Source organism: Beta vulgaris, chromosome 6 (genome assembly GCF_026745355.1).
Source record: "Beta vulgaris subsp. vulgaris cultivar EL10 chromosome 6, EL10.2, whole genome shotgun sequence".
NCBI classification, from domain to species: Eukaryota; Viridiplantae; Streptophyta; class Magnoliopsida; order Caryophyllales; family Amaranthaceae; genus Beta; species Beta vulgaris.
In genome coordinates, this window is record NC_079207.1 from 6,539,442 (window position 1) to 6,611,530 (window position 72,089).

The window sequence follows — 72,089 nt, forward strand, 5'->3', positions numbered from 1 at the left end:
TTAAAAAAAGAGAAAATTTACTAATTAAAGGCTAAACGACATATACAATAGATATTAAAGAAAAATAAGATACAATTAAACAAGGTTAAATCAAATTCATATTCGAAGAAACTACAATGAACCAGATCGAACAATACAGTGCAACCCCCTTGTATTTGCTGAATCAAGCAACTATCTATCATTCTTAACGTAGTTTGGAAAGAGCATTCTTGATCGAGTCATGTTAACCACATTCGAGATTCCAATACCTTCATGTTGAGTCTCAAATTTCAACCAATGAGAAAAAGTTCTCATACCTAAAAAAAACTCACAACTCCCATAGGGGAGAAGGAGATTTCCACAACTGAGACTAAAAACCTCAAAACAGGATTTGAAGAAATCTCATGAAGAGATACTAAGTTATTCAACAAAACAAGATCAAAAGGAACAAAAACTAAAATTAAAAGGGGAAAAGGAGCTTATCATGTATGAAATCATTTATGGCAGCCCCTAACTGATGAAAAAGGGATAGGGGAAGCTAGGGTTTTAGAGAGAAAAAAGAGACCAAAAGGGGGCCGCAAAATATATTAGGAAGATGTTTATAAGATCTCTACTTTAATTAGCGGGTTGTCTACTATCTTCTTTTGAGAAAATATTGTCGAGCTTTGTTGCTAATGTGGACTGTAGCTAGGGTGTGTACACGCACCTACCTATAAACACACCTACATAACCCATCTAATTACCATGTCCAATCATGTGCATATACAACTAGTAATAATGATACCAATTAATTTTTAGGTCTAGGCTATGTTATAGGTAATTATAGTTTTCATTTATTAATATTTTTACTTTAAAATTAGAACTCAAAATGTTACTTGGTTTAGTGGTTAATACTTTAGTATATAAGTTTGAAGTCATGTGATCAAATCTTATATCATGCATTTTCTAATTTTTTATGGAGTGAACACGCTAAAGGATAGCGTCACGTGGCACAATTTTCTTGCTTAAGAACAACTTTTAATATATTAGTACTAGCATTCATAATAACGTTAATTTGATTCGAATAAACATTTAAAAATATATTTAACTTTTTTAAATATATTTTTTCTTAAATTAATGTTTCGTTGGTTTTTTTAGTTATTTTATCATTATTCAAATATAGTATTAAGAGAAGGAAATATAAAGCATAAGAAAGCTTGTGTTCAAATAAAGTGTGTGTACCAGGTTCAATCATTAAATATTAATAAATTGAAAGAGCTTTATCTATATAATAGTAAGCACTGAATAATAATCGATATTTAGATTTTATAATATTATTAGTATGACTATTAATATGAATGTTAAGTTTTTATTTTTCTTCTGATTGTGTAAAATCAAGTTACTTTTCAATTTATAGTCCGAGATTTTCACACATGTGTAAGAATATGAAATCAGTTTCATTAATTTAATATTGAATTCAATTGATATTTCAATTCAATTTCATTCCTAAGTTTTTCAATACATATGTCAAGTATAAGACTTTTTTTTTTTTGTAAGGGGACACTATATTCTATATAGCCGACAGAATAGACCTGTATCTGTTGACCTGGTCCGAATTCCTGGCCAAATGAAACTGAACTGAAACTCGAAATAACACGATTCAATCATGACGCGAACTTGAATCTAACCGACCTGAACTGGCCAAACTAACCCGAACCTGATCCGAAAAAGTTGTCATATTAGTTACTTTTTAAACAAATTTAAGGAACAAATTATCATAAAATACTATATATGATTTAGCCATTGTCCATTAATTATTTAAGTTATTCTAAGTAGTCATATATGTGCTTTATTTATTTGCGAGATTGGAAACTCGCTTTAACCCGGGCAGGCCCAAAATACGCAAGGACCCGAAATGGACATGTACACAAGCGCACACGAGCACACAGCTAACCTAATTATAACAGACCCGTACCGTTCCGCATGATCGATCGTACTCGATCCGTATGACCCGTTACCACCTTTAATGGTCTCACCTTCAGAGCAGTACACAGGTGAGAGAGAGAAAGGGGTAATCAGCTGGGTTAAGGGTTTTCAAAACCCTGGAAGGTTTGGGGTAATCAACTTAGAAGACTTTGGGGGTAACCTAACAAGAAAAATAGGTAAAGGGTTTCATTAAAGTGGTGAAACAAATAACATAAAAGAGTTTCATTAATGATCTTTTCCTTACCCTTTCTTAACACCCCAAACCAAACGCCCCATATAATAGAGATAGATCCATAGATACCTTGACGGCCTGACCCAACATTTTCGGCCCATTGGCAACCATAAGTCCTGAACTATTTTGCGTATAGTTATACAACACCCTTGCACAAACCCTGAACTTTATAAACCTCTCTGCTTCCCTCACTTAGACCAATTACCCATACGGAATCTGAGGCTCGAATTGATCTTCAAAGCTCTCGAAAGTAGAAACTTCCAATAAATTAAAGGTCTGTTTTTGGAGTAATTTCAATACTAGTTACAAATTTTAAATTTTTGTAGCTTCCACATACATAAATTGTTGGGTATTGTTCATATTCAGAGATAATTATGAGTGAGATGAAAGAATTTGAGGCATCCAATTCAGGAAGTGATGTAATTGAAGTTGCAAAATCAGTTAAGAATGAGGAGAGAGAGAGGAAGAGGAGAGAGAAAAGAAAGAAGAGATTGTTGAAGGAAGCTGAAAAGGCTGAAAAAAGAGGTGTGTGTTATCTCAGTAGAATTCCTCCTAAAATGGACCCTTTGAAGCTCCGCCAAATTCTTTCGGCATACGGCGAAATTCAACGTGTTTATCTTGTCCCTGAAGGTCTATACTAATCTATGTGCATCTTTGGTATTGCTACATTGATATTGATATTGAATGTGATAATTTCTTGGTTTTTTTATTTTGATTGTAAGGGATGTTGAATGAAGCATTTTTTTTTTTTGATGCGTTTAGGTACTGCAATTAGAATTAAGGTTATAGTTTATAAAGATTGTTCAGAACTTCATAAGACTTTTGATGTGAAATATAAGTACTAGAGGACAGTTATAACATATTTCTAAGTGTTTAAGCTAGGTTACCTGACTTGTATACCCATGTCTGACACGGGTATGTGGCCAATTATCTGAATCGGCTATTCTATGAAAATTTTCAATGATTTTAATTTTTAGCTCAAAATGAAGTTTCCAAGTGCCTGTGTCCACGTTCGAGTGTCAAGGATCTCACACGGGTATTTGAGGTGAATTGAAGAGTCCATGTAACTAAGGTTATAAGTTATAACAAGGGATTTTGGGAACATACTGGGGAAATAGGAGTGGTTTTTGAAAATAGTGTAAGAAATGTGAGTGTTCGTTTTATCACTTATAACAATTATAAATTAGGAGTTTGTCCCTAGAGGCCGGAGTTCAGGACTTCAGGAGATACCTTATATTTGAAATCAGATGGAGATATAAATTAGCAAAATTAGCCCTTTTTTTTTATGTAGGTCTATGTGCATTTAGCATTTAAGCTCACGCATTCGTCTCCTTCTCTTTTGTCTTTCGCCCAAGACTTGATCCGTCCTCGACTTGGTGCCTTTGCATACACAATGTCATTATAGTAGATTCGTGGTGATACAAACAGGGTTTGATGACGTGGACACATTATGGAATCACTTACGGGGGGTAATGCAAATGGTTTGCCTCTATTGCAGCCTAAAATTATGGTCAGGCTAAACTTAGAAACTTTATACAATGCGGTGATGCAGCCAGAATTCAATATTATGTATTCAGAATTTCAGATACCTTTGATGAGCCATGCCGGAATGCCAAGCTCACCAAAAGCGGCAGTGCTGATTCAAGCTCAACCAGCACATACTCATCGCATATCATGAAGCATCCAAAGAAACTCCGAAGGAAAAATAAACATAAATTGCATGCAATGTATAATTAAGGACAAATAGAGCTCCATCATCCAAGTTAAACCATTGGTTTTCAAGAAACCTCAAACGATTCACTCATTGAACCATATTTAGATCAATTTGCTGCTAACAGATCAGTTTGGTCCATACACATAAGAACTCTTCAACAGAAGCTTGTATTATGGAACCTTCCAAATTGATGAATGTTATCAATCAACTAGGCAAGTAAAGGTTCACGTTGATACACAAACACGCACACTCTCATTTTGGTGTGTTTTAGGTTTAAATTTGACTGGCACTGAATGTAACTGGCACGTGATGTTTAGGGTTATGAATACCAGGTGTGCGTGTATGTCTGCACTCACTTTCATGTATATGTCCCCTTCGCGATACCTCTATTGTCCATTTATTTTCTTTTGAATCCATGATGGTTTTATACTTTGAGCCTTATGTTACCTCTTCTGTTATATTTTGGAATTAATCTCTATATTCTCCTCCTGTTATATTTTGAAATGGGCTGCAAGTTTAGCGATGTCTATTGGTGTAGTGTAGTCCAGAATTAGTCAAGGTTTCATGACTTGAATGTTCTTTTTTATCTGTTGTTTTGTCCTTCAGGTTTCTACGATAATTATTATATCCAAATTAGTATAAGTGTTCTTCGTAGATCATTTTAATTAAGAAATTGCATTTTTTTTTCTTGTTTTCGGTATGCATATGTGTGCTTAAATTAAAAGGCCTCATTGAGAGTGGATGATGAAAATGGAATAGGGAAGTTTTCTCTTCTAGAGAGAGCCTATTTCATTCATTTCATATCATTGGCCTTGAAAATGGAGGGATTATTTGAGTGCTGGTTGTTTCCTTTCTCTTTTCCCCAGAATTAAAATGCATTGCATGGAACATTAATTTACTAAGTTTGTAAGAGGTAAAGTTACAAACTACACACTACTGTTTATTGACACTGAGTAAAGAATGTTAACTGCAGATCCGGAAGCTCAAATGAGACGTAAGAAGTCTGGAGGCTTTCGAGGACAAGAATTCTCTGAAGGGTGTGTATGATCATAAACGCTCCAGTTTTAAGTGAAAATCATAATGCAGATATGGAAGGAAATATTTGGCAATATCTTATTTAATCTCATTTTAGAAACATCCTCAATTGCTTTGTTTTGCATGTCACTGTGGTTGGTGTAGGTGGGTTGAATTCGCAGATAAACGCATTGCAAAAAGAGTGGCCAATATGTTAAATGGTGAACAGATGGGTATGTTCTGTGGCTCTTACTCTTTCATGCAGATGCTTATCTTTTTAACAGCTTAGTGTCTTTATGCTAGGAATGGACAAGAGAGAGAAAGATGGAGAAAAGAGAGAAGGGTGGGTGAGATGGTGTTAATACTATGCGCATTACAATGAGTCAGTAGAAGACTAGAAGTACTTGAATACTCAGAAAAAAAATTAGTATCTGTACTTTATTTCTTCGTCTCTTGAATCTGATTGACATGATCATGTTACCATTCAGAGCGTGTGTAGAATGAGTCTCAAGGTTTAAGGTTAATGGAGTAAATTATTCAGAGATATTATTGTTGCAATAGTTATTAACTAGTCGTTAGCGTGATCTAAGCTTGAAATATTGTTTATAGGAAAATGTCTTTTTGATTGGTTTTTGTTTGTTTGATTTGCATGTTTAAACTTTCGAATTTTCATAACTAACTAAATATTTCACCAAAAATTAGTTTAACAAAAAATAAGTTGGAAGATTGTTGAAGTTTTGAAGCTAAAAGAAGGTTTATTTATGCTAGAAGATCCTATTTCCCTTGTACATGTGAAAGTGTGAATATATAACAATCATTTTCGCAGAAAACTTTTTATGAGGAGAGAATGCCATGTGTCCAGGTTGGTTATTATATTAGTTGTAAGAAAATGATGGTTAATGTTTCCCTTGCCCAGAAGGTTTTGCCAGAAAATTATTTGGTATATCCACCTGCCACAACCTTCACCCGAGTCTGGGGAAGAAGATGAGAAAGGTGTCAAATCTGCTAAGGGCTTGTGGAGGAGGACTGGAGGAGAAAGAGGGAGCCTAGGAGAGATGTAACAGACAATGGGTGGGAGGAGGCATATTTGGGGAGATTGTGGTTGTGGTTGGGGTTGGGGGGGAGGGGTTGGTGTAGGAGAACCAGAAGAGAAAGATGGGGAGAGAGAATGGTTAAAAGTTACACTAGGCAGCGTGGGGGTAATTGTTTTCCCACATTTGGATAGCAGGAGGAAAGGCGTGTAGGGGAGAGAGAGATACTGAGGGATGGAGCAGCATTCTAGTGGGTTTCTGTGCAATCCAGATCACTAGGTAGCAAATGGGATTGGTTATATGCTCCATGCTCTAGTCCTGATTGACGCGATCATTTTATAAATAGCATTATTAATGTTTTATGTAATACTTAGTTTGCTAGGGACTTGAGAGGCGTGATGTATAATGCTTTCTGCTTTTCCCGTGCCAATACAAATCTGGACATTGATTTCGAACAGTTGTTCGGATACTTGCATCAATAGTTCTCTTCACTACTTGTTGAAAGGTGGATCCTTTATCTGCTATGAATTGACTGAAAGCTGTGACATGATATGGAACATACTTTGGTTTTAAAATCCATGTAAATTAATTTTTGGTAATAGTTATTGTACTTGAAGTTTTACTCTTCCCCTTCCCAGTCCATTATATATACTCACTGCTTGTGCCTCAAATATATCACCAGGAGGGAAAAAGAGATCTCAATTCTACTTTGATATTTGGAACATCAAATATTTAAGCAAGTTCAAGTGGGATGATCTTACTGAAGAGACTGGTTAGAATTCATATATATAATTTTTTTTGTGTCATTGCATGGTATTCCTGGTGCTAATACTCAATATTTGTGTCAACATAGCATGCAAGAACGCCATTCGAGAACAGAAGCTGCGGTTGGAATTGTCTGCTGCAAAGAAAGAACGAGATTTCTATCTTAATAAAGTGGAAAAGTCTCGTGCTTTATTTGAAATAGAAGAACGTATGAAGAAGGTATGTGGAGTGTGGACTTAGTTCTTCTCTTTTACTTGCTGGTCGGAAACTGCGTAGCTTTTAACAAGTGTGTATTGAGTATGGTGGGAATCTGTGGGTGTGGCAACACTTGATTGATATTCGAGTGATGTAGTGGTTTACTGAACAAAACTGTGTAGGTACTTGTTAGTCCCCTGCTTTTAATTTGGTTTTCATTGCTACACTTCTGTCCAACATATACTTCCTCCGTTCTTATTTACTTGCAACACTTACCATTTTTGGTTGTTTCAATTTACTTGCAACACAAACTTTTCTGGATACTCTCTCTCTCTCTCTCTCTCCTCACCTGAATTATTGTGGCTCCTGCCTGGTTGCAAGTAAAGTATGGAGGAAGTATATGTTAAATGGATATAGGTATTTGGTTTTAATTCTCTAAAAAGTGATGATAAAAATACAACGAAGCTTTGCATGTCTAGTCAGCTACCTCTTATGAATCTGACTCATAGAAGAGTTCGAGTACCATAGCTTATCACTATATGGCTTTGGTAGTTCTTGCTGGTTTCCGGCCATTCTCATGATACCATACCATCCATAATGCAGTGTGACACTCAAAAGTAATTCATCATGTCCGTTTTGTTTCGATGTATTTGTTATTTTTTCTGAAACTTTTTAGTTTCATGTTATGAGTATTTTCATAATAAAGTTTTGAATGGAGATCTAATGCTGGTAGGTCTGGGTCCATTTTAGTAATATCTTTATATTATTATAGTATTACTTTGAAACAAGTTGAATTATTTGGGAATTGGCCCAAACTTTATATTCTATATATCATTGTCTCTTGATATCGTAGTAATATCTTGTCACAATTTCTTGTATGCCAAGTTCAAGCCTTCTTCTTGGTGTGCTCAGCCTCAGTGGTAGAACTTGGTGGAGTGCGCTGAGATTCACACATTCACATCTCTTAAGCAACATTTTTGCTTAGAATTCTCAACCATCAATTTAGTTTCATCTCCAAGACCTCTACAGTTTGTCAATCTCATGTTGTTGGCACCTTGTACATCAACCTGAATCTTATGACACCATGCTCATATTTAACCTGTCTTCCTAGAACCATATCCTAGAGGAATAATGCCTCAAATGCTTTGAGACAATCTTTTGTCCTCTGCTACGTGTCACAAGTTTCCACTTTAGTTCCATGATGGATATAATTTCGCTCGCCATCTATTTTCTCTTACTCCCGTGCTAATACCATTGCCATTAATCATGAAAAAGAATAGCATAAAATTTGGTACACAGAAGTGGGTGAAAATATATGCTCTTGTTTTAAGTCTCAAAATGAGTTTCAGCCTTCAGCTAATCCACATGAATGCTTGAGGCAGGTCAGGCTACTAAATTGGGCACACTCTCAACTTGTGGGTCCAGCTGCTGTGCTCAACATTATGCTGTTTGAAATTTTGTGACAGACCTGTCTTCCTGCATTCTGGTCATAAGTTATGTGGCAAAATCTTGTAGAGATGGTGTCATAGTAATGCATAGTGAGACTCAACAGTTATTGAGGTGATGTTTTCTCTTTATTTAAGGATAACTTTAAATGTCCCATAATCAATTAGTGTAAGATTGTTTCACCCAAGACTTACTCATGCCTTATACATGAGATATCAAAGGAATTCGTTTGATTTTTCAGGATCTATTTTAAGTAGGTTGTTAGAACATCAATTATATTTTGGTACCTCCATTTTTCTTATGGTGTTTCATTTTGAACTGTGCTTTAAATTCTTACGGATAAATATGATTTATATGACACAAGAATGCTTGTATATAACTTTTTATCTTTTCAGCCTCATTTCTATTTTGAACCATTCTAAATGTTGATCTTACTGTTTTAACTCTTAAGAAGCGGAAAGTCCAAAATGGTCTGGATTCAGAGGGGCCGACGGATCAGCAGAAACCCAAAGTAATACGCCATTTCCCCCAGAAGAGACCTCTTTCAGAGACTGCTTTTAAAAGCAAGACTAAGCTCTCTAAAGATGTACTGTCTGACGTAAGTGTTGTTCGATTTTAATACATTGCTTGATTCCCTTGTCTTGTTTTTCTCTTCTTGCATCGGAAAGTCAGTAATAATCGTCTTTTCTTAGATCTTCAACTCCGGAAATGATGAAGCTTGAGGACACTGTGGGGCATTGGCGTTGATGTTGCAAGTCCGTTCATGTCTGTCCGCCTTGATAAAGAATGAAGGTTTACATGTAAAAAGATGTGGTTGGTCGTACGACCTGGATCTTGATCATCAGTTATTTCAGGTCCAAAATTTTGAATAGTGTAGGATCTTTTCTAATGTCGTTTGTCCACTCACTAATCAGTGTAATTTTGATGCATGAAACATGGAAGGTAGGCAATGCCATCTCATGTTTGATAAGTCGTGATTTATTACTTGCTGCCAATGCATGTTCATATTGGAACACAAACTCTTGATACAAACAATTCGAGATATTAATTCAAAGATTATAGAGTACAATGGAACACAAACTTTGACTGTAACAAAATTGTATCCATTATACCTTTGGTTCAACTTTTAATGTAGCAAAAATGGGACGTTAAGGCCAATTTAGGTACTAAACTTTGTTCAAAGTTGCAGTTTGAGTATTTAAGTTGCAAAAGTTGCAGTTTCGTATTCAAATCAAATTTTCGTTACTTTTTCAGTTAATTTTAATTAAATTTTAAAAAGTACTTTATGTGCAAAATTTTTCTTTTTCAAATACAAAATATTAGTATCTCTTTCTCCCTCGAAATCAGATTCACCACCTCCTCACATCGCTCCACCTTCCTCCCACCCTTCCCCCTTCTGTATCCCCCTAAGTTTTCTCTCTATTTTGCTCTTGCTTCTGTGGCTCCACCGCCTCTATGCCCTCTCGAACAACAATTTATAAAATCAGAAGAAATTAAATAACTCAACCGTTATCAAACCAAAAACTATTTCCATACATAATTTACCACAAAATTAGTATATTCAAAAGAAATTTAGGAAATTAAACAAACATCAAATCAAATTCTACACAATAAATCAAGTCATGCCAATCAAAGATTTACCACAAAATTAACAATAATTGATGAAATATCAAAAAATGAATATATTCAAAAGAATTTAAAAACTAAACAAACATCAAACCAAAATCTACACCAAAAATCAAGTCACGCAAATGAAAAATGTACCACAAAATTAACAAATTTCGCCAAAAATTTCAAAGAATCAACGTCGGAACATAATCAAGAGGAGGATTCCGAAGCTCATCACACCAGTCACGATTAATCATCAAATACGATCTATCCACTTCCATCGGAACATCGCACCACCACAGTCCCCTTCATCCAACATTAAAAGAAAAAAAATAAACTTTGAAAGAAATTTTAGGAATATGCATGTCCGAATTTGAATTTAAAGATACACTAAGTTGAGTCAACTCGTTTTTTTCACTCCGGGTTTATGCTCAACAAAAAGGTGACATGATCTCGGTTTACAAGACGAATATCTATATATATGTAACATTTCTAATACAAAGTCTTTTGGTCGGTTACAATTACGAAACTGTAAATGAGTTTTACTCCAAAGTATATTTGGTAATTCATGTAACACTTAGGGTGCGTTCTGTTCAACTTAAAAAATTAAGTTTCAGGTCCAATAAGTTCAGATAAGTTCAGATAAGTTGCAATAAGGTCTAATAAGTGCAATAAGTTCCAATAAGGTCTAATAAGGTCCAATAAGTTCCAATCAGGTGCAATAAGTTCCAATTAGGTGCAATAAGTTCCAATCAGGTCTAATAAGGTCCAATAAGTTCCAATCAGGTCTAATAAGGTCCACTATTTTGTTATTCATAATTTCATATCACTATTAGCAGATTATGTTATTATTAGAATTTTAATTAAAGTACCACAATGATTATATAGTATTATACTTGTATTAGTGTCTATTATTTATTTTTATTTGTATTATGTCTATTATTTTATTATTTATTTGAATTATGTCTATTATTTTATTATTCATATTACTATTAGTTGATTATGTTATTATTAGAATTTTTTATTAAAGTACCACAATGTATAGCATTATACTTGTATTATTGTCTATTATTTGATTATTCATATTGCTATTGAATAATATTATAATCATGGTCAAATAATTAAGGTTAACAATAATATAATAATAATTATAATTACAATATTTTGCAATTCGTCTTTAAATAACTAGAGATAACATGTTTTCGTTACAATGAAAGTTCACTGCCTTTTGCTCAGCTTAGATTAGTAACTACTAGTATTTTATAAAATTAATTTTTTGATTTTCTACTAGTGTTTTATAAAATTAAAACAACACTATTAGATATATTAGTGATGAAAGTTATGTATAGGCAAATATATAAATAGTAATTTTTTTATTAAATTAATTATCATAAGTGATAATTAATAATCATTATTTTTTAAAGGACGAATTATAATAATTATTATTTCATAAAAAATTTTGAGGGGTAGTATTTACGTTAGTGGTAATATTTATGTTATTCATGGTCAATGTTTTTATCTAATAAAGTCAAATAAGTTTCAATCAGGTTCAATAAGGTCTAATAAGTTTCAATCAGGTCCAATAAGGTCTAATAAGTTTCAATCAGGGTCAATAAGTTCCAATAAGGTCAATCAGGTTCAATCAGGTCCAATAAGTTCCAATCAGGTTCAATCAGGTCCAATAAGTTGAATCAGGTCCAATCAGGTTTAATAAGTTCCAATAAGTTCAGTTCAGGTTCAATAAGTTCAGTTCAGATAAGTTCCAATAAGTTCAGGTCCAATAAGTTGAATAGAACGCACCCTTAGTAAACTTCGAAAAAAGTTGCACAATTTGACCCCAATTTAAGTAACACGGGCTAACCAACCAACTCGACCCGACTCGCACCCGGCAATCACGCCGAACCGAACGGGACCCAACAAGCGCAATATGTAGTCGGGCCGGGTCGAGCCCGTCCCTTGCCATTTCCACCTGAACTGAACAAGGTTAACAGTAACTGCGTCATTCAACTGGTGAGGAAACACAAAGCTTGTGCGGTTGTGCCTTGTTGCACTTAAAAACACAAAAAGTAACAAACACAAAGCTTGTTGCAGGAACAACAACTGAAGAACAAATCAACAATGGCGGAAGAAGAAGACTTGAAGCAAGTAGCAGAGCAAAACCAGCAACAACAACAACCGCAGCAAAAGCAACCAGGAGAAGAAATGAAACCTTGGGAACAACACTCTGCTATCATAAGCATTCCTCGCTTTGATTACAACGCTCCTTCTTCTCTTCTCCAATTTTCTCATTCTGGCTTCCTTATTACTTGCCCTATCAGTGAGTATACTTTACCCCACTTCAACTGCTGTTACTGTTTTCATGCTTTCTACCAATCTTTATTTTTTTCCTTAAAATGTGTTCTTGGATTCTCATTTATTCTTTCAAATTCCTCAATTGATTATTTACAGCTCTTGTTATTCAACTTTGGCTTTTAAATTTAATCTTTTGACTGAGAGATAGGGTTTGATTAGAAGAGGTAAAAGTTTATTGCTAGGGTTGATTTTTTTTTTTTGTTGGGTTATGAAATGTTTAAGTTACTATGATGGAAATTGGAAAGTTTGTTTCTTTTCTGTAAGAGTGTGTACATTTATGCAGGCTCTCTTAGGTTAACCATAATGTTGCTAGTAGAATGTATAACATGATTGAAATATTATCTATGCATCAAAAGCTCAAATTTTCTTGATTGTCAGAATGTACAAATTGATGAATAGGGAAGGATTTTGAGAAATTTCGGACCCTATCTCGTCGTTGTAGAACCTTGGTATGTTGAGGAAATCCATTCTAAGAGCCACTATGGGAGATTAATTTGGTCTTCTTAGCATCCAGCAGGATAGTTGGAAATTAGGTGAAATTTGTTTTATGAGAATAGAAGCATAATTGCAGTCTCTTTGTTTGTATCTCTAATGGAAGAAGCGCGGATCCTCTATCATGGTCCATGGATGTGTCCTTTTATCATGTGATTGTAGGTGTATTTTTCACGAATACATCTGTTATAATGAACTAGTATCTACTTCATTCTTTATATGTGTAAACCATGAAGTGTGCAAGCTTTAAAAGAGGGCATGAGCTAACTCATCACTGATTGGTGCTATAATGACAACGGAATTCCTTCTTCCCCTCACCAACTTGTAATGAAAATTAGCACGTATAGTGGACTATTCTATTGCTTTATAATACTTACGTTAAAAATCTTATATACGTTGTTACTATTATATGTTGTTTCCTCATTTGAGATGAACTTTGCTTTAGGAAATCTTCTTTCTTTACAGAGAGGGAGAAGAGTGCAACAAAAGAAGCAATATCCATTCTCGCAAAGGTATTTTCCTGAGAACCCTTTTACTTAGGCCAATATCATCTTCTTTGTTAATTGGATTTAGTAAATGTTGCAATGTCGTATATGATTCTGCCTTTCAACCAAGGGTGTCTGTGTCTAAAAAGAACTTCTTCGAGTATGTGGGGCTTGTACCAAAAGAGCCTCCTTTGAATACATAATCTGGTGTAGATGTGGCCTCCACCCTGTATTAGGTGCGAAGTTGGTTGGAGGTGTTGGCTGGGTATTTCTAGACTCTAGAGTTTTTCTTTCTCATACTAGGTTACCAAATTCTATGACATTAGAAACGCAGCATTGTTTTGGACTGACAAACTTTGATATATGGGACATATCACCTAAATAAATCTTATATCGTGCTATTGAGTAGCTCGAATTAACTTGGTGAGGTTGATGGTAAAAGTTTTGAGATGTGCTAATGCGACTCTTGTACGTGGTCTCAAGAATAATTCACGTTTTCTATTCTTAACTAATTATTCACTTCCCTTTGACAAACCCTAACAACGTTAATTGTCTCCTTTGATCTTTACTCAAGCCTGGTTGTTAAATCCATTCCATTTTGAAGTGAGACAATATATTGATAATTTGATATAGTGGTAGTATTGGTGAGATAATAATTTAAGTTACTGGTTGCAATATTCTTCAGTAGTTTAGAACTTATGGGAGGCAGTTAGATGGCCTTCAAGAAGTTGTAAGGAATCAGGGGTCTGCATTTCTCAAAATTCCTGGAAAGCACTTCCTAAGGACCTAAAGTATTCACAATTCACTATATTTTCACAATGCTTAAGGGAGCAAAGGGATCAAGTGTTGCTTTATCTCCCTCAAAGACCAATAGTCTGCTCCATGGGTGGCTTTCACAGTTGTACTGGTTTATATAGACATATACATGATCAACACCCTTTCCTGAGTGCTATAGAAAATGAAAAACATGTCTGTTGGATCATGAGTACGCCTGCCTCCTAAAGGGTGTTCATAACTCTTTACTAATATAGAATTATAGATGCAAATTAAATTTCTATGTCATTAGTTATGTCTATGATGATTATATATTGTTTCCCCTAGCCCGTTTCAATTGTAATTTTATAATCCGTTGGAATACTAACGGTTAAAGTCATCTGAAATGATTTTGCAGTATATTGATTTCAGTGTTAGTGACTCCTTGGGAGGGTCTGATTCTAGTGAAAATGGTAAAAGAAGAAAATTAGGCCAGACGGAGGGAGACTCTGCTGTCACTATTAAAAGTAAGATTTCCCTTCTCAATCCTTAGGACCAAATACGAAATCAAATTGAGCCTTGGTTGAAATTTTTGGGAAATTAAGTTCAATATCTCTGTGCAGGTGAGCTTGTAAAAGATGACTCTCAATCTTTTGGAGCAACAGACGATTTTGGCAAACAAACTCCTAATCTTTTATTGGTAAAGGTGACAAGAAGTGGCTTGGTTCTCTTTACCTTTCCCAAAGGCAGTTCTTCTGATCCAGTCAGCATAGTCTCCCATATAAATCAATCCCTAGAATCGGGAGAGTTGAAACGACCACTGTAAGTATTTGGGCTGAATTCGTCTGAACCATCATTTGAAATTCTGATGTTTGGTGTTCTGTTCTCATAAGGGTCATTCTAAACATGTTCTCACTGTTCATTTATTTACTTCCTCCGTAACAAAATAAGCACCACAAATGAATATTTTATACCTCACAAATAATACCCATTTGTTGTAGTTATTGTGTTATGGAGGAAGTATGTATATTTGCTTTGTTTAGCGCCCATCTAATCATTGCAATATCTGCATCTTATATACTTCCTCTGTTTCTAAATAAGTGCAACACTTCTTGTTTTCACGTTTGCCAATGCATTATTTTAACCGTTAATATCTTCAATTATCAATAAGTAAAATTATAAAAAGTTGATATTACAAAAATTCACATAACAAGATCCCACATGACTATGTTTTTCCTAAAATGTAAATCACCAAAGCTAATTAAAGTTTAAACTGTGAATAGTAAACACTATGCAAATGTTGCACTTATTTTGAAACGGAGGAAGTATATATATTTATATAAAAAGCAATCTTTAGGGCAAGTTGCATACCTGTGTATTTATCATTGTCAAGGCAATGGTCAACAAGAATAAGAAGAAAATCAGATCTTAAATGTACTACATGGGTGCTTTCGAGGTGATAAGGAGCTCACTCTGATCAGTTAATTATAAGGCTGAAAATATTTGCTTTCAATAACCATTGAAGCACTTGAGATAAATAAATTGATACTGATGAAGAAGTTGGTGGTTGATTGTGCTGTGCTTTAAGAGGTAAGGGGAAACAATTTTGTGGAGAGGAGCTGTATGTTGTCTTGCAAAATATTCCAGGCACTGAAGAAGAAATAGTTTTACAAGTAATTCAAAATCTACTTGTGAACTGTGAGCCTCTTACACTCTCCTCTCTCCGAAATTGCAAAATGACAATCTCAAGATCGTGCCAATAGTGAAGAATTGAAGTGTTTAATCCCAGACATCAAATGCAAACTCATGGACTCATGGTAGCCCAAGGTCATCCCATATACAGCTTCAAAGGCCTCTGGATGCCATTTGAAAGTATTAGTATGAACCGTATGCCATAGTCTTGTATAATCATAAAGTTTTCTAGTACCAACTTGTTCGTGATTTGATAGATGACAGTAGACCCAAAATGGGCCCGTAAGACCTAAGCCATGTTCTTGGGTTCTTCCTGGAGTTTGGTAGAAAACACTCAATAAATTTTGAGAAGTCTCATTGAATCTCCTAATAGCCAAGTGTTTACCCTTTGTATATGAGGCCAGATCTTTGGTTGATCACACAAATCAGATAAGTTTTTTCGTCCATGAATGATGTCTAAGTGTCAATTGTGCAGTATTAGTTTTCAAAACTCTGAGATCAGGTGATTGAACTGCTCCGTATCTTACTCTGTGCATGAGGAACAGTTCATTCTTTCTGGTAATGATTTGAACTCAATGAAATCTTCTACTTGCACATGTACTGTCGACGAGAGAAGTATTTGTAGTCATTGAAAACATTCCATTTTTCTACTATTTATGTCATCAATTTAAACCACCGCATCAAACACTACACTCGGTTTAAGTACATGCCATTCATTTCCTTTAAGAAAACCTATCTCCTTTCTGCAGCTGGTGCCATCGAATTTTCCCTATTCAAGCTACTTGTAGGTTGAATGAAAAAGAAGTCAGCACCACTGTATCAAGTCTTGTTCTCAAGTATGTTGATGACAAAAGCAACAAATTTTCTGGACCTCTAAAGGTGAGCATACTTTGAATTTTTTCTTTTTTGGTTAGTATATTCTGTTGCAGCACTCCTATAAGAGTCAATCCATGTGTTTTTACTCAATTGCAAAGCTCCAATGATATAAGGCCAAAAGTGGAATGATTTTGTTATGAACTGACATAGTTAAGACTGAATATAAGAAACTAGTTATGGAAATAAGATGAACTTCGATTGATAATTCAGTTTGTAATATAAAGTGATATCTACAAGATCTCGAGAGGCCTGTTCTCTCCCAAATACCAGACTAAACATTTTCAACCTGTTTTCTCTCTCCTTAATCTCCTATATTTATAGAGTTTCTTTCCTCACTAACTCCCCAACTTATTCCTCAAGCTACTATTAAAACCAACTACTTATGCAATACCAAGAGTGCCCGCTCTACTTAGGTTGATTCATTAACGGTTTCTCATTAATCTTGTTGCATGTTGATTTAGTTTGCAGTTGGCTATAATAGAAGAGGAATCGAGGAGACAGAGATGAAAACTGTAAAAGATAATGTCAGTGATCCTAATATGTGCACGTTGCTAGATCGGAACAAATGCTTCTCCGTTGTGGCTGCTGCTGTAAAAGAGGTTGTATCAGATTCAACGGTGGACCTGAAATCCCCAGAGGTAGTGATTAGTGAACTCTCGCTTAATATGTTCAATGTATCTATGTTAATGCCCCAGTGTCACGTCGTTTAAATTTCATGTGCAGCTATGTATACTCATTGAGCTTCTTCCACTGTCCCGGGTGCCAAATGGCTCACTAGTAACTGCAATTTCCGTCCTTTCCCGAGAACTTGTCAGCACCAAACCACGGCTCTGTGTTAAGGCTTTAGTCTCTGACCTTAAAGCTAAAAAAGAAGTGTCCTAAGCTAGTAGCTTGAGCAACCTCTTCTTTAGTGAACATGTATGGTCGCAACACATGGTTTGTCTTTGTTTTTGTGTGTTTCTCATCAAAAGAGAATTTCTTTTATTAACCAAATAGCAGTTAGAAACCAAATAGTGCGGCACTTTGACTTTTGAACAATTCATATATTACTAACTTTGACCATATATATGATAAAGAGCTTTGTAAGGTGAAGTGATGTTCGATTAATTTCAATAAATTTTTTTTTTTTATCAAGATATGTTACTTATGATAATAGTTATTAATAGCTAGCTAGAGATATTAATGGTCAAATTCGTGCTTTGACTAGTGATATTGTTAAAGTGTTGTAACTATTTACGACTATTGAGAAATGGAGGAAGTATAAGAGTGGGAGGCTGAGTGCGACTACCCTACTCTTGCAACCTTGTGGTTGGATCGTTGCACGGAGCACACCAACAACAACCTCATAGTCTGACTGATGCATGGAGCACACACCAGGTCCGACCTCATGTTCTGACTGATGCATAGAGCAGACACTAGTCACAGGCCCGCAAGTACCTCGTGCAACGGCTGAAACACCTACATCCAGGAACATAATGTACATGTAATTCAATCTCAATTTCTTAGGTTTTACATACGTCATGTGTCCCTTGTTACTTGTTAATTATTACTCGTGAAAACTTACTAGCCATCTAATTAATTAAAATCGTGAGAGTCTGAGAGAAATTTGTCTATACTAAATTGAATTGTTTGAATTAAACTGAATTTCGATTAATTTAGTCCAAAAAAAACAGCGCCTTAGTTTCAATTATAAAATTTTAAACATGGGTAGTTATCGGATTCCACAAAGTTTTGTTTGGAAGATATGAAACAAGGTTATCCTTTTGGTGTTATTCGCTGCTCAAACAAACACAAGGACAAACAAATATTTAAAAGATAAAACCAAAAAAAGACAACACAATAATCAATACTTGCGAAGTTGCGTCTTCAAGGAATTTGCGTGCCTAACCTCCTAAACTCCCCCAATTGTACAGTTTTTACTAGATTACTCCCTCCGTTCTAAAATATAGTTCCCATTTCTATTTTGGGTGTCCCAAAATATAGTTCCCATTTCCATATTTAGTTCCACATTTTTCCGTAATTTGTCTCGAAATCGTGTCCCATCATTTATTTGCTTCTTGAATTTTGTTTTTTCATTTGTTTATTCAACCAAAATGTTACAATCAATGCTTTTTCACCAATTATCTCCATTCTCTCTCCTAAAATCATCTTTTCCCATACAACATTTATTTAAATAAACAAAAAAATCTTTACTATTCCAACTTGCATAAATTACCGTGAAAAAAGGGAAATGGGAACTATATTTTGGGACGGAGGGAGTATTATTCTACTGTCTAATGATGTCTAGACATTTGACTTTATTACAATCACTAATTACAGTTGTACAACGACCATTAAAGTTCATCCTACAATTCCTATTACGTACTCAATTAGTTTAATGCATTTGATATGTCAGTCTAACTGGTACGCACTGAGGGTCTATTCTCCCCAACTTATTTTCAGTTCAGCTCTTGACAATACTTTTATTCTCACACATCATTATTCATTTCAGTTCAGTTCAGTTCAGTTGTTTTATGCCAAAGAGAACATATCCTAAGTAGTATCTATACAAATATGCGTGCGAGAACAAAGTGGCGCTCTTCCTAAGGAGTTTTAGTTCATGTAATCTATGTACAATAAAAAAAATTAAGAAATTGCATAGTATAGGTTTTGACTTTTGATCCCGAGACCTGAAGTACACATACTAAAGTTTTAACCAATAGGCTAAGTTGCATTTAGTGTTATTATCATAGAGTATTATATTAATAAATGAAATTTTTTCTTACCCGTGACATAGTCCGGGCCTAATAACTAGTTTGTCCTGATAAGGTTAAGGCGGTGTTTGGTAATGCTTTTAATGTAATTTTTAGGGTTGAGATTAAGTCAGAACTTTTATAATGGTGAAAAGTTGTGTTTGACAAATTAGTGTTTGGAGTATCTTTTGATATTTCATCTAGTGTTTTGGAAAAGCGATAAGTAATAGCTCCTGGTGTAGAGATAGCTTTTGAAATAGCTTTAGAAGATTTAATATAGTTTAATTTTATTATTTTTTAAAATTAACAGCTAATTTTGTTATTTTATAAAATTAACATTTTTTTTCATTTAAGATATGTTTCACTTATTTTAAATATTTTAAAATAGTAAGTGTTTTACTTATTATGGAACTGATGAAGTATATAATTAGATCATATTAAAATGAAAAGTTATTTATATAGTCAAATAGTACAGAATGTTGGTAGTAATTTGGAATTCTAGGTTGGTGCGTTTGACCTGCAGAAAGTGAAGAAAATAAGAGGTAGTAATAAAGATGAGATGCTATTGAATGCTAATGAGAAATGATAAACCTCTAACTGCTAGATGTTTATAAACATCTAGCAGGGGTAAAATTGTCAATATACATGAAAAAAAGTTATCAGTCAAACAAAAAAGTAATCTCGAAAATTGGCACTGTCAGAAAATTTCGATGCTAAATAATGTTCATGCTACTACAACTTGTGTTAGTGTAACTATAACTAGTGTTTATGCAACTAAAAATAGTGTTTATGTATAAACAGATAGTGTTCGTATTTTTTTAATTGGACATTGTCAGAAGATTCTGATGCTAATATACAGTGTTCATGTTACTAGAACTAGTATTCGTGTAACTATAACTAGTGTTTATGCAACTCACAATAGTGTTTGTGTATAAACAGATAGTGTTCGTATTTTTTTTTACATATCTAAATAAGAGATAGAGAAGAGTAAAATAAAAAATGATGAAATTATATCAAAATGGATGTCTATTTGTAGAGAATAAAATATTGAATATTGGTATATTTTTTATTTTTTTCTAAAATATATTTTTTGAGATATACAAGTTTAAAAAATTGGAAAAAGTAATTTGTTTGGATAAAGAATATAATGACATGTGTACCACTTATATGTTGCCACATGAATGTTAGATGTTTGGCAAACATCTAGCAGTTAGAGGTTTATCATTTCTGTTAAGGAAGACAACATTGTTCTATTTAGATTTTACTATCTACTATGTCTACTACTCTACTCTATCAAATAACGAGATTTAAAGAGAAACTAGTATTTGGGCTTGGATATTCCTCCGGATTAGAATTGTGTTTCATACTAGTATTTGATATGTATTTTTTTTTTCATTCTCACTAAAATATACTCCCTCCGTCTTTTATTAGTTTACCCCTTTTGACTTTTGACACTATTCACATACATGACTTTGACTATCTTTTGTAATTTGTATTTAAGAAAAAATATAGTCAGATGAGATCTTATTGGATTCGTCTCAATGTGTATTATCCAAATATCAACTTTTTGTAATTTTTGCTTATCGAAAATTAGAGATATTAAGGTTCAAATTAGTATCTCGACAAATGTGCCCCAAAGAAAGGGGTAAACTAATAAAAGACAGAGGGAGTATATAGGAAAACTCAACATTTAAAAAGTACAAATATAATAATGTGGACACTTAAAGCATGATTAAAAGTTAGTCGAGATGGTAATTGTATCATGTATAATAGCAAGAGGTCATGGATTCAAATCTTGTTGCAAATTAATTTTACTTTTGTTAATTGAAATGTTTTATGTGCACATTGAACATTTCTAGTAGAGTGACAAAGGTGCCACATAACGTGCATACATTGTCACACACACCTTTTGATATATTTATATAGATTTCTTTTTGAGTAATACTCCCTCCAGTTTTGATTTTTCTATTGAGGTCTTATGTTAATATTGAAAAAACGTCCTTGTATAAAAAAAGTTCAAATAAACTATTAAAATATGCAAGTAAACCAAATAACAAACATGATTCAAGTTAAGTTTTTGTCTTCAACATCTTTTAATACATATCAAGAACTGCTGAATTTACAAAACTTGTAGACGTCTTGACTAGTTTTTTCTTCTCAATTTGGAGACTCCTGCAAAAGTGAGATCCTATTCCATGTCTCACTTTAGACATGTTTAGTATCGGGCCTGCTAATAGAGCTCAGTAATTAAATCAAATGAATTGAATGATGATGAGATTGTGAGTTGGAAGTATATAATTCCATTTACTCCAAGAAGTATCATATAATTTGCATCAACTTTCTGCTTCACTTGAATAATTTTCATTTTAGAAGTAAAATCATAACAAGATAGGAGAGTAGGAGTGTTCTCTCTTACTCAAGACAAATCCCAACCTATCTAGTATCAAAAAGAGAATTTACTTGTCCAAAACTCTATCATCTACCATTTGAAAATCCTCACGTATTGGCATTTTATGACCCATACTGGTTAAATAGTTTGCCACCCGATTTTGTTCTTTTTGATGTTTCCCTTCTCAAAGATTGTTCTATTGGAACTTTATGTAGGAATTTGCAATGGAATAAATTGGATTTTTAAAACTTTATATTCAATCCATGTCTATTAGGAATCGAAATAAATGTGAGTCGGGTTGGAGTAATTCAGATTTTATTTTTCAACTGGTGACATGATATTAAAAGGAGAGCGGGATATAAAAAGTTGATACTTCTACGTTCTACCCTACATATATATTGGAATTTTTTCCTTACATAATGCAAAAGTGGGTTTTAATTCCCAAAATATGCCCCAAAAAAAAAATAATTCCCTGCGTACCGTCCACGTAGGACAGTACGCGAGAAATTTATTTTTTTCCCAACTTAAGCAAAACCGCTACTCGAAGTAGCGGTTTACAAAAAAAAAAAAAATTTTTTTATTTTTATTTTTTTTTGTGTGTTGTATAAACTGCTACTCAGAGTAGCGGTTCATTACTCAAGTAGCAGAGTTTGATTTGTGCTTGCAATATTTTGCCCAAGTAAACCGCTACTCAGAGTAATATAAACCGCTACTCAGAGTAGCTGTTTATATTTATAAACCGCTACTCTGAGTAGCGGTTTTCTTGGGCAAAAACAAAAAAAAAATCAGTTTCTCGCGTGCCGTCCTACGTGGACGGTACGCAGGGATTTTTTTTTGGGCATATTTTGGAAATTAAAACCCACTTTTGCATTATTCAAGGAAAAAATTCATATATATTGACATAAATCCTATATATTACATACGACTTCCTTTATATTTTCGACTTTTACTCGATTTTTGCAGATATGCTAGAGCTGACCAAATCAATAGGCCCGAATTTTGGGCGGGTTTGGCTAGACTCTTTTGCCCCAGTTTTGAGCCCGGTTCGATATTTTTTTTCCTTTGGGACTAGCTTTGGGCAAGCCGAAAATGAGTAATTTTTTAGGTATGGTCTGGTCCAATTCATGATCACTTCTAAAACATACTTTGTAACTAAGTAGAACAAGGAAAATGGATCAACTCATTTGTCTTTCAGTTCATTCAAAGGAGAGAATAGAAGAGAGTCCTATGTTATAGTGTTTGGTCTGGGTCCGACTTTCTAATTACTATAATCTATTCATGCATTGCATGGTAATAAAGAAGAAATAAATCTATATACTTAAACCCTACATGGTTCATATATATGTAATATAAAGAATGTACATCACACGATAAATTTGGATAATAACATGATCAACTAACAGTATAAATTAGGAAAAAAAAAGAGAGAGATGAGAGAAGTGAGAGAAAAACCTAGAGAGAGAAACCTAGAAACCCAATGGCAGATAGTTTCAAGGAAGAAACCCAAAACCCAGCAGCCCCAAGCCACCCACACCTGTTTCATCAATCATCTACCCCTTTCAATAACCAGTTCGGAAATTGAACAAATATTCAGGATCCATGGATACATTGAGTATATCTACATACCGATGATCAAGAACAATAAAGACCACAAATGTGCTTTTGTAAAATTCAAATTCCCACAATCCCTCCCCACTGCTTTACGAGATGAGAATGGTAGACTCCTGGGCTCCCATCAAATCACAGTATACCCTCCAAAAGCTGATAAAAACCTCCCACCCCAAAACTTCCCCCACCGCCTCCCTCCACCACCATTGAACCACCAAGCCTCAATGACCCAAACCCATACCCTCAAGGATGCAAAGAGACACCTGAGATCCTACAAGGAAGTTACAGCTCCAAACAACCCTCCAAATCAAACCACCCCATTAGACCTCATCCAAAATACCCACCATTCCCCTCCATTTGACATCCCATCCCTCGAAAAAAATAACCCATCCTTTCCCAAACCCTCAACTCACAGAATTATGAACTCCCGAGCACTCGGAGAGGATACGGAAAATGTCAGAGAATCCTTGGAAGCAATTGACCTAGATGGAGACTTTGTCGCTGCGCTAAAAGGAGAAAAAAGTGATGAAAATGCTGAAATGCTGGAAAGGAGTGTAATAGCAGTCGCAGCGTCTTCACTATCATCGGAGGAGCTTACGATCAATATCCTGGCCCAAGGTGTCGTTGATTTAAACATAAGGTCAATGAGAGGCTTGATGCACCTCATTACATTCCCATCCATTGAAGACAAGCAACTCATGATAGAGAGCAAGTGGCTTGAGCAGTGGTTCATGGCTCTAAGAAACGTTAATAGTAAATCCTCCTCTTTATGGAGGAATACTTGGTTAACAATATATGGAGTACCTTTGGTTGCATGGAACTATCAAAACTTCTATAACATTGGCTGTATTTTCGGACGTGTGACATCCGTTAACTATCATAATCTTGACTGTGCACAAGTCATGGTGATAACGGATTGTCTCTTCGACATAAATGGGAAAATCTCCTTTGAGATAGATGACCATAAGTTTCCAGTGTTCGTATCAGAACGTAAGGGCCAGAAATATCCACCTTCCATGATGCACGAGTCAGATGACAAGAAAGACAAAGAAAACAATGAGCCGCCAATCATTACGACTCCTGAACCGCCACTTGCGCCACTAGCAGATTCTGGGAAATCTATACAAGGAAGTCCAATCAACGTCACCCATGCAGAAGACATGCAGCAGAACCCCACTAATGAGAACTTGGGTGATCCTTCCCAGGCCTCTACTGACCAACCAAATTCCCACAAAGAGACAAATCTTTCCATCTCCCCAAGACAATGCCTTAACTCTCCTGTCGAAAATAACTCTTCTGTACGGAAATCACCTTTCCCCAATGATAGTCCAATCATCACAATAAATGAGGTGGCAGACTCCCTCATCCTCTCTCCTACGTCATACCTTAATGGGTCAAAAAGCAAGGGACCCAGAAAAATCCTATTTCCAAAACCTGCTCCAGATCTCGCCAGGCCCAACCCCCTTTCTCCATTAACAGTAGCCTCCTCAATAAAGCCCAAACCCATTCTAACTCACAACAAATATGGGCCCCTACTTAGAAATTCCAAAACCTCCTCTTCAACATCAGTATCCCTGGGCTCTTCCTCGGAGTCTGGGCCCCTCTTCCCCCCCCGGTTTTGAAAATAATATCCCAACACCCACCAAACTAGCCCAGATGAGAAAAAGGAAAAAAAAGCTAGAGAAAAGAAAAAGACTCAATCTGATTAAACATCCTGCCACCCAAGTAAACCATGCTAACCAGCTCTCTCACTCCATAGGATCGGTTAATGTGGAGGATATAATGGCTACGGCAGACCTTCTGGGCCTCTGTTTCGATGGACCCAAATCCGAATTGAGAAAAAGAATTCAGGCTATACTCCTTGGACAAAAACAGGAGTGGCTCAATCTACATCAGTAAGTCCCCAAACCTCATCTCATACACTCCTTTCCATGATAATCATCTCTTGGAACATTAGAGGGCTAAATGCCCGAATTAAAAAAAGCTCCCTCAGAAAGTTGATTCATGCCCACGACCCAAACTTCATCTTTATTCAAGAAACAAAAATCGATGACCTTAATCCAAAGCTATTAAAATCCCTGTGGAATGTGAACAATCTGGTACATTTGATGTCTCCTTCAGTGGGGAACTCTGGGGGTCTTCTCTCTCTTTGGAGAGATAATTTCTTCTCTATGGAGTCCTTTAGGATTGAGAGAAACTGGATTGCCATATCTGGATCTTTCCCTTCCTTGAAGTTTAGAGGCTGCCTAGTCAATGTCTATAATCCATGCGATAAAGATGAAAGGGCCCACGTCTGGAATGAACTCGCTGAACATTGTATGAACTCTCACCTCCCATGCTTGTTACTCGGTGATTTTAATGAAGTTCTAAATCCCAATGATAGGGGCAGCCTCCAACTATCTCAATCGGGTGCCTTTGCCTTTCAATCTTTTATTAATGAGGTCCGCCACTCAGAGATCCCCGCAAAGGATGGATTGTTCACGTGGTTTCGGGGTCAGGCTAAGAGCAAATTAGACCGACTCCTTGTCAACCCTGAATGGATCGAAATCTTCCCAACCCTCCAAGTCTCAATTCAGAAGAGATGTATCTCTGATCACTGTCCCCTTTTGGTGACCTCCAAAGAAATCAACTGGGGCCCCAAGCCATTTAGATTCCAGAACTGTTGGCTTACCCACCCTGGGTGCCTACGAATCATCAAGGAGTCATGGGGTGAGGCTACATCTCATAGTTTCCTGGAGAAACTGAAAGAAGTGAAAGGCAGACTGAAGGAATGGAACCGCAAAGAATTTGGTCACATTGACCAAAACATCTCATCTCTTGAAAATAGAATCCATGAAATTGATCTCCTAGCCAACACCCGAAATCTCTCAGAATCCGAGCTAAAAGAGAGGAGTGATGCCCAACTGGATTTGTGGATGTGGTTGAAAAGGAAAGATATGTTTTGGGCCCAAAACTCTAGGGCTAAGTGGATAAAGGAGGGAGATAAAAACACTAGATATTTCCATACCCTTGCGTCAATCCACAAACAAAAAAACTCCATATTTTCACTAACTTCTAACGGGGTGTTAATTGATGACCATGCAGGTATCCATGATGAAGCAGTATCCTATTTCTCAAGTATTTTTAAGGAAGAATTTACTGTGAGACCGACTTTTGAAGACCTCAATTTCCAAAAACTGTCCTCTGAACAATCCGACAGCCTAATTGGACAATTCTCACACACTGAGATTGATGAAGCAGTACAGTCTTGCAATTCTCAAAAGGCGCAGGGTCCGGATGGATACAATTTCAGATTTATAAAAGAAGCCTGGGAGATCATAAAATCTGATGTCTACGGTTTGGTGGAGGAATTTTGGCAATCAAGCAGACTTCCAAAGGGCTCAAACGTGGCCTTTATTGCCCTTATAGCCAAATGTGAAAACCCAGGAGAGTTGAAAGATTACAGGCCCATTAGCATGGTGGGCTGTATATACAAAATAATAGCCAAAATTCTTTCAAGAAGGCTTCAAAAGGTGATAGGCTCCCTCATTGGACCTTTTCAATCCTCCTTTATTGCTGGACGTCAAATTCTTGACGGTGCTTTGGTGGCTGGAGAACTCATTGATACTTGTAGAAGGAAGAAGATTGAATCGGTTGTGCTAAAATTAGACTTCCACAAGGCCTTCGATAGTGTGGCGTGGAATTTCATTGAATGGACCATGATTCAAATGAATTTTCCTACTAGATGGGTGTCATGGATCCTCTCGTGTGTCAAAAGCGCGGCTGCGTCTATCTTGATTAATGGCTCGCCTTCTGCTCCCTTCAAACTTCATAGAGGGCTTCGTCAGGGGGACCCTCTCTCCCCCTTTCTCTTTGATATGATTGTAGAAACACTTAGCCTAGTCATCCAAAAGGCCACGCATCTTGGTCTTTGGAAAGGGATCGCAATTTCTAAGGGTGGTACGATCATAACCCACCTCCAATATGCAGATGATACAGTACTTTTCTGTCCCCCAAATATGGACTACTTACTAAACATCAAGAGAACCCTGGTTTTGTTCCAACTGGTTTCTGGGCTAAAGGTGAACTTCCACAAAAGTTTGATCCATGGTATTCACACTGACGAGTTATGGCTACAGTCAGCGGCAGACTCTCTTCTTTGCAAGGTGGGGAAATTTCCATTCACATACTTAGGTTTACCTATCGGGGGGAGCATACCGAGAATTTCTTTATGGGACCCTATTATTAAACGCATCGAGAAAAAGCTGGCAACTTGGAAGGGTGGCTTGTTATCCCTAGCAGGAAGATTGACGCTCATAAAAGCTTCCATATCAAGCCTTCCAATGTACTTTATGTCCTTATTCCCGATTCCCAAAGGAGTTCTTGACAAAATCAACAAGTTACAGAGACAATTCCTATGGAGTGGTGGGGGTAAGAGGTCATTCCTAGCGCTTGCGGCATGGGATCAATTGGAACTTCCGAAAAAACTGGGTGGCCTTGGATGCGGGAATTTGTTACACCGTAACTACTCTCTTCTTTTTAAATGGATCTGGAGGATGCTTCACGAGCCTGATGCTCTTTGGAGAAAGGTCATATGCGACAAATACAAGTACTCCTCTCCTTTTCTTCATCACGAACTCACAATTCCCCATAACGGAGGCCCATGGAGGTATATATGCTCCACCATTCTCAAAAACCCACAACTGGGGAATATTCTGAAATCTTGCATCATAAGAAGGGTGGGAAATGGGCTCACAGCTTTATTTTGGCAAGATCACTGGCTGGGCCGCGGCCCTTTAAAGTCCTTGTTCCCACGCTTGCTTTCCATCTCATCTAACAAAATGGCTACGGTATTTCAATATGGAGTGTGGACCGGCCCAATTTGGGAATGGAGGCTATCTTGGTGTCGCCTTCTCAGACCTAGAGATCTAGAAGAATGGGAGAACCTTCAAGCTCTCCTTGAATCAGCGCACCTCTCTATGCTGGAGGAAGACTCTTTCACATGGACTCCTTCCAAAACCGGGTGCTTCTCAGTAAGTTCTCTGAGCCTGGAACTTGCAAAATCTTCCCCCGCTCTTCGACTCCAAATTACAAATTGGGGGAAAATATGGAAGGGCCTAATTCCCCCCCGGATTGAGGTGTTCACTTGGCTCGCCTTGCTAGGGAAAATAAACACAAAATTGAAACTCGCTCGAATGCAGATCATTCCATCTGAAGACTCCTTATGTTCATTCTGTCATGAAAGCCCGGAATGTGTAAACCATTTATTACTCCACTGTCAATTTGCACGATCTATTTGGTGTTGGTGGTTAGATATTTGGCACTTGCAATGGGTCTTTCCTCGATGTTTGTATGAAGCATTTGAGCAGTGGGTCATCCAAAAACCGTCTCAATTCTTCAAGAAAGTGTGGAGGGCAATGTTCTCAATCATCATGTGGTCTATTTGGAAAGAAAGGAACTCTCGCATCTTCCGTAGCATCTCATGCTCCCCCAAGCAGATCCAAGATTTAATTCTAACGAGACTCGGGTGGTGGATTAAAGGATGGGGGACCCCTTTCCCGTTCTCATGTGAGGAAATCCTCAGAAATCCTCTGTCACTCTCCTGGAACGAGCCTCGAGCCTCATCTGCCATGATGGCTTCGCCTGCTAATGCATTATGGTCACCTCCACCCAACAACAACTTCAAATGGAATGTTGATGCTTCCGTTAATGTTCTCCAATCCATGTCAGCCATAGGCGGTGTATTGCGGAACAGTTTAGGCCACTTCATGTGCATGTTCTCCAGTCCAGTTCCGCCAATTGAAATCAACTCTGCCGAGGTGCTTGCTATCGTTAGAGCCACTCAAATTACTATGGCACATGAAGGGATGCGAATCTAGCTCAAATGTAGTAATCGAATCGGACTCGGCTAACGCGGTGAAATGGTGCAATGAGGAGCAAGGAGGGCCTTGGAATCTAAACTTTCAACTCAACTACATTCGGAATGCTCGGAGAGATTGGCTGAAATTCCGCATCATCCATAAGGGTCGTAGTTCAAACGTAGTCACAGATTCCTTGGCAAAACAAGGCTTATCCAGGGACGCTGAATTTTTAGCATGGCTCTAAGGCCATGTAGCAAGGAATGATTGTTAGTTTCAGTGTCTTCTTATTGTATGTTGGGCCCGTGGGCATAGTTTTGCATGTATTCGAACCTTGGTGAAAGGCTTAACGCCCAATAAAATACGCGACCCAAATTATCAAAAAAAAAACATGATCAACTAACAGTAATAAGTAAACACATACTAGCTAATATAAGTGGCAAAGTTATAATAATTTTTTTTTTTTTTTTTTTTTTGCAATTGGTTATAAATTAACTAACTGAAACTCATAATTTTTTCTACAAGTTAATAATAATACCTAATCATGCCTTGATAAAGAAAATAAACTTAATTAACTACCACAAAGAGAAATTGATAGATCAAGATTAAGACTATGGTGGTGATCCTCCCACGTAGAAGACGACGAAGAGTATGAACTCATTGCCTGATCACTAATTTCACTAACATTAGTGGAAGAATTGTTGCTGCTTCTTTGGTTTAACAATGGTGATGTTGTTTGTGGTAAGGAGAGAGATAAGGATAGGCCACATTTATCATCTCTTCTTCCAGCTGCTAACTCTTCGCCATCGTCCGCGGCGGCGGTGGCTTTGATTTCTTTGCATACATCTTTGCTTAGCTTCTCAGGACCGATGAATGTCTGTGGGTGGTAAATGTAATGTGCTTGATTTTGGTCAGAATGTTCGTATGATATGGCTTCCTGTATATACACAAGGTAACGTGAAATGAGAATTACAGTTTTGCATGCTAGAATGTATGTGTGTGAAAGTGTAATACTGTAATATACTAGCATGAAGTATAGTATATAAATCAAACAAAATGATAAAGAACTTAGAACTTATCAAAGAATCCCATAAAAACAATAATAACACTGAATTGCGGATAATTTTTGTTTATATTAAGATTCATCGAGTATATTTACAATTTAAGAGAACATCATTTAGGGTATGTTCTTTTCGACATAAAACAGCTAAATTGAACTGGATTAAATTGAACTGAAATAAATAGTGATATGTGAGAGTAAAAGTATTGTCCAGAATTGAACTGAATTAAAAATAAATTGGGGAGAACAGACCCTTACTTGCATGGTTTAATTTGTACAATTTCACCCTTAATTATTGAACTATTCACCCACTTGAAAAAAATTAAGGCCAAATTACGAAAAAAAAATCTACAAGTGGAACTATCACATAACCTAAATATATATAAACATAATTAACCTTAAAAATAAAAAATTATAAGAAAAAATTAGGTTAATCACAAGCATGCATGTAGTAATAGCCACCTACCAATTTAAGTAGATTGTTGTACTTTACTTATAATTAAGTAGATTGTTGTCCTTTACTTATAATTAAGTAGATTATTGTCCTTCAGTTCTAAAAGTCCAAGACAAGTTAATCAAGTACTAAGCTTTCAAAAACAATTAAAGAGTGACTGCCAATTTCAGCATGGTGTATAAATAAATGGACCACAAGTGGAAATAATGGAAATTATTCTCTCTCAGAAAATCTGTACCAAAAAACTAGAATATGTTGATCATCTTTATAACTAATGGCTAAACATATCTGTCAATAATAAATGCTTTCTGCTTCCAAGTTTGCTCTTTAATTGAGTGAGATATTATACCAAAACAATGCCTCCAATGAAGACACACATGATATTAATCATGTTCCATATTTCATAGGCAAAATTGACCTGAACATCCTAAACTATAGCTCGGGTACACCCAACATCACCAACTATGACTAGTAGTTTAAGGTGCACTCTGTACCACCAATTACGGGTGGGGTGTAGTATGTACCATAAGAACTCACCGTCTTCGCCAACATTCTAGGATTCCGGCCTCATTTATGGTACGGAATGCACCCACCCCATAGTTGGTGGTGCTTAGGCTACAACCATAGTTAATGGTGTTGGGTGCACCCGAGCTATAGTTCAAGGTGTTGAGACCAATTTTACCCTATTTCATATACATGCATTCTAACACATATTTCTAATATGGCATGCATGACATTCTAGACCTCAAATTGATTTTTGACCACTATTATTGTCTATGATTGCATTCCATGCTCATCCAACTATCAAAAACTTAATATTTATATACTACTTATAAAATATATATTACAAGTTTTATTTACATTATTCCCATAGTAGTCAGTCAAACAAAGGGATTGTTAATTGTTTGGATGATTTGAATAATATTGAACATAGAAAATATTTGGCTAACATTAAAATGGGAAACCTTTATTATGCTTCTCAAGGAATGAACGACATAACATACCAAGCTAAAAGTCGAAGTGGAACTAATTCACATACAAGATTTTTAGCACGGTACTAGTACCTAACCCTATGTAATACCTAAGTTCAACCAAACGATCACTTTTATGTTATGCAATGTGACACATACTTCAGAATAACCTTTTTGCCGAAATTGTTGTATTTATATTATTTATCATTTAAGCAGGGGCGAAGCCAAAACTTTGGATTTACGGGGCCGAAACTCTATATATACACAATTAAATTTATTTAAAGGGGGCCGAAACTCTATATATATACAACTAAATCTTTAAATTATATACAGTTTTGAGGAAGTTAGTTAAGCATAAATAGAAGTCTTAAAATTCGACTATGGGCAGCAGTCCTCCTAGGCCCCTCAAAAGCTTCGCCCCTGCATTTAAGTCGGTAAGATGAACGACCCTATTGAACTAACAATTCGCACAAATATAACCAGCCAGTTTTGCAGGTCAATAAACATCAAACAATTAATAAATCTCACTGAAAAAAAAATTACTAATAATGTACCTGAAAGTTAAGAAAATGAGATGGATGTGCATGTAGTGCAAGAAGATGATGGAATTTGTAAAAATGATCCTGGTCAGTCTCCTGATGCTGATGCTGCCATCTGATAATATTCAGACCTCTTTCTTCCAATAATCCAACTTCTTCTTCTTCTTCTTCAACTTCCTGCACCTTAGTATTATCACCTTTTAAAGATATTCCTACTACTCCTACTTCTTTTGTCTCACTCTTTGAATTATTAAGTATTGACTCCAGCTGACTTTTGTAATCATCAACCTGGCAGTACAATTTTGTATTTTTTCTCACTCCTTCCTCCTCTTCACTCATTATTCCCATCCTCTGCTGCTTTTCTCTTTGGCTGCATTCCATTTTCTCTCTCATCATCATCATATTACTACTACTAGTACACCTTTCCTCCAATCTTGCCCTTTTATTATTATTTTTTCAAATTTATCATCATCCCCAAAAATGAAAAAAAAATAGATGAGAAAAAGATATAATATAAAAGAATTTTAACATTTTATATACTTCACTAAATAAGTAAAAAGGAAGAAAAACACACTATTTATTAGGAATTGATTTTATTTGGGTGTAAATGAACGACTGAACAACGCAGTTTTTAAATACTACTTCAGAAGACTTAACCAGCTAAGCTAGATAACATCCATAATTAGGAATTGATTTTAGCACTCCTTGAATCATAAGCACACTACTTCAAAATTTACAAAAATTAAGAGCGCGTTCTTTTCAAATTGATTGTCTTGTCTTGTTTTGACTTATCTCAATATATTGATTAACATTTTATATACTTCCATAAATAAGTAAAAGGAAGAAAGACACAATTTATTAGAAATTGATTTTATTTGGGTGTAAACGAGTGAGCGCAGTACTTAGATACTACTCTACAAGACTTGACCAGTTAAGCTAGATGGCATCCACAATTAGGAATTTATTTTGGCACTTCTAGAATCATAAGCACACTACTTCAAAATTTACAGAAATTAAGAGCGCGTTCTATTCAAACTGATTGCCTTGTCTTGACTTGACTTATCTCAATATATTAAAGCTTACTTTTATTATCTATTGAAACTTATCTGAAATTATTACGATGAAATTAGTCAAAATAAGTTGAACAAGTAACTGACTAATAGTTGCGACAATGTGAATTAAATCAAGACAATGTTAATTAAGGGACTTGGGGGTGCTAAAACTTATTCTTATTGTTTCAGGAACATAGTAAGAATTAATTTGTACAAAGAAATTAAACAACTTATAGTAATCAATTAGTAGTACCTTTTAGAAGGGGGGAAAGAAGCAGAAATGGTTGGTTGATGATCTTGAAGAAGATGATTAGTAGTATTTGAGGAACAGATAAGATGTAACCCCACATCTTTCTTTTCTTCTTCAATAATATAATTAGTAGTACTTGCATTGTTATTATGATGATTCTCAAAAGCTTGTTTCCTTTGCTGGGTGAAGCTCTTGTCTCCTAAAAGCAAGATATACACCAAAAGATGTTAAGACAACATAAAGGCAAATTATCAACTACTAACAAAAAGTACTTAGTAAATTTGGAAATTATTTTTAGAACCCTTTTCTATTTATTTTTGATCCATATACGCCACAAAGGCAGTACAAAGAAGGAAAGGGGGGATTCAAACCTGTGACGTTCACAACACCTCAATCTTAACCACTAGGTCAAGACATCTTTGGTGAAACCCTTTTCTCTTTATTGTACTCCCTCCGTTTTCTTTTATTGTTTCCATTCGAAATCGAGAAAAAAAAAATCAATGCAACTCAAGAAATGGCAAGATGTATATCAAATAAAATTCATCAAAAAACATCACTCAACACTCTATTGTGTATATACATTTAATTCTGCCAGCTATAGGTCTATTAGAGCTAAATCAAGTAATGGAGAAATGTGCAATTTATTTATGTACTTATTTCCTACAATATGTTAAACATCAAGAGATTATATTTGGGAGTTAATGTGAAAAATATTTTTATGGGTAAATATCCCTTTTAGTCAATTAACATTAAATGAAGTGAAACATCAAAATTCTTTAAAAAAGATATGATATGGTAACCCATAATCTTTGATTTCCAGCTGAGATATACACCATTTGAGGGAACCAACTTAGAAATTTAAAGCTATTGTCTTTATTACTATCACAAGAAATTTAATCATAACTTATTCAAGAAACCCAGAAAAAAAAATGTCATGATAATTAAGTGAAAAAATTGATAGAAATATATATTTTTTTAATTTTTTGGTTCTTTTAAATAATAAAAAAAAAACATGAGGATCATCCATCATGGTAGTTGAACAAGAATATATATAAATACCTTGTCTAGTATGATCGATCTTCATGCTTCTATACATCTGATGACATTAAATAAACAACATTATTACCAAAACCCAATAATTAGTACATATAATATAGTTCTTATATGAATAAATTACTCATAATGATGACTTATGAGTGTGAAACCTTAGACCACAAGTCATCAAAAAAACAAAATAATAAAGAATTATTCCAATATTCAACCCAAAAGAAAATGAAGAGAGAAAAAAACCTGGAGATGACTTTTCACATGAGAAATTGTTAAACCTCTTACATCCATTAGTTGAAGAACAAGCTTAGGTGTAGCCTCTGTAAAATTACAAGTTAAGTTAGTTCAATAAAGATTAAACACTCCACTCTCTTCGTTTTTCAAAGTTCTTCCTACTCCGACCAATTTCTCGAGTATCGTAATCTTATCTTATCTTATCTTATCGCGATGATAAAAAAAATGATTAAAGGAAAAGAAAAGATCACTTACTCTCTTGGCCACCAAGACGTTCAATGGCATGAACAAAGCAACGATGAAGATCAGGAGTCCATCTTAAACGAGGAACTTTAGATCTAACATATTGTCTTACTCCATTACTATTACTACTATTTTTATTACCAACTTCCATAATACAATTTTTTGAGGAGGAAAAAATTGAGTTATGTTGAGAGAAGAAGAATATTGAATGTTTTTTAAGGTATAAAAGAAGAACTAGTGAAATAGTAGTAATATTTTAGAGATATAGTAGTAGAAGTAGTAGTACAAAAAAAGAGAATGATAGAAGGGTTGACTGGTTGAATAAAATGTTGTATTTTTTATAAGAGTGAGGGAGAGGAGAGGTGAAAGAAGATGAAGATCACGAGAAAATAAGGAGGAGAGAGAAAGAGAGAGAATGAGAGAGGGAGAAATTCCTTTGGTTGGGCTGATCTGCCGCTGTTAAGAACCTGCAAAGAGGGAAAATTCTCATCACGAGCTTCTGATCCTCTATGAAATCATTACACATTCTCTTTCTCTCTCCTCATCACCTCTTTCTTACTATTTCTTTTTTTCCTTTGTTTCAAAATATAGTTCCCATTTCATTTTGTACAGTCATTAAGACATACTTTTGACCTATACTCTATCTTCTATTTCTTATTAGTAAAAAAATATAAAAAGTTGATATTACGAATTTACACATTGAGACAAATCTAACAAGACGACCCCTCGTGAATATGTTTTTTGGTATATATTAGTAAGAATATTTGGTCAAAACTTTTAAAATTTGACTCCCAAAATAGAAATGAAAACTATATTTTGGGACGGAGAAAGTAGTAGGAAGACTAGGAACTAGGATTGTATGAGTATTATTTTATTTTTATTCAATTTTTTACTATTATTGATATTTATTTTCTTCGTTTTTTACTCGTAACACTTTTTTCCATCAATTCCGATACAATTTTTGACTATAAGAGAGCTAGAGAGGAAAAAAGAGAGATTTCATGTGATTGGAGAGAGATAGAGAGAAAGGAAAAGCAAAAGTAAAAAGTGTTGCAAGTAAAAAAAAAAAAAAAAGGAAGTGTTTACTTCCTCCGTTTTTTACTCGTAACACATTTTTTCATCAATTCCAATGCTGATGAAAATCGAACTCCCGATCATGAGGTTGGGGGATGCATGAGAGCTCCAACCATTAGATTCTCAAATCATTCTCAAAATAACTAATATATTAGGTTAACATGAAATATTTATTTAAGAGTTTCAAATAAATTCCTGAATGAATATTCTCAATTATAAAAGTGATAGCATAGCATTGCATTTGCATAGACCCTACCCTACAACTTTGACCTGTATAAATAGGAGTATATTATGGTAAATATATATATTTATTATTTATTATAGTATTTTATTTTATTAGTAGTATGGTAGCTAATCTCTCTCCTGTTTTGATCTCTTTCTCTGTCTTTCGCTGTCTGTCATTCTGAGCGCGTTCGAGTGTTAGTAGTAATTAGTATTACAATACGCCAACGTCGTCATGATCACAAAAAGACCCTATTCATTTCGTCTTTTTTCGTGAACAAAATAATTGTTCGTTTTTATGTGATATAGTACATGCATATATTATTACTAGATATTGAAAAACTTATATTCTTTTTGTTTTTTATTTGCTAGGAGTACTATTGTTATTTTCACCGGTTTTTAGAAAATGTTTCTTTCATTTTTTTTTTGTGTATTTCGACCCCTTTAACATTAAATGAAGTAAGAAAAAGTTGAAAAGTAGTACTTTTAGATAGAAAAAAAGAGAAACAAATATAAATAATAATATTTTTTTGGTGGAAAGAGAGAAAAGAAAAAAAATATAATAGTATTACTGTTTAGTAGGTCAAGTCTTCTGATAACGAAAGTTGAAACAATGTAACAACTAGCAAGTAAAAATAAAGCAACTATTTAAGAAAAATGTAGCAAGTAAAAAAGCCGAGATAATAGTTTGTTACTACAGTAGTATTTGTCCATTGCATTTATATCTCGAGAGACTAAAGATTTGGGAGTGCAGAGTACAGTGGAAGAACTTGGTTATTTGGCCCGATCTATCTTGCCGGAATTTTTTCCTACACGCCTACACCTTCCTTGTTCTTGCTCATCTTGAGTAATGTTCTACTATTTGATCTTTTCCCTAAATTTTGGTGGTACAACCTAAAATAACTTAGCAACACTATTTAGTATTTACTTTACCCAAACAAAACTTAGGGATTTGAAACTAGTTGAATTAAGCTAGCCTAAAAATGTAGATACATCACTAAATTGATAACACAATACTATTGTGATGGTGTATTAGTATGAGAAATATGACAACTTTGTTATGGCATGCATGCACGTTACATAGGGCTAGTCGCATAATTGCATACAAGTACATATGATCCTGCAAATCTTGTTTGAAGTGGGATATTGGTTAAAACTCAGGGCGTGTAACCTCTTCATATTAGAAAAGTAAGATTTTGAGCTACTCAGGTCTAAATGGGTTTGATTAAGTCTAATCACATTCAGATGTAAAGATACTATTAGATCAGGATTATTTTGATCCAACTAATCAAAATTAATACGTTCAGGTGAAAAGAACGCATCTTTAGAAAAATTAACGAAAATTGTTCTTCAGAAATGAATTTAGACATCATTACTTAACAATGGGGTTGTTTGGCAATCGGATGTTGGCGGTTGGATGTTGGCTTTTGGCTGGTTTAGTTGGCTTATTTGACTAGCTGGAAGCATTGGTTGTATGTATTAATTGGTTTTCTAAATTGACCGTTTAACCTAACTGTTTGCGAAAATTAATTGTGGATGTTGGCTGTTTATTAGAAAGTTTGTGGGCCAACAAGCCAATCAAAAAAGCTGCTCCAAGCAGCTTTTTCATTTTGGCTTAAAAGCCAACTTTTCAGCCAATCAAAAAGCCAATAACCAAACATTTTTTTTGGCTGTTTGACCAAATTGAAAAGCCAAAAGCCAATAAAAAAACCATTTACCAAACATGACCAATATGTATAAAATGGTACCTTCAAAGTTCTAATTTCCATGTAATGACCAATTAACATGGTTACAACACTTACAAGAGGCCTCTGAATAAGTGAAATATCTAGTACGAGTTCGACTTATTACAATCAACTAACGAATAATAAAGGGGAGAACTTAGATAAATAGAGGTTCTAATATAGAATATATTTAATTCATGTCTAGATTTTAATTTTGGACCCAAAAATATAAAGGATGATGTAATAGTACATAACAGTAACTATCTAATTACTTAAATTTTCCCTGTCCTGCAATTCAGGAAGAGTAATTCTTCATACGTTCATTCAAATAGACAATCAACATGGAACATTGGGCTGATTTTGCCTGTTACGTTAAATTATTCATATTAAAGTTAGTATTCTTTTTACTGTAGTTTTTCACCCTTTCGTGTAGATACTAATTGCAGAATAAACAGGTAACCTACTTCCTTACAAAATGCTCTCCTGCCTCGTAGATTTGTAGCTGGTATAGTGTTTATACTAGCTGCTGGCTGCAAGATCAACAATATTACGACTACAAGTATTAACTGCTACTACTCCCTATCTAGTACCTACATACATTACATAGTCGAAAGTTGCTTCATTATCTGTCTGTCACTTACGGCCCATTTGGTGATCGTTAATAAATTGCGGTAATGAGAATGAATTTTAAGTGTAATTTTATTAAGGAAGCACCCTTAAAATCTCCATGGAAAGGCATTTTTTCTCCATGGGCAAGCAATCTCACCCTAAACTTGTGTTTTTGTCTCCAAGGGGAAGCAATTTTCATTACCACTCATTACCACCTACAAGGTGGTATTGGATGGGAATGAAAACTCAAGAAGGAAAGTGGACACTTTAGGATAAATTAGCATTACCATGGGTATGAACAATGATATTTTTCACAAATTTACACACAAATTCATTCCTATTACCACAATTTATGACCAACTACCAAACGGACCGTTAAATATCTGTCTGAGGGTATTAGGTGCTTTAGTTTGTAATTAAGTTATTAGATAACATTGTATATAAAAAGATAAAATAGTTTTTAACTAGTAATAGGCTTGTATTGTAAACCTATATATATTGAATGTTAGAGTTAACCATATAAGGTTAACATAATTATTCTCCATACTTGTACATGGTATCACAACCTAGGTTTTTCGAAATTTTTTTTCCTCTCCAAAAATAAAGATTTCTTTTCTGATGGAATTTTCCACTCACTACTCCGCCCAACCAGCAGCCGCCGTCCAACAGCCACCGCCGGCGTCGACTTCCGATTAGTCGTTGCCTCCGGCGGCGGTACCCCACACTGCCACGTTGCAGTTTCCGTCGTACTTCTCCACGACGCCCACGTCTCTCGCTGCTGCTGTCATTATAAATCTGATTTTTCCTAATAATGTGAACTTTTTTCAAAAGTTTTCTAATGTTAGAAAAGAATATTTTGTTCAATTATTAACTTGAAAGAATACTCCATATATATAAAAAACAACATAGTTAAGTGAGATCTTATTTGATCCATCTTAATGTATATTTTAATAATTTTTTTTATTATGCGTAATTAAAGATTATTATTGACCACAATAATGTATTTGATGGCGTGAAAACAAGAAATGTAGCAAATAAAACAAATGAATTAACTTTATCTCAAAACGTCAATCCTGAAATTTGTTTTGCGACATTTTGATATATGAGTTTATAAAAATTCTTATACCTTTTCCGTTCTGTTTTAAATGAAACTTTGGGTGAAATGACACTATTCATTGATCAATTTTGACTCAAATTTATTGCTATTATATAAAGAAAACACATAGTCAAGTGAGATCTTGCTAGATTCGTCTTGATACATACTATCAAATTATAACTTTTTATATTTTTTACGCATACACAACTAAAAATATTAATGATTAAAGAAACGCTTTAAATTGCGTAAAAACGCAAAATTTCATTTAAAACAGAACGAATCAAGTATATTATTATTTTCACAGCTTTAATGTGCATATTCTAAAAGACAAAATCGGTCAATATTGACACAAAAAAATGAAGTACTTGTTCAAAATCTCCTATAGGAGGGCGGTGGAAAGGTGACTAAGGAGAGTAGTAAATGTGTTTGGAAGGCTAACCATTTGTTGACACTTGACAATGTCATGGCATTTCATATCAAATCACGGTGAGCTAATGCTGCGTGGATTGTTGAAACATGTTGTGTTATTTTTTTGATTTCATGGATAGTATTATTCTTCAAAACTTCATTGATGAGTATTCTGTTGTGCATGTACATGTTATGTTTTATGCACATGTTATGTTTTGATGATGAAAATTAATATAATATGTTGTAGCATGAAAGTATGTAACAGTTGCAACAGATGCATGAAGAAAGAAATTGATAAACGAAGACTTTGAAGAAAAGAAGAATCAAAGAAGAATCAAGAATGAAGTTCGAGTTTATAATTTCTTAGAATAGTAACTTTAGATTCAAATGTAATATGCTTAGTAATATGCAATGTGCTCAATATAGAAATATAAAGTTAATATAATTATTATCTTCTTTGAGTTAAGAAAGTAAATGATTATATTAAAATTATATTTCTATATAAAAAGGAAATAAGTTTTTAAAATCAGAAATCAAAAGGGATTAGGAAAAAGTTTTTGATAAAACGAGTTAAGGAAAAGATTTTTATAAAAATAAGATTTTGATAAAAACCGTGTTTTGATAAAACGTAAGCTTTAGAAAATATTTTATAAAAATTGTATTTCCTTAAAATGTGTTTTACAAAATAAAAGAATTTTAGAAAAAAGATTTTTACAGAATCGAGTTTCCTTAAACGTGTTAAAAAGATTTTTTATAAAATAATTTTATTTAAAACGGTTTTCTAAAAAACTGTTTTTCAAAGAGATTTTATAAAACTGGAATTTCCTAAAAACAAGTATATAAAATCAGATTTTATTTTGGAAAATAATTTTGAGTTGAAAAGAAAATCTATTATGGAAAACATATCTTTTTAAGAATAAAGATAAAGATGAAAAAGATAAAGATTGATTTTCTAAAAGAGAATTAAATCCCTTGAATTAAGGAATTGAAAATATCCTTGGAAGGATATTCGTCCAACCATGTCTATAAAAGGGATTCATAATTCACTTTTAGATCTCAAGCTTTCAGAGAGAAAATCGAGTCTAAGTAAAAAGCTGAAAACTATTTCCTTGGCACTGAGCATAGCACTGAGCGTTAGGTTTAAGTTACTATTTCATAATTGTAATTGTCCTCTATTTGCTTGACTAAGAAGCACATCTTTGAGGATCGTTCTTTCTTGTAACTTTTACATTAAGAGTGCAACACTTAGAGTTAAGTGTTGGGAGTCATTACTAGGGTTAGTAGTGAGGGGAATCGTATTGTATCAAGAGTTTGATATTATAGGATTCAAAGAAATAAAAGAGTTTTTGTTTCTTGTGGACGTAGATCTCAGAGGTGAGATTGAACCACGTTATATTGTGTCAAATCTAATATCTTTTAAGTTTATTATTCGCAAAAACGCAAATTACAATTTTCGAGTGTTCAGCTCAGAGCCTGGCACTGAGCTGTGAAAGGATTTTTGCGAAAATCGATTAGATTTCTCACTCAATTCAACCCCCCCTTCTTGAGTGTTCCCTTAGGTTACAACAAGTGGTATCAGAGCAGGCTATTCTCGTAAGACTCACATCTAGAGAATAGAAACATGAACACACAAGACGACTTCGTGACAAGTATTCCAAGTGTCCAATTTTCAACGGGAAAGATTATGGATGGTGGAAGACTAGGATGAGGATTACATTCAAGGTTCTGACTTTCAATGCTGGAGAATCATAAAGACTGGCCTCTCTATTCAAGTCAAAAAAGATGCATGAAGGAAACCTGATCGAAAGGAGGAAGATATACAATTCTGTTGACTATGGAAAGCCGAAAAGAATTCAAAGCTATGAGTATTCTCCAATCTGGAATTGGACCTGATGAATATTCAAGAATCTCGCATGTACACAGCTAAGGAAATTTGGGACACATGGAATTGGCACCATGAAGGTACAAACGAGGTAAAACAGTCTAGGATAGATTTACTAGTCCAACAATATGAACTGTTCACAATGATAAGGAGAATCTATTAAAGATATGTTTACCAGATTTACACTAATAACTAATGAACTAAGATCTTTAGGAAAAATCTATTCTTCTGAAGATTTAGTTAGAAAAGTGTTAAGAAGTTTGACTAATAAATGGCTTCCTAAAATAACTGCTATTCAAGAGGCTAAGGATTTAATCAAAACTCTCACTAGAACAACTCATTGGTTCTTAATGACTCACGAACTTGTTTTAGACTCTAAATCAAGTGAACCAAAGAATAAAGGGTTGGCCTTAAAAACTGAAGTAGAAACGGATGATAGTGAAAGTGATGAAGAAGTAGCGCTCTAACTAGAAAGTTTCAAAATTTCTTAAAAGAGAACAGGAGCAACAACTTCAGGAAAGTGGAAACTTCAAAGGTAAAGGCACTACTTCTAACCCTAAGAAAAGTGCTACTAACTCTGGTTGTTTCAAGTGTGGTGAGTATGATCACAGGATTAAAGAATGCCCTCTGGGATGAAGAAAAGCCTAGAGAAAAACGAGAGCAGTCTAAGAAGGAGTACAAGAAAGCCATGATCGCAGCAGTCTGGGGAGACTCGGATTCTGACGAAGATCAGTGCCACGCTCAGAGCCACGAAGCAAAATTATGTCTGAATGCTGTACAGACACTCTGAAGACGGCACTGAGCCATGACGACTCACATCTATGCTTGATGGCTAAAAGTTCGAACCCTCTTGAAGAGGAAGAAGACAGTGAGGTAAGTCTAACTTCTTTAAAACCTTCAATTCATCTTCTTTCCAAAAGTAAGCTTGTCATATTGCTTGAAAACGTAATTGATGATTGTCAAAACATGAATGATAATTTTGATAACATGAAAAGGGAAATAAAAAATTTGACCAGGCTAAAAATTGGATTAGAAACAGAATATAAGGAATTACTTAAAGAAAAAAAACTCTGATGAAAAGGATTGACGAGAAAGACTTAGAGATAAACACACTAAAACAAGAAAAGACTCTAGTTGATAATCTCGTAAATACTCAGTGCCAGTCACTGAGTTCAAGCTGAAAAATCTAGTCTTGAGGAACAAATTGAAAATTAAATCACGAGTTGAATGATCTTAAGAACTCAAGACAACAATCTAGAATTGTTCCACTAATGCTGCCTAGTGATGCAAAGATAAGAGAAAAGTTGGATAAAGTTAAAAGAGACTTAGAGACTACCCGAAAAAGAAGTAGTGATTTAAATACCTCAGTTGAATTTATGGAATCACAACTTTCTATTGCTCGAAAGATGCACGAAAAATGGACTAATGGGATGAATGCTCTAAATTACTTAACTTGCACCACAAACAACATGAACAAAACTGGATTAGGATATACTGACCAGCAACCCAGTGCCAGGCTCAGTGCCAGAACCTTCGAAAGAGACTTTCGAAAGAGAAAATACGTGGGCCTTCCTGAATATCTAATTTGCAATTTTTGTGGTAATAATGGTCATCTAATTGACGACTGCAACAAAAAGAAAAATCGAATTGCAAAGAATGTCAAACATGTTACTCAAATCTGGGTTAGGAAAGACATACTAGATGCTCAACGTAAGAAAAAGGGACCCAAGAAATATGGGTTCCTAAAACAAACAAGTAATCATGTAGAAAAAGGAAGCCCTTGAATTTATTTGTACTGAAGACCAAATAGCTGATATTTTCACTAAACCACTTGCTCGTGAAAGATTTGAAAAGCTTAGATTAGCCTTGGGATTGATTTCTATGCCTAGTTGATTTATGTGTTTATTTGATCCCTTTGCAAACTTAAGAGTTCAAAAGATTATACCTACACTAAGTCAGATGTTTGATTTAATTCAAGACTCCTGAAAAGGCTATTGATGCTGTCCTGATAACTGACACCTAAGTTGCTTCAGAAAAATTCCATAAAAAATTCCAACAAAGTATCACTATTTTCGAAAATTTCCATTGATGTTGCTTTGACAAAACTAAAAGAATTTCAAAATTGTTTTATCTAAATTCTTCTAAAAATTATGCAAGGCAGTGTTGTAAAAGAAAAGTGGACTCCAACTCAAAAAACCCATAACCGAAAACCACTCTCCTCCTCTTCAAAAATATCCAACTTTTTCTCTACTAACACCTTATATAATATCTTCCTAACCTTCAACATGGGACGGAAAACAGTGGCTCGCCGGCGATTTCTCTTGAAAACCGTCGACCCACTCACTCCCTCTCCCACACCAACACCTCCGTCCTCTCCTCCACGCATTCCGACACCCCCACCGTCTCCACCACCCCCACCTTCACCACCTCCGTCCCCTCCTCCTCCACCTCCAAAGCCCACACCACCGTCCACAACACATTCACCAGAACCTCCCACCTTCACAAAAGGCCGCTTCAAAACTTACGCTTCAAAACCTCCGGCCACAAAACCCTTTGTCCGAAAACCAACCACCAGATCTGCTACCTCCTCCGTGCCACAGTCGAACCCATCTCCTTCTCCTCGCCGGCCATCACAGTCAGGTCCGTCGAATTCCGCTGCTACACCGCCTTCAACCTCGCAACCTCGAAAACGGAAAACCGCAGGCAAACCGGGTAAGGCTCGTTCCAAGTCTTTAAAACTCATCAAAGTACTTTCCGGTAGAGTTTATGAGGATGACTGGCTTTCTAGGCCTGAATTTAAGTTCTTAAAAGAATCTGTGGAGAATCAAGGTTGGTTAAAGTTACTAAACTATAATGATGCTGTTTATGAGGATGAGGTTCGCCAGTTTTACAGTAATTTGGTGATTTCTGAATCTTTGGTGTTGTCCTCTACTGTGAATGATGGATCTGTGTGTGGTCAAAGGTGAGTGGTTGAAGAAGGATTTTAGGGGTTTTACACCAAAAGAGGCGTGTGCTGGTTGTTTGAAGATGATGGAATATATGCATGATATGCAAAAACAGATGCAACAGATTGTGGCACGACTCCGATCCAGAGATACCCTTGCCGCTCAACGTCACCGTCAACTTATGTCCAAACCATGACCATCTTCCTTTGTCCTAGTTCTACTTTGACCTTTTGATGATGCTTTGTAGTTTTTTTTAAACTTGTCGTTTTATTAAACTGTTTTGGTACTTTTGGATGTTTCTTTGGAACCTTCTGTTGATTGTGAATTGGTATTGGTTGTAGCACCAGCATCCCTAGCCCACTTGGTTGAGCTATTGGATTATTTTGGATCTATTCTGAGTATATGTGTGTTTTTTGTCTTTTTGATGCTTTTTGAGAATGACAAAAGGGGGAAAAGAAAGCATATAATATTGACTAGAATCTTGATGATATCCTAGGTTGAGATAATGTGAATAAAATATAAATGAGCATGTAGGGACAAGTGAATGATTGAATGCTATTAATCTAAGGTACGGATAGATTCTAAAAGGGTAATAATCTAAACATGCATTGTTTGAGGGGGAACAAAAGTCAATATGCATACTTTAAGGGGGAACAAATGTTTATGTTAACAATATTAATTCATGAGTTGTCATCATCAAAAAGGGGGAATTTGTTGTGCATGTACATGTTATGTTTTATGCACATGTTATGTTTTGATGATGAAAATTAATATAATATGTTTAGCATGAAAGTATGTAACAGTTGCAACAGATGCATGAAGAAAGAAATTGATAAACGAAGACTTTGAAGAAAAGAAGAATCAAGAATCAAGAATGAAGTTCGAGTTTATAATTTCTTAGAATAGTAACTTTAGATTCAAATGTAATATGCTTAGTAATATGCAATGTGCTCAATATAGAAATATAAAGTTAATATAATTATTATCTTCTTTGAGTTAAGAAAGTAAATAATTATATTAAAATTATATTTCTATATAAAAAGGAAATAAGTTTTTAAAATCAGAAATCAAAAGGGATTAGGAAAAATAAGTTTTTGATAAAACCGAGTTAGAAAAGATTTTAATAAAAATAAGATTTTGATAAAAACGTGTTTTGATAAAACGTAAGTTTAGAAAAATATTTTATAAAAATTGTATTTCTTAAAAGTGTTTTACAAAATAAAAGAATTTTAGAAAAAAGATTTTACAAAATCGAGTTTCTTAAACGTGTTAAAAAGATTTTTTATAAAATAATTTATTTAAAACGTGTTTCTAAAAACGTGTTTTTCAAAAAGATTTTATAAAACTGGAATTTCCTAAAAACAAGGTATATAAAATCAGATTTATTTTGGAAAATATTTTTGAGTTGAAAAGAAAATCTATTATGGAAAACATATCTTTTTAAGAATAAAGATAAAGATGAAAAAGATAAAGATTGATTTTCTAAAAGAGAATTAAATCCCTTGAATTAAGGAATTGAAAATATCCTTTGGAAGGATATTCGTCCACCCATGTTCTATAAAAGGGATTCATAATTCACTTTTAGATCTCAAGTTTTCAGAGAGAAAATCGAGTCTAAGTAAAAAGCTGAAAACTATTTCCTTGGCACTGAGCATAGCACTGAGCGGTTAGGTTTAAGTTACTATTTCATAATTGTAATTGTCCTCTATTTGCTTGACTAAGAAGCACATCTTTGAGGATCGTTCTTTCTTGTAACTTTTACATTATTGAGAGTGCCAACACTTAGAGTTAAGTGTTGGGGATCATTACTAGGGTTAGTAGTGAGGGGAATCGTATTGTATCAAGAGTTTGATATTATAGGATTCAAAGAAATAAAAGAGTTTTTGTTTCTTGTGGACGTAGATCTCAGAGGTGAGATTGAACCACGTTATATATTGTGTCAAATCTAATATCTTTTAAGTTTATTATTCGCAAAAACGCAAAATAGCAATTTTCGAGTGTTCAGCTCAGAGCCTGGCACTGAGCTGTGAAAGGATTTTTGCGAAAATCGATTAGATTTCGTCACTCAATTCAACCCCCCCCTTCTTGAGTGTTCCCTTAGGTTACAACATATTCTATTTCCTCAAATGTTCTTTCGCCTACTTCTTCTTCTTTTCATTCACAAGTAAAGTAACACAAAGAAAGAAAAGTTTAGGAGGCGTTCTCTTTCGTCATGCCAAACTCTTGGACTAGTATGCTTTATTTGGTTCAAATTATTAAACAATGAGCTGTGATAGCTGATAATAACTAGTTTGTCATATCAGCTAACTTAATTATTGAACTATTGACTAATTTGGATAATTTTTTTGGTCTTATTACAAGAAGTTTCCCACCGCTTTCGATGAGTGGACTAATCTCCTGCGTGAGTTTGCATGGGTATCTCAAAGGGCAGCATCGTCTTTCTCAGCTGGAATTTTTTTCATAACTAAGACTCGAACACGAGATCTTGATTAAGGAGCGAAAGATCGTTAACGACTTATACCGACCCCGGTTGGTATGGACTAATTTGAATATAAGTGAATGCTATCTTACGGCTGAATGATAGATTGATAGGTCTAGCTTGCAATGACAAAAGTTGGGCATGCATGTATCTTGGTGGAAAAATAAGCACATTTTTATATATTTCATGTCCAATATTTGTTTAGAAATGCACCAAACTTTGGCTTTTTGAAGCCAAATTGAAATTATACAATAATCCCCCTCAATATCGGCTTTAAGAGCTATTGGTGTAGTAGGATTGAGAAAAATGAACATGATGCATAGTTAGAAATGTGATTTTAATTGTGTCATTTTGACATAACTCTTAATAAATCAATAAAATGAAAATCACCATATAAAAAAGGTATTAAGATAAAAGTGAGCATGATATTAGAAATACGTTGTCGGTAAATATATTTATTATATAAGAAAAGAGTGGAGGAAGATAGTATTTCGTTTAAAAATATAAAATTATTTTTAATGATCTAATAAAATAAAAAATTATAAAGAGAAATAATTGAAGATTTCTTTCCCATAATTTTCCGTTTTAAGTGAATATAAAATATTATTTTTGATAGAGTATAAATCTATTCCTGGGGCCTCAACCATTAGCTTAAACTTTTGGTTGGGGTTGGTCCTTTGACATGGCATCAAGAGCTAGCGTGACGAAAAGGTCATGTGTCCGAATCTCATCCACCCCTCCTTTTTCAGTGAAATATTTAGCGTCAAGTCCAAAGGGCTCTTGCGTGAGGGGGTGTGATAAAGTATAAATCTATTTCCGAGACCTCAACCATCAGCTTAACCTTTTAATTAAGTTGGTCCTTTAATAATTTTAAAATTAATGAATACATCGCATGCATATAAAATTTAGAAATAAAGGGAGTAGCCGAGCAGGAGAACGCGTGGGCTTAGGCGTGGGAATACTGTATTGCTGTAGCCTGTATTTGTGCTCAAACTCAATCTGCTTTTTTTTAGCATCCATATGAAAACAATAAAATCCCTACTACTACTACTACTACTAGGCTACTAAATAAGCAGTACAGTAGGAGTATTTATTTTCATAGTTTTGTCATCTTCTAGACTTCTACTACTATTAACGTACTAAAAACTAAAAACTCTATCTCTGGGTCTACACCTGAAAGCTGCAAATAGGAGGGAGCATGCAGTATATAAAGAGGGTAAAAACCCAAAACAATTATTAAGTTAAAATCAAATAAAAAGAAAGAAAATCTCTGCAATAATTCCTTATTCTTTTTGTAGGTATACATTCTTTCTCTCTCTTTCTATTTTAGAGAGAAAGTGTATTATTCAGGGTAGAAATAGTCCAAAAAAAAACCCTAGGCTCTTTTTATTTGTTTTTTTGGTTTGAAAAAGAGGTGTTGGTAATTTGGCATGAACTATGAAGTGATAAGCTAAGTGATGACTACTCTATAAGGCTAAATTCATTCCTTTCACGTCATTTCTGTGGAGTTTATAGATTGACAAGGTCAACTATGTAGGCAAAAGGAAGAAGAATGGATTTATCCTAGACAATATACTTCCTATCTCCTATATTACTCTTTTATCTTTTTTTTATATATCTATCTTAACATTTCTTACATTTTAATTTTTGAATATAATTCATTATTATTTTACTTCTTCTACCTTTTAATTATTGACTTACACGCTCTCTTTTCTAAATAAAATAATACCTCTTTTGTTAGCCACCAACTCTAACCATTTTAAAGATTCACTTATAATCGAGCTGTTCACGAGCTTTACGAGCCAAGCTTTCGGCTCGTTTAAGTCTCGAACCGAGCTTTTATCGAACCGAGCCTGAGCTGTTTGCGAGCTTGTCAGACTCATTATCACCCCTACTCACGACATCCCCTCTGCTGGTCTTCTCTATCATTCTACACGTCAACACTCCCTCTAGCCTCTCTTTCACCATCCCCTTTCTCTTTCTCTCCTCCACCATCAGCGTCCAGATCCGGCCAAGTAAACCACCAAAGCCAACACTCTAACACTGTTAAATTTCGGATTATGTGAAAATGGGTCTGGGTAACCCAATAAGGAGGAGGAGAGTTTAGCCCACTTACAAGTTAGGAGGTTCCATCCTAAAACCAATTGGTGATAGGGGGATAACTCCTTATCTTATAAAGTAGTTTATTCTCTCCTCTTTCTCCAATGTGGGACACTCACAAGTGGGCACTTAATGGGTTTCAATACACCCCCTCACTTGTGAGTGTCCTTAGAAATTCAGAGCTAACTGGAAAGGTCAGAACAATAATCCTCTTAGGGGCTGGACATCCTGTTGAGGTAAATACTTATCCAGTAGCGCTATCAAACACCCAGTTTAGACGAGACCCGCAACCCGGGCTCTGATACCATGTTAAATTTCGGATTATGTGAAAAGGGTCTGGGTAACCCAATAAGGAGGAGGAGAGTTTAGCCCACTTACAAGTTAGGAGGTTCCATCCTAAAACCAATTGGTGATAGGGGGAGTAACTCCTTATCTTATAAAGTAGTTTATTCTCTCCTCTTTCTCCAATGTGGGACACTCACAAGTGGGCACTTAATGGGTTTCAATACACCCCCTCACTTGTGAGTGTCCTTAGAAATTCAGAGCTAACTGGAAAGGTCAGAACAATAATCCTCTTAGGGGCTGGACATCCTGTTGAGGTAAATACTTATCCAGTAGCGCTATCAAACACCCAGTTTAGACGAGACCCGCAACCCGGGCTCTGATACCATGTTAAATTTCGGATTATGTGAAAATGGGTCTGGGTAACCCAATAAGGAGGAGGAGAGTTTAGCCCACTTACAAGTTAGGAGGTTCCATCCTAAAACCAATTGGTGATAGGGGGAGTAACTCCTTATCTTATAAAGTAGTTTATTCTCTCCTCTTTCTCCAATGTGGGACACTCACAAGTGGGCACTTAATGGATTTCAACAAACACCATCCCTTTCTATGAGAGTGAAACTGAAACGGTACAGAGAAAATAAAAAAGTTAGAGGGAGAAACTAAAAAATGGGTCAAAATATTAAAAAGTTGATGACATGGGTGAAAAAATTATAAAATAATTGTGATATATTACATAGAAAAGAAAATAGTGTAGAGATTAAAAAGAAAATGGCCAGAAAGAAACGTGTGTATATTAAAAAGAAAATGAGGGAGTAATATTAACTATGAACGTTGGCATTGGGAAAGGAGGTTACAGAGGAATAAATTTAAATTTGTTTTGTTTTTTTTATATTATCATCGGTATATCTTTATTTAAATTTATCTAACATTAAATTAATTAGCAATTGGACTTAGCTGTGAACTTGGTTTGATAATATGAGCTTATTTAAACAACAATAATTATTTAAAGGTGAGACTAGATATTCTTCGTAAATATTATAGTCATATCCCTGGCTAAATTCGAGTAGAATCTTCCAAATAATATATCTCAAACGAAATTTAGAAAGTTTACCAAATATTACTTTATTGAAAAGGTATGTGGTTTTAGATGATAATTTTTTTTTATGTAACAAAGTGTAAAGAGTAATGTGAAACTAATAAAAATAAAAATTGCAAAGAATAATGCGAAATGCGTGGGGAAGGGTTGTAGTCCCCACGTGTCGCCTCCCTCCTTGTCCAATGCTTACATGGTGTCGTGCGAGGTCTCGAACTCTTAACCTCTTACTTTGCATGTTATCATCCAATCATATCAAGCTATGATTTATGTTAGAGACAAAATGTCAATCCCAAACAATATATCTTATTTGTCCTCACCAATGGCATCATATGAATCCAACAACTAGTTACTAACAATAAAAAGGTGAACATAATTATGAAATAGAGGCCATGATACATGTAAATTGGCAATCACAATTATATTTTTACAAATTTACGAAATACTTTCTTTGTTTTTTGGATGACTCATTTCAATCTTGGCACAATTCACATACAAGCATTTAACTATCTTTCGTGGTTTGTACTTAAGGAAAAAATAATACAGGACTTGTTAGATTTGTCTCAATACATATATTCCAAATATCAACTTTTTAAATTTTTTTTGCTTATTAATAACTATATATATTAAGATTCAAATTAATAGGTCAATTTAAAAAAGAAAATATATACTTGTAAATCTTAAAATCTAATGAGAAATACTTCTAGGTTATGGTCAAGGTCCAAGGAGCCAACCATCACCACCGCCCCAAGACTCCAACGGGCCAACCCCTCCCATTTAAAAAGAAAAAAAAGAGCAAAGGTAGCCAAACATACAATTGTTTGATCACTTGATGCACGTGGAAACGTACTAAACATTCCAAAAGTAACATTAGTTATAATAATTCGGAATAATTTCTTAAATAAGTCAATCATAGATCTAGAAAAGTGCAATATGTAAACTACATAATTGCAAAAATACCAAGAAAAAGTGACCAAAAAGGGGATAAAAGAGAGAAAGGAAGTAAGTGAGCAGCCAATTTGCATGGCATCCTAAGCAAAACCCTAAAAAAATGTGGATAAGTCAAAGATTTTTGCACTAAACATGCAATATGACAATTATTAACCCCTTTTTGGTCACATGACAAAATGATTAAAAATTATTCTTGTCTTTACAACATGTACGTAGGATTTATAATATGAATCAAAAGTAAGAAGAATCAGGAAAGTCCACTTAATAATTGTAGTAATTTTTTAACAATTATTTATTTAAAAAACATCAAATTAGAAATTATACACTATTTGTATTCCTTTTATTTTATTTTTAAACTTTAGATGAAACCAATTTGCAATAAGCTATAGAAAAATTAGGCATTATTTCTCTGTTTTACGTAGACTGAAGTTGCTAAAGATAAATTGTTTTTAGATTATCAATTTGACAATTCATTTATTTTGATGTAAAAGCAAAGGTGATTGCAAATACTAAAATAGTAGATTCCTTTTTCAAATAAAAAAATATTGAGAATAATATAGAAAGATAAAAGGGAGAAGATGCTCGAATTTCTATGAATATACGACTGAAAATAATCTGCAAAATAAAAATAAATAACATAAAATAAAATATAAACCTATCTCCCATAAAAAAGTATAAATCTATCTCATACAAAGTAGATTTTAAGCAATATCAATCGTTGAATGAAAAATTAATGGCTCATATATTGTTTTTCCGAAATCCTCCCTATTTTATCTCATCAAAATTGACCCCTAAATTTTTCCCTTACACCAATATAAACCCTTAATTTTATTTTTTTTTGACGGGAATATAAACCTTTAATTTTAAAATATATGACTCAAATACAATTTTATCTGATAAAGTTTTACGAAAACTATAGAAAATCCGAACTCTAATGGTAATAGACCTTTTGGTTTTTCCAGTATCCTCCTTATCTTAGTTTGCGCCTTTGCGGGGTGAACATGTGCAAATGTAGAATAAAATGGGGCGACTATAAAGGAGAGTAGGCCCAATGCTTTCTTGACTTTGAACCAAAAAGTAAGAATTTGGTGAGGACAAGGACATTGTATGTTGCATGGGTCCTTGGAATTTTGGAAGGATGACAGTTACCCTTTTGATATGTACGTTCCCATTAATTCAATTAGTCCATATGTCCAATTAATTTGATCGTTTATTAAGCTGGATTATAGTCATTGACAACTTGTGTCTAGTACACTACTTTCTTTTTTCTTTAAAATCCTTATTATAGTGTTGTAAAATCGACTTTTTTTTTTTATTATTATTATTATCTTCATTTTTCTTAAATACTCCCTCCGTCCTCTATTAGTTTACCCGTTTTGACTTTTCATATTTATCGATGCAAAACTTTGAGTAACATTATCTCTAATTATGTATTTGTAAAAATTATCAAAATTTGATATTCCAAAACTACATATTGAGACGAATCAAACGATATTTCACATGATTATATTTTTCCTTACATATAAAGCATAAATGATGGTCAAAGTAACAATGATGAATAGTATTATAAATCAAAGTGAGTAAACTAATAAAGGACGGAGGGAGTACTAAGTAAGTATAGAAATTAATATAATTGATTCACGGGCCAACTCTTAATATACTACTAGCTCAAAACACATTATCTGAAAGTTGGATACAAGACTTTGCATTATCTATTTATCTATGATAAGCTTTATAAATGATATTACCAATGTGTAGCTATATATTACATGAAACCTTATTTTCATGCTTCTCTCAAAAATTCAACAATAATAAGTATCAAATATAATACTATACGTGTATTTAAAATATGCGATTGAAGAGAATCGTTTAATTAAATAGTGTGTCAACATAGATAAATAGAAACGTGATTGAAAATATATATCTTGTTATCTAGTCATAGTAGGAAGACATTCTAAAAAATGATTGGAGAAAGAAAAATAAAAATTGTACTCGTATCATAAAGCATTAGAATAATAAGGCTAAGGTAAACAAATTAAAAATGATGATGATTAATTGAACAAGGAATTTTTTGTCCGCCGAAAAGTTTGCTAAAAACATAAAGTTTTACTATACTAGCAAGCCACGTTAAACCATGTCCAATGAAATGAGCTTACAATCAGATAATGCTTAGCTCAATCGAGTCTATTCTTCGTGAATTGACGTGCGTAAAAATCAGTTTAGAGGAAAATGTGATCAGTATGAATACACAAAAATCAAATTATGCTTTCAATACAAATATTCCTACCAACCAAAAAGAATTTTTGATGAAGACAAATAGGTGGCCTACATATCTAATGCTTGATTACAAGTATTACGCCATTTGAACTTCTATTCATCGTCCTGAAATTATTTAAAATCGACCCAACTGTCATGTATATGTACCATTATATCCTTAACTGCTTTTACAACTCTCTCTCCACCACCACCTAAGATCACTAACCACCAATCGCTACCTCAAATTCACTGACGACAACAATGTCTTCCGACGACGTAATTTTTTTCCGACAAGGTAATTTTTTTAAAAAAACAAATTACATGAGCTAACGTATGACTTGGACGTAGGCCAAACATGGACACAACGTCCAGGTCAGACTTTTTAGCCCCATGGACACAATGTCCAGGCCACATGTGTCCTATGAAATTTGTTAAAAAAATTTACCTCGTTGGAATTTTGTGCTGGTCGAAATTTTGTGTTCATCGGTGGTGATGGCAAAGATGAGCGAGAATATGAACTAGAGGAGGAGTTAAGTTGGAGTAGAAAATCAAAAAAAGATCATAAGGATATAATAATACTTTTAGAAGAGGATTAGGGAAATTTTAAATAATTTGGGGACAATATTTAGCAATCTCCGTATGACATCCAACATGGTCATGGAGGCTGCAGCATGCCAGCATATACATGGAATTCTTATATATGCATCTTGCTTATAATATTGGATTAAGTTTAACGTGTGCATAAGAATCTTCCTAAATAGAGTCTAGAGAGGTTGAAAAATTAAACAATTAAAAAATTAGATCGATCATGTATTCTAGATTGCTATATACAATTATTGGTTTGTTTGGTAATTAATGAACAGCAATATGGTATTGTTATTACTTTCGATTCTAAATTATGTTCTTAGATTAGGTATTACTCATTATAAGATAGATCTTATATTCCCCTCTATTTTGTAAGTGACTTCAACTTACCTATCTAAAAATAAAAATAAAAATAAAAGAAATAGAAAATAAATAGTGGAGAGTGGCTACCCTAATTCTTCATCTTCTATTTCATGTGAGACAAAAATAAGTAGATGTGATCATTTTGGCTTGGCCCGGCTCGTTTTTGGGCAGATTTTTTCAACCTGCGGTCGGGCCCGACTCGAATTTTTTTTGGCTTTGGACAAGTCAATAAGACTTTTTAGTCTATTTTTTTGGCCCGTCCGTTTTTGGCCCGCAAAAACCCGTTAATTTAGGCCCGAAATAGCGAGCTTTGGGCACAAAAATTCGGCCCGAATTTATGCCCTGCCCGGCCAATGGGCAAATTTTTTTGCCCCTGCCCCGGCCCGGCCCATGATCACCTCTAAAAATAAGTGAATATCTATGAAAATACTGTATTTCAGTATGTTATCATATTACAGACTAATTTTATGAATTTGTTATATTAGTGGACAAATTCTTATTTTTCAATAGATATTACGTGCTCGACCATACTGAAGACGTGATAATTTTTTATTTTCAAAATGAAAGGTTGGCTTGAAAAGAGAATTTCTTCTGAAATTGCGAGCTTAATTTTATAAATTTCTTCCAATCAAATAGACCAATTCTAATTCTCAAATTTAATCTATACTATTATGTATAACAAAAAAGAATATTGTCAAGTATTTAATTTACATAATGAATATGACATCACTGATCATCACAAGTTGCAATTCAATGAACATAGATTACTTCTAGAAGAGCTGAAAAAGTTTTTCAAAGCGTTAGGTAATTCCAATAATCTATGTCATTAATATTGATTGCTATGCTGCTAAATCCCTACGCTTTGTATATTTTCACAAATGTAGACTTTTATAGACTTTAGAGTTTAGAGTGAGACAGAGAACTATGTGAGTGAAGCATCACTGAAGCCATAAGCCCATAAATGCATCTCAAGAATTAGATCAATCAATTTGAGCGATTACTAAGAAGTTAAGACATACATGCTGCGTCATATAACTAGACACAATACTTGTTAAATACTATAAAACCAATTGATAATAAAAATAGTAATTACTCAAATTTATTAAATTATTCGTTACTCTCCTCATATTTAACATGGGATAATATCTATATTCTTTTGGTTATTTGTGGGATCTCAACAATACCTCATCTGATAATATGAAAATTATACAAATACTTCTATGAAGTACTCCATCCGTCTCACAATATATGGCACGCATGATGTTCGAGGTCGAACTTTGACCGTTAATTATTTCCACCTCATGTTGATAGAAAATTTTAAAAAATAATATTATTATAGTAATTTTCAAGACGAATCTAAAGATATAATTTTTGTTTATCGTATTTGAGAGATATTTGTGGTCAAAGCAAATTTTCGTAGTAAATGCCTTATATTTTGAAACAGGGGGAGTATAATGTTTGGGTAAATGGGATGATGTGGGATGAAATAATATAGAAAGTTAAGATATGCTCAAATATTTTTGAAAAAACTTGTCAAACAATTCTTAAAATGTATGGTTCTATTAATTTTTTTTTTTTAAATATGCCTCTGTTGCAAAGTGAAAGAAAGTGAGAAAGAAACAGTAATGTTAAGATAATGAACATTCTTTTTTGGTCTATTTTTAATGTTTTAATCACTTTTTAGTTCATTTTTCACTTTTGAGTTGCTCTCTCATACTTTGTTCTTCCTCTGTAGTTCTCCCGAAAAGTCAACTTCAAAGTGGATTTGTTGTGCGAAGAGTGCGTTATGACCCGTGGCCGCCTGCCCGGTGGGGGCGGCTCCTCCGTTGTGGGTAAACGGGAAACCCGACTCTACGAACCCGAGGAAAGGATGCACAAGAGTAGTAGGGGAATTAAGAAATGAGTTTTTGTAGTGCTAGCAAGAATGCAAGTAAATCAATAACATTCACTAGCGAGTGAAGTGCTTACGTGCTTGTAGAGAAAGGGGTTAGTAAAACAACTCATTCTTCCATTTCATTTTGAGATATTTGCACTCGTAAGATCATGATAGGGTCCCCTTTACTAATAGGAGTATAATATCAAGGTTAGGGAACTGAGCTATCTACTTCGCTAGCCTTCTGTGTCCTGTTTTTAAACTTTTCCTTATTTCTTCCGTGCACGAGGTTCTGATAGAAAAAAGGAATAGTTATCTGGCAGGAGTCATTTCAGTTGTATGCCACGAAGTCCCTATGAATAAGGGACAAGCGAATTAATACTGCTTCTGAGCGCAGGCAACCTTCTACCATCCATCCCATTGCATTCTATAATCTCGTATAGTACTATATCATATTAGACCAGATAAAATAAAAGTGAAGTGAATAAACTAAAAAGACACAAACGGGATTATCAGCCTAACACCTCCCAAGTCTACCCACTAAAAATGCCTCAAAGCAATTAGGGAGAGTATATTGCAAGTAGTACAAGTAGGAGTAGTAGTGTTTATAGACAAGACTCCTGAAAAGGATAATAATGAGGGTGAAAGTGACTAGCCTATGACATTTCATATATAATTCTCAGTAGTTATGATTTCTGAAAGTCAGGGATTTTGAAATTTCTCTTGCAGTGCAGGTAAATTTGGACCCACCCATGTTTTAGCCTCCCTCTTTAGAACTTGTCTCGACCACATACTCATACTGATTTCATTTTTTTGCATGTTTTCGCGATGCCCATGATTCAAGAACACTTGTATCATCTTCAATCCAAATTAAACTTTACCATTCATGTGAACTTTGTTACTTTTATCTCTTTTTTTACCTCATGCATATTAACTTGTCGTTTATGCTTTTTTACTAGACAAAACCTGGATCACTCGATGTTAGTTTTACCTAAGAGCCAAGACACTATGGTAAAATCCTACCTTCATCAAGTACTCTTTTTTTTTTTGAAGCGGCCCTTTGTCCAATTGAGTTAACGCTTTTAGGGTTGATTCGGTATTATTGTGGTTTTCAGTTTTTATAGTTTTTTGTTTATATTAGTCATATATGTTTATAATGAACCAAAAATTACTCACTTTTTGGAAACATGATGTTGAAAACTGCCAATTAAAAAGTGGAAATCACTTCCACTAATGTTTTGTTTTTTGTTTTCAAAAATGATAACTAACAAGTTATGTTATGTTTTCGTCATTTTTTCATTAGTTTATTCTTTTGTTTTTGTTAATTACAGTCTTTAAGTTGCCTCTTTATTACGGATAATATCATGAATTGTATATTAATAGAACGGGTTTTTTTCTAACTTGTATCTAGGACTGTGCAAAGACTCGGGTTGTATCGAAATTTGGACTGGACCGAAATGAAGATTCCAATCCGATCCTCATTCCACAAGTATATTTTATTTTATATATTGAAAATAATTTGGAAGATTCCCTCCAACTGTAAATAGTATCAAGATTCCAAGTGAGCAAACTAAAAAAATATACAGAGGGAGTATATTTTTGCGAGAAATTACCTGATAAAAAATGAGGCACAAAATTTACCTTGTAAATTTTTTTTGGTAGAAAGGCACCTATGCCGAATTCCGATGTGTTGACTCACACATGTCTTTTGATTTCGCCATTCTCTTGTTCCTTTTTCCATTTTTTTGGTAAATAGAAAGTATTGGTTCATAGTGAGATGCCAAAAATAACATCTCACAAAATTTTTGGTACCAAAGTTAAGCCAAAGTGGTACCAAAATAGAATACTTTGGTTCAAACTCTATTTTGATATCAAATTTCAGTTTGGTACCAAGGTTACATTTTGGTACCACTTTGACTTAATTTTGTTATCAAATTTTTATAAGATGTCATTTTAACATCTCACTATAAAACGCTTATAACACCTTCATAGAATCGACCCCTTGTTCTTTTTTTATGGGGCATGAAAACATAAATAGTTGGTGCGATTGATGGATTCATTCTCATATTTTGCTGCCAAAAATAGATAATGAGCAGAAAACTACTCCCTCCGTCCTCTATTAGTTTACCCCTTTCTTTGGGGCACATTTGCCGAGATACTAATTTGAACCTTAATATCTCTAATTTTCGATAAGCAAAAATTACAAAAAGTTGATATTTGGATAATATACATTGAGACGAATCCAACAAGATCTCACATAACTATATTTTTCCTTAAATACAAATTACAAGAGATAATCAAAGTCATGTATGTGAATAGTGTCAAAAGTCAAAAGGGATAAACTAATAGAGGACGGAGGGAGTATCATTTTTATTATACCTAAATAAAATTTCTTTTATGCTACAACTGATTTGATGATGGGGATGAGAATGGAACAAGAGATAGGTGTAAGGAACAAAAAGCAGAAATATTAAAAATACCAACGCAAAAATTAATGCCAAACCTACAAACAATCTATGCCATTGGTATTTTTTCTAACAAAAATTTATAAGGTAGTTTAATACTTCAATATTAGATATCTTCTCACAGAAGTACATTTCATTCTAAGCAAATCTTATAATTAATTCCAAACAAAGCAGAAATGTTCACTGAGTGAGAATTATGTGGGACTCCAATGATTAAAGCTCCCATCTTCCAACCTTATAGTCAGGACTCAAGAGTTCGACTCTCATAAATCCCATATTTGAAGAGTTTGTGTGAATATTTGCTTATGTGTATAAATCCCTAATTTCCCGTCTCTGAATTTTTTTTTTTTTTGAGTTGGGAACCCCTTTTTATCCCATAACTCATGAAAACTGAGCCTTAGACTAGTAAATTATCGAATAAAAAAAAATGTTATTTGAATGGGCCGAGCTTGACCCGAATCATGTCGTCAAGTTGGAAAATCTAGACCAATGACCACCTGCAAAGTTATGTGGGTGGGCCGAGTAATAAGTTGTTGACCTGGCCTACTCGCCACATCTAGTTAGCATACATTAAAACTCCATACAATTTGTAGACATCCGACAAATAGTTGTCACAATTCCAACAATAATAATGGTTACTCATTTGATTTTCACCAATTATATGCTCAATAAGATTGAAAGATTGCAGTTAAATGTGAATGATGCAACTATTAGATTGTCTTTGAGGAAAATTGTATGATATGCTTGATTGACTATTAATTTGGTATAGAGGGAGTCATATTATTAGAACACAACTTGAAGATTCAATTTGACATTAACAACACTGAAGCTCCCATCGGTAAAAAAGAACGACAACACGAGGTTGAAATCGATAGTCCCCGGATCTGTTTCATAAAACTAATTAGTGTAAGCAGAGAAGCATAAGAAGCTTAAAATTTTTCTGAACAACCATGTTAAACATGAACTTATTGTAAGATGGATTAAGAGAAAACAATCGTTTCATCAAGGTTCTCAAATCCAGCATGATAACAGGTCCGAGCGGTACATAAAACCAAGTAGACAGGAATGACGATCAAAGTGAACCCAGAAACCTGCAAATGATCAAGTAGTCAATGAGGAACGTCATAGAAGTAATCAAAATTAAAAATGCGCACACAAGATGATCATCGATCACAGGAAGGAAAGAAAATAGGATGCAATTGCATTGGCTCTATGTGAAATTGATCAGTCGATCCAATATCACATGTTTTATTCCAGAATTACCTCTCCTAATATACCCACATCAGAAACTTCTCATTGAGAACCGAGATTGGACAAATTCTCCAATGACAGTCAGACAGTGATTTATTACTCCTCAAGTTGTATCTACAGTATGCAGACGCTTAAAAGGTTACTGGTGGACTAACATTTGAACGGCAGGCCTCTTGAACGAAAGAAACTGCAATAAAATTTACACTTGCACCTAGAACATTACTAGCATAGAATCACATCTAACAAACCGTTTGGTAGGAGCCTAGGAGGTAATAATGGTGACAATTTAAAAGTTTGCATAGGTAAAATTTGTGAATAGAGTCCTCAAACACCTCTTTTCTTCCTAAATCTCCATTACCACTTTGCCTATTAGTGATAATAACAATTTGTAAAGAATGCAACATGTTTGGAGATCAGTAATATTACCAAGAGCACCAACCACAAGAGTATAAGACTTTCTTTATTGCCTTCTACCAAATGAGTCGTTTAGGGTCTTCAAAAGGGTTTGGAGTAAAAAAAACAGCAATGGATAATTATAGCTTAGATGCTAAGACAAACAATAAGAGCAACCAACTTCAAAGATGCAAAAGAATTTCATACTGTAATCCTGGTCAATTTATACAGACACCTTACCCAGCAACAATACTGAATAAAGAAAAATTCCAGGAACAGGGTCAGGGAGAACATAATTAATGATTTAAAGACAGACAATGCATCGCCTTTGGCTAAAATTAATGTCGACTCCAACCTAGAGCAACGGATATAACAAAATTATAAGCATGGAGTTATCAACAGTAGCAATATAGAATTTGAATTATACATATTTAAATGTCATCGAAGAAAGTTTAAGTTGGAAAATTTCCCCCTATAAAGACGAGTGTTGCCGGTAAGGAGCAAAATATGAACAAGTAGCAATATTTCCCTATCATCCAAGCTCCAATAGTATGTCCATTTTCCATTCTCACGGGGCGTGACTCAGCAAGAAGGATCAAGTATGAAATGTCCTGACATACAATGTTCAATAAAAACTTAAACAGCTAATGATGGGGATATACAAAATTTGAAGTGGCTATACTGTCGCATTGGAAGAGCCAAGTGTGTTAAATTGCTAACGAAGACTTACCCAACTCATTGACTCCTCAGTTATGTGCAGACATGTTCAATTCTGTATTTCCCTAATTCTGCTCATAGACAAGTCCGATTCTCTAATCACACAATTCTGCTTTATCCTAAAGAGAATCATATGCTGCAAAGCAATTGACAAATTCCCTACATAAGCAATTCAGACAAGTAACCAACTCTTATGAGTTCTGAACCTCCCCCAAATACCAAAGACATCCATACACTGCAGTGACTGCACCCACCAGTTTTCAGGCTAAATCAAGCCACAACATACATTAAGGTAAATCAAGTCTATGTTTAGTTGTTAACTTGTTGAGGAGACTGAGAAAGGTTAGACATTAATATCCTAAGATCCAATTCTCAAAAAATCCACAAAAACACTCCATCTAACATGTTCTACCTGCACTATTAATGCCAGACTTTAGCTAATCCAGACACAAAAAATAGACTAGATTAGATACTAAAGCTTTTTCACAATACTTTTTGATGTAGGCCCTTCACTTGAAATTTACAGATCTGTAATGATTTTCACTGACTGAATATTTCCTGGTTCAATGATGTCAACTGTTTGGACGAAAAGGCAGGTATACAAAAGGACCTTTCCACGAAGATAAATCTTTGCCTGCTAGGAAAGAGCATAGAAAGTTACAAATTCGGCTGACATAAGCTCAAGCTCTAGCTCTGAAGTGAGAAAGGTGATCCCTCTTAACAGTAGAGGCATAAGAAAGGAAAATTCCAGGTGGGATTCATACTTCTCTAGTTCTCTGTCTCTTTTTTCCACAATTTCTGAAACAAGAACGGGATTCCTGGACGTACAAGGTGAGATGTTCGGCTAAACCGGAAGTATATGAGGGATTAGCTTTGATTAGATCCTCGACCTAGAAAGCCTAAATCTATTGGGATCAGCCTACAAAATGTAGTTCCCCATGACTAATTCAATTGTTCAAAGGAATTTTTACTAATTAAAAACTTGCTTTAACAATTTTTCTAGTTATGCTTCTAATGCAATCATCTGATAACAACTTATTCTTGCAAAACTTTCAAGCACAGGTTAACGCGATGATTCAAAGTCCAAACAATTCAACTTGGCAGTCTCAATATCTCTTGAGAGAAGGGTCTCCAAATTTTTCTTTGTACCTTTTGAAAATATAAATTTGGACGGTTTCAGTGATCACATTCTGACTGGCTCTATTCATTTGAGGTACAATCACATTACTAATCAGAGCAGTCAACCAATGGCTTAGAGAAAAATTGTGTTGATCAAGGAACAAGCTTGTCATGATATGCACAGATATGCTTCATCCTTGCAGGCCTGACCAGTGACCACCTAACAGGTTAAAGTTATACAAAGAGAAAAACATCTCCTCTAGTGCACAAATTGCAAAAATTATTGAGCTACTGACCTACCAATTAATAAACTTCAGCTCCATGAATTATACCAATGATAAAGTTCTTCAAGCTTCTAAGAGTGTGTATTTGGAGGGTTTTGGAATGGAATGAGTGTGATACAACTAATGATGGAGATGTGGTTTGATTAAGGTAACATAGGTATGGAACCACATACCCATAGAACTGATCCCCCCCCCCCCCCAACAAAATCCAATCTCAAACCCACCACCCCCCTATATAATGAGATCCCACGGAAAAGATTCTTCTAAATCCATAATTTGAGTGAACCAAACAACTAAAATAAGTAACAGGGTTTGCAACCCATACCCATGGGGTTCTCGTTCTCATACCATTACATTCCAATGTTTAAATCAGACGTCCTCTAAAAGTGGTCAGTAAAAAATTCTACGGAAAAAGATCTCCACAAGTTACAGACTGACCTAAATGCTAATGTATTCAGCTACATGAAATTATACCAATGAGAAAATTCTTCAACTAAGGATAGTTTAAGCCACAGAACATGGGAAGAAATCCCCGAATCCAATGGGACAAGATATACAGAGTCTCCAGAAACTCCCATGCAAATTACACGACTTGTAGATAGAAGGCATCACTCCGGGATATAATATATGCTAGAGCTGGCAATACGAGTACACTTGGTTCTTGTATCGAAATTGGGTTATTCATAAAACATATCAAAAACCATATAGTAGGATAATCGCATAATATTACAATTTGATCGAACCAGGATGAATTGATTTCATATTTGTGTCCATTCTTGTTTCTCTTCGTAACTTCAAGTTCTTGTCATGTCAGTTTCAATTGTATTGTCGCCTAGTGTTAGAGATTGTGTGGTCAAATTTATGGATATATAAGAATGGAAGAAGACACTTTCTTAATTTTAATATAGATAATTTCCCAAAAAAGTTAGGGGTGGGATTTCTGGGAAGTAAGAGGAATCAACAATCCACCAATACATTCTATTCTTCCTTCATTCCGCCTAACGTACTAGACATTGCTAGAGTAAAAATTTTGGGAACAAAGTCCATAGTGACGTTACAAGGAAAGCAAATTTCTCACTACCTCTTGAACTATACTCTTGAACTATACCCTTGAACTCTGAAGTCAATATTGAAAAAAAAAGTCTATTGGCAAAAATTCTCACTAGCTTGATGAAGGAAATATGTCATCATATAGTTAATAGCATCTGGTAACCTAATTCTAAATATAGCTATAATTTCAGAAAAAGGCTGATGTCTAGTCCATACATTATACTCATAGTCAAGCACATGTGGTTCCCTCCCTAATAATGTAAAAAATTTACATGAAAAATATCCTCAAATCGATTCTATACATTATACTTTCATAGTAGTATGAGCACTGTACATAAATGAAAGCTATGACACCAATCTCCCATCTCCACTACCCAATTCTTTATCTTCCTTGCCATACCCATTATGGACACATATCCAGTCTTTTAACTTGTACATAGGTAGAATCCAAAGCTTTTGTGACATAAATTAATATAGGACTTAGTCACAGTCTCCACTAGTATTTTCAAACTTAGATGATAATAGGTCCTACACAAAAATGTCCTCTTGCATCCTCAAACAATTGCCATACATAAAGAAATGTTTGGTTACCTCAACTATGCCATACAACCCATTCAAATCATGTAATGTTGGCCTCTAGACTAACTACCTCTCTCTTTTGAATTATATCCATGTGATGAGGGCAGTGGGTCCCTTAACCAAATTTCTCTCTCAATAACATATTTTTAGACTATCTTCCAAAAAAATCCCCAAAATTTACTATCACTATGCATGCTCAAACCTAAGAGGACAATAGGTGAAGACTACGAAAGTAGTTTCTTAGTGACATAGACTTCAATCACTCTTTTTCTTCATGTGGTTCAACCACAAATATATTTATGGGAATTTACACTTAACCCAGTAGTCCAGGACACATAATACGCATATCAGCTCATACTTCTTTCTGTCTGCTTAATGCCTTTTCATGACTTTCGGCTGCTTAAAGAAGTTCACTTAAAAAAATTAGAAGTGTTGAAAAGGTCTTCAGACAGGGAAAATGTTGTAATAATACGTAATGAACAAATGTCATTGGGCTGGCACAGAGCACTTTTACTTGAAGAAACCTCTTCCACTCTCTCCACATAAATGGACCTGTGGAACACTACATTTCTTTCCGCAGGATTGCTTAATGCACTATGCAGTTTTCTACTTGATCCTTATGGACCAATCGCTGCTAGTTGAACATATCTGTCAACATCTTCACACCTAGGCATGATTGACCAGATTTCCATAGGCCGTGGATCATGTATAGATGTTGTGTCGCTCCCTCTTCCCCTGTCCCCGGTTGGAAACATTTTTTGGGTCATAAAACATATTATAACAACTAGAAAAGGATAATTAACCCTTCTTGTTGGATTAGAAGGGGACTTTGATAAAATTCTCCGGAAAAAAACCCAATATCTGCATAGGAAACTTGGAAAATCGTCTGGGAAACTTGTAACAAGGCCAAGTAACAAAGTCTTCCATACACCACACATTCAACACTTACAAAAAGGTTGTGACAAATAATTATACGGAAAGTGTATCAATATTTGCCTTAAATTCAATTCAGATTACAAAAAAACACTGAAAATTTGATGGTTTATCAACCAATTTGAAAAAAAGCATACAAGTTAAACAAGCCTAAAAACATTAAGAAACAAAGGAAATCAGTTATTCGGAGGTGAAATATCTAGAACAAAACGATTTGGTTTCAAGGAAACCACACCAATATTCAACATTTTATTATCACAATCCTTAATGATAAAGTTTTCTAGTTTATATCGGGTTTCCATCTCTCTCTTAGGCAGGAATGATCCACCAAATGTACATCTTCTTGGCAGATACTGAGACACTTCACAATGCTACTGGACAATTTCCTTAGTCTACCAAACAACTCTGCAAGTAAGAAACTTCCTGCAACTTCCTAGAAAGCGCAAAGTCCTATGTTTTTATCAGCCAAACAACTCCATATTCTTCTACTTCCTAGGAAAAACTACCTCCCGTGCTTACGCGTATCAACCAATCAAGCACTAAATGAAACAAAGACACCTAAAAACATCCCCATATTCACCAAAAGAGCGGGATAAATACAAGGACATAGTAAGCTAAAAACACAACAAATCTCTAGCATTAGCTTCCCCTATAATTCAACCCTAGAATTAGCATAATCAAGCAGAATGAGCACAATCCATACACCTGCACCCTAATTGACGAAAAAATCACAACTTTAAACGATCTAATTAACATGAAGTATAAAAAAAACCCCAAAAGAAAAAGAAAACCCTAGAATCAGTAAGAACAAGCAAAACCCATAAATCAAAATCAAAAACCCTAAAAAATTAGAGCAATTAAAAACTTACCCATCAAAAAGATGCCCAATTGAAAACGGAAAAAGAATCGAAATCGAAGCTAAGCATTAGCAGTTTTTGGAATAAGAGGGATTGATTGATTTTGGTGATTCTTCTGATCTTGACGCATCTTCTGCATCTGAAGCATACGTTCCATGACAAGTTCATACTCACACTTCTCGTAAGAATGGCGCTCATTTTCACATTTCCAAGGAAGATAAAACTCCGATTGCCTGCATTTGTTGAGGGGGATCAGAAGATGCGCGCATTGATCTCTGTAAGCAAGAGGAACCTTGTTCTCCACCATTTCTGCTTGTGTTGCTATCATCTTCTTCGATGATCCTGGCACCTCCATTTTCTCTCTCCTCTTCCTCTTGCGGCTTCTGTGTTTTGTTTCTACAGACTAGAGTGTTGGTAAGTATGGTAACATCCGTAGAATTGCTCGGAGATAAATAAAACGATCCCGCTAACAGGCGCCTCGTGACGTTAGATTAAAACTATCGATTAATTAATCACCACTAAAATACTAAGTTTTGTATATAGATACCTAATTAATTATTACTAACAAGCGTATCAGGCATTAGATAAAAACTATAATTTTTCCCTATTGCTATTTGTCGTTAGGCGGTCTTATTTTTTTCTATGTATTAACTAATTATATAAGATATATTGACGTTTTGTAAGATATTAAAGATGAAATTTTTATATAATTGTAGGTTTAATGTTTGAGAATAATTTTTTTTCCGTTGTTTTGAAAGTATTTATAAGAAAACATTTGTGTAATTATAGTTGTTGAATTTAAAGATTTGTGATATTTTTATTGGATGAATTTCGAAAATTAACTAAATGTCTATTGTAACAACTCCACATCAATTGTAAAGAACTTAATCAAATGTGGTCAACTTTTTAAAAAAACTATTTATATTGAGTTAACTATCCAATAAGGACCTAAACTATGAGAATTTTTTCTAACAAGGACCTCAACATTTTTTTTGATCTACTAAGGACCTCAAATTAACCATGGTTACATTTTCCATCCAATAGGTTACATTTCCATCCAATTTTATTAACTTTGTTTATGTTTTGTTTAAAAAATTAAAAAGACCCCACCAACTCAATTATTCTTTATCGCTCTCCATCTTCCTCCTAATTTGACGTTAACTCTTTTTTTAATAAAACTATGAGTATTTTTGTCAAATTAGTACTTTAAGATACATTCAACTTTTGTCTTCATTCCGGAAGGTTACAATTGTTCACGTCTATCGGGAAGCCAACCGGGTTGCGGATTACCTCTCAAAGATTGGCACCATTTCCAAAATCCATCTCAATTAGTTGATGTTCAGTCCGATATGTTTTTCAATTATTTAGTTACTTTAGATAGTTTAGGGTATACTCTTGAAAGAAGAGTTCCCTAAACTTTACTTGTATCTTTTCAAAAAAAAAAAGATAAAATTTTGAAAAATACTGTTATACCTGTATCACCATTTTTTAAAAATGCCCAATTGTGAGAGGATACATTTTAAAATTTGCACTATCAATGGAAAAAATTAGGCTAAAGAGGAAAAGAATTTTAACTTTTAGGATAAATTTTGGATTTGTAAAGATGGTGGATGAGAGCTACGACCTACACAAACATGATACTTCCTCCGTTCCATAATAAGTGAAACACTTACTATTTTAGAATGTTTCAAAATAAGTGAAACATACCTTAAATGGATAAAAGAAAGTGACAAAATGACAAGAGTGCCCATCACAAACTTGTGTGATTTGCTTTTCTCTCTCCTCCTTTTCATAATAAAAAGGGTATTTTATGACTTTTTGGCTTTTGAAAGTGATGTTTATTAAATCTTGTGCCCAATCCCTATGTTTCACTTAATATGGAACGGAGGAAGTATATTTTAAGAGAGAGACAAAGGGTTAGACGGTTGTGTATGGTCTGATTAGTAATTACCAAATGAGTATTTTAAAATATAACTTCTCGCAGTAATTACCAAAGGGTAAAGAATTTAGAGAGATATAATTATCGATTCTTTAGAGTTATTCTGAGACAATTACTCTAAGAATATATAAGATGTAAATAGAGGTGAATATATAACATTAGCTAAAGGGCTTATATGGTCAATGAAAATTTATTAAATACTTATAAGTAGTCCAAATTTTAAAAATACTCATATGATTAAAGAAAATCTTTGAAAATACACACATGTGATATTTTTTAAAATATGTTCATGTGATTAAATAATGTATCTTAAAGTACCAATCTGATAAAAATACTCATAGTTTTATGGAAAAAAAAAGTTAAAGTCAAATTAAGAGGAATATGGAAAGAGATAAAGAATAATTGAGTTGGTGGGGCCATTTCAATTTTTTAAAACAAAAAGAAAACAAAGTTAATAATATTGGATGGAAAATGTAACCATAGTAGATATGAGGTCCTTAATAGATCAAAAAAATTGTTGAGGTCCTTGTTGGAAAAAACTCTCATACTTTAGGTCCTTACTAGGTAGTTAACTCTATTTATATTCTTGGGTGAGATTTCAGATCGTTTCATGTAATTAACGTGAATATAATATTTAGAACTAAATAGTTACATGCAATTTGACATTACTATTTTATTTGAAAAAGTATTTTTACTTTAAATCATACTGAAACATAAACTTTTAGTTTACCGACTAAGGGTGCGTTCTGTTCAACTTAAAAAATTAAGTTTCAGGTCCAATAAGTTCAGATAAGTTCAGATAAGTTGCAATAAGGTCTAATAAGTGCAATAAGTTCCAATAAGGTCTAATAAGTTCCAATCAGGTGCAATAAGTTCCAATCAGGTCTAATAAGGTCCAATAAGTTCCAATCAGGTCTAATAAGGTCCAATAAGTTCCAATCAGGTCTAATAAGGTCCAATAAGGTCCAAATAGTCAATTTAATAAACATTGTATTATTGTCCACTATTTTGTTATTCATAATTTCATATCACTATTAGCGGATTATGTTATTATAAGAATTTTAATTAAAGTACCACAATGATTATATAGTATTATACTTGTATTAGTGTCTATTATTTTATTATTTATTTGTATTACGTCTATTATTTTATGTTAGTGGTAATAAGGTCCATAAAAAATTTTGAGGGTAGTATTTACGTTAGTGGTAATATTTATGTTATTCATGGTCAATGTTTTTTGTCTAATAAGGTCAAATAAGTTTCAATCAGATTCAATAAGGTCTAATAAATTTCAATCAGGTCCAATAAGGTCTAATAAGTTTCAATCAGGGTCAATAAGTTCCAATAAGGTCCAATAAGGTCAATCAGGTTCAATCAGGTCCAATAAGTTCCAATCAGGTTCAATCAGGTCCAATAAGTTGAATCAGGTCCAATCAGGTTTAATAAGTTCCAATAAGTTCAGTTCAGATAAGTTCCAATAAGTTCAGGTCCAATAAGTTGAACAGAACGCACCCTAACTCTTTTTATATATTTTACTTTTCAACTTGAGGAGATTTATATAACTTGATTAGCCTAAATTTAAGTTTCTAATTCTTCAATTATCTGAAATTTCTCCACTTCTCAGAGTATCTTTATGATAAGCCAAACTAAGTAACCTTCATTTACCACCTAAGTTTTTCAATTCGACTCTCTTTCAAGTTGCAAGCTCTCGCATTTGTAAGCCCATATCAAAGTTGAGCTTGTTTATAGCCCACATATAATGACAACTAGACCTGACAAAGTTGGTCCTGATCCGAAAATCCGGTCTGAAATATCCGATCAGTGGTCCGATCTGGGTCCGAACGAGACGGTCCGAACCTTGATCCGAATCCGAAACGGTCCCGATCCGAAATAATCTTGATCCGAAACTCATCTGAAATCCGAATGATCCGATATAATCTTATCCGATTCGAAACCGACCCGAAACCAATTCGAAATTATTGGTTTCGATTAGACTTTGATCTGAAATTCCTGAAACTTACCCGTTTTTTTATATATAAAAAATATCGTTGGCATAAGTATTTCATTCATTCTACCATAGTCAAACAAAACATAAATGCCACAATTACACAAATTACTAATGTTGGAGGCTTGCTGCTCCATACGTAACAATATTGTCAACATATATATATATATAAAAAAAATAAGCTAAATATCTAAGACATAAGAGAAAGCAGCATCTCTAAGCATTTGACTTTTTGTTTATTACAAATTGAGCAACTGAGACATGAGGTTTTAGATCTGAGAATTTGAGTCAGAGTTAGAGTGAGAATGATAGGGTGAGAGTTGAGTTGAGACGAGTCTGTGGGAGTGAGTTGTTTTGTTTTGAAGATGAGTAGAGCTGCAGAGGTAGTGACTAGTGAAGTGTTTAGTGAGCAACGAAAATGAGCAAAGGTAGTGCGGTTCAGCTTTTTGGTTATGTATTTCTTTCTTTGGTTTAATACTTTAATTGGTAAATTTTAATAGGAGGGAAATTTTCCCACCTAAATTTTCACTCTAAAATTTTACACAATAGAGTTGGCGCATATGACATCCATTTACTTCCTACAGACTACAGTAAGAGTAAGGTATTTTGATTCTTTATAAGTATTTCTTTCTTTTGTTCAAAAAGTCAACCGGTAAAGTTTTATTAAGGAGGGAAAATTTCCCACCTAAATTTTCACTCTAATTGTAGACAATAATTGGAACTTTGGAGGAAAAGTATCAAATTATTTGCACCCCAAAAATATATACTTATCTACTTATATAACTTATAATCTTGTATTAATGTGATGGAAAAACTTAACTTACAGTTACATATATGATTAATTGATTATTAAAAAACATATAAATATAGCTCTAAGCCTCTAACTCCACTCGGTCAAAGCCTGGTGCATCTGAAACCATAATTCGAAACCCGATCCGAAATAATAGTTCGAACGATCCGATCCGGTCCGAAAGCGGTCCGATCTGAATTGGTCCGGTCCGATTCCGATCCGAAATAATAGTCCGAACGACGACCCAATCCGAAACGGTCCGATCCGGTCCGATCCCAGTCCGAATGTAACTTGATCCGAAAACGGTCCGATTTGAATTGGTCAGGTCCGAATCCGATCTGATTGGTCCGATTGCCAGGTCTAATGACAACAGACAATATCATGACATATACAAGTTTGTCATCCTTTTTCTCTCATCAACCTTTTTAATCCTTCATATAAAATTTATCACGAACTATAATCAAATTTAAGAAATACATTTCACTTATGAGTAAGCAACCAACATGCAATATCAACATTAAAATAAATTAATTACATGTAGTACTCCTTCTGTTTCTTTAGATTCTTCAGATTCTTCCTCATTTCTCCGTCGAGGTGTTTCAGAAAATTCTTCATGGAGGGAATATTACGTATTTGTGGGGGTATTTCCAAATGCCAACAATGTTGCCTTGTAAACACAAATTAGTTATATTTCATCAAGTTTGATATACAATCAAAAGTTTGCAACTTTACAGGGATAATTCAACCTTT

The 72,089-nt window shown here is 34.4% G+C and overlaps 5 protein-coding genes across 7 annotated transcripts in view; 2 read left to right on the top strand and 3 right to left on the bottom strand.

Annotated features, from left to right (window-relative positions):
- The first annotated feature begins 2,310 nt into the window (after window positions 1–2,310).
- LOC104895282 (pre-rRNA-processing protein ESF2) lies at window positions 2,311–9,325 on the top strand. Of its 3 annotated transcripts, XM_019250122.3 has the most exons (8): window positions 2,313–2,450; window positions 2,543–2,806; window positions 4,864–4,927; window positions 5,070–5,137; window positions 6,618–6,707; window positions 6,789–6,919; window positions 8,793–8,939; window positions 9,034–9,325. In XM_019250122.3, the coding sequence occupies exons 2-8, from the start codon at window positions 2,551–2,553 to the stop codon at window positions 9,061–9,063; spliced, it is 786 nt and encodes a 261-aa protein (XP_019105667.1). In that variant the 5' UTR covers window positions 2,313–2,450; window positions 2,543–2,550; the 3' UTR covers window positions 9,064–9,325. The 3 variants fall into 3 exon arrangements, with proteins under 3 accessions (XP_057251898.1, XP_010680049.1, XP_019105667.1); XM_057395915.1 differs by having other exon boundaries at window positions 2,311–2,806; window positions 8,796–8,939; XM_010681747.4 differs by having other exon boundaries at window positions 2,312–2,806.
- Window positions 9,326–11,946: 2,621 nt separating this feature from the next.
- On the top strand, window positions 11,947–17,727 carry LOC104895283 (hypothetical protein). Its single transcript, XM_048646089.2, has 7 exons — window positions 11,947–12,266; window positions 13,259–13,305; window positions 14,450–14,558; window positions 14,655–14,853; window positions 16,473–16,602; window positions 17,061–17,237; window positions 17,323–17,727. Exons 1-7 carry the CDS (start codon window positions 12,068–12,070, stop codon window positions 17,479–17,481), a joined length of 1,020 nt encoding a protein of 339 aa, XP_048502046.1. The 5' UTR covers window positions 11,947–12,067; the 3' UTR covers window positions 17,482–17,727.
- An 11,871-nt stretch (window positions 17,728–29,598) lies between these two features.
- Window positions 29,599–35,537, bottom strand: LOC104895284 (hypothetical protein). The gene is made up of 6 exons (XM_010681750.4): window positions 35,028–35,537; window positions 34,782–34,858; window positions 34,551–34,587; window positions 33,495–33,690; window positions 32,205–32,628; window positions 29,599–30,102 (listed from the first exon to the last, which is right to left on the bottom strand). Exons 1-6 carry the CDS (start codon window positions 35,164–35,166, stop codon window positions 29,737–29,739), a joined length of 1,239 nt encoding a protein of 412 aa, XP_010680052.2. The 5' UTR covers window positions 35,167–35,537; the 3' UTR covers window positions 29,599–29,736.
- Window positions 35,538–60,284: 24,747 nt separating this feature from the next.
- On the bottom strand, window positions 60,285–67,027 carry LOC104895285 (NADH dehydrogenase [ubiquinone] 1 beta subcomplex subunit 7). Its single transcript, XM_010681751.4, has 2 exons — window positions 66,618–67,027; window positions 60,285–60,513 (listed from the first exon to the last, which is right to left on the bottom strand). The coding sequence occupies exon 1, from the start codon at window positions 66,958–66,960 to the stop codon at window positions 66,667–66,669; it is 294 nt and encodes a 97-aa protein (XP_010680053.1). The 5' UTR covers window positions 66,961–67,027; the 3' UTR covers window positions 60,285–60,513; window positions 66,618–66,666.
- A 4,975-nt stretch (window positions 67,028–72,002) lies between these two features.
- LOC104895286 (protein NRT1/ PTR FAMILY 8.3) overlaps window positions 72,003–72,089 on the bottom strand; it is a 4,872-nt gene continuing 4,785 nt past the window's right edge. The window contains exon 5 of the mRNA XM_010681752.4: window positions 72,003–72,089. This exon is cut by the window's right edge and continues 945 nt beyond it. The gene's annotated coding sequence lies outside the window, so the exon portion shown is untranslated.

Excerpts from the sequence above, each read along its gene's own strand:
- LOC104895282 (XM_010681747.4), top strand. The coding sequence starts at position 2,551 with ATGAGTGAGATGAAAGAATTTGAGGCATCCAATTCAGGAAGTGATGTA. Across the intron at positions 4,928-5,069 it reads GGACAAGAATTCTCTGAAGG|GTGGGTTGAATTCGCAGATA; the intron begins GTGTGTATGATC and ends TGGTTGGTGTAG. Across the intron at positions 8,940-9,033 it reads CTAAAGATGTACTGTCTGAC|ATCTTCAACTCCGGAAATGA; the intron begins GTAAGTGTTGTT and ends GTCTTTTCTTAG.
- LOC104895284 (XM_010681750.4), bottom strand. The coding sequence starts at position 35,166 with ATGGAAGTTGGTAATAAAAATAGTAGTAATAGTAATGGAGTAAGACAA. Across the intron at positions 34,859-35,027 it reads ACGTCTTGGTGGCCAAGAGA|AGGCTACACCTAAGCTTGTT; the intron begins GTAAGTGATCTT and ends GTAATTTTACAG. Across the intron at positions 33,691-34,550 it reads GATCGATCATACTAGACAAG|GAGACAAGAGCTTCACCCAG; the intron begins GTATTTATATAT and ends TCTTGCTTTTAG.
- LOC104895285 (XM_010681751.4), bottom strand. The coding sequence starts at position 66,960 with ATGGAGGTGCCAGGATCATCGAAGAAGATGATAGCAACACAAGCAGAA.
- LOC104895283 (XM_048646089.2), top strand. The coding sequence starts at position 12,068 with ATGGCGGAAGAAGAAGACTTGAAGCAAGTAGCAGAGCAAAACCAGCAA. Across the intron at positions 13,306-14,449 it reads CAATATCCATTCTCGCAAAG|TATATTGATTTCAGTGTTAG; the intron begins GTATTTTCCTGA and ends ATGATTTTGCAG. Across the intron at positions 14,854-16,472 it reads GGAGAGTTGAAACGACCACT|CTGGTGCCATCGAATTTTCC; the intron begins GTAAGTATTTGG and ends TCCTTTCTGCAG.